Source organism: Primulina tabacum, chromosome 8 (assembly GCF_025594145.1).
Source record: "Primulina tabacum isolate GXHZ01 chromosome 8, ASM2559414v2, whole genome shotgun sequence".
Classification (NCBI taxonomy): Eukaryota; Viridiplantae; Streptophyta; class Magnoliopsida; order Lamiales; family Gesneriaceae; genus Primulina; species Primulina tabacum.
In genome coordinates this window covers 35,035,482-35,107,570 of record NC_134557.1, presented here as the reverse complement: position 1 = coordinate 35,107,570, position 72,089 = coordinate 35,035,482, and the positions used below count along the sequence as shown (strand labels likewise).

The window sequence follows — 72,089 nt, the reverse complement described above, 5'->3', positions numbered from 1 at the left end:
ATTTTCCAAAAAAGTTGCATTCCTAGAAACAAACACCTTTGTTTCTTGGGGATGATAGAAGTAGTATCCAACCGAATTCTTTGGATATCCCACAAAGTAACATAAAATGGATCGACTATCCAATTTATCTCCCACTACCTGCTTCACATAAGCAGGGCACCCCCATATTCTAAGATAAGAATATTTGGGTGGCTTACCCATCCATATCTCATATGGTGTCTTATCAACTGCCTTTGTATGAACATTGTTCAACAACATTGCCGCTGTCTCAAGCGCATATCCCCAAAAGGATGGTGGCAACTCCGTGAACCCCATCATAGACCGAACCATGTCCATCAAAGTCCGGTTACGACGCTCCGAAACACCATTCAACTGTGGTGTAGCGGGCGGAGCCCACTGCGAGAGAATCCCATTCTCCCTAAGATACTCTTGGAACTCGGCACTCAAGTACTCACCACCTCGATCCGATCGAAGTGTCTTGATGCTTCGTCCCAATTGCTTCTCTACTTCACTTCTGAATTTTTTGAACCTTTCAAAGGCTTCAGACTTGTATTTCATCAAATACACATACCCATACCTCGAAAAGTCATCGGTAAAGGTGATGAAGTAGGTATGTCCATGCTTAGTGGTGATGCTAAGCGGACCGCACACATCGGTATGGATCAAATCCAATAACCCTTTGGCTCGCTCCACATGGCCCTTCAAGGGAATCTTGGTCATCTTTCCTTTTAGACAGGATTCACAAGTCGTGAGAGCATTAATATCAGACATATCAAACATGCCTACTCCCACTAACTTGTTCATCCTTCTTAGGGAAATATGTCCTAATCGAGCATGCCATAATTGTGCCATATTAAGAGTATCTTGTTTGCGCTCTTTTGTTGTTGTTATAGCTTGGACATTGTTAAGTGGAATATCTTTCAATTTTAAGGTGTAGAGATCGTTTGCAAGTTCTCCAGTACCAATTAAACATTCATTCTTGTAAATATTGCAAACACCTTTGCTAAATAAACAAAAAAATCCATCTTTATCTAACATAGAAATGGAAATAATGTTTTTCACCAACTCAGGTACAAATAAAACGTCTCTTAACATTAACTTAAAATCATTGTTCAAAAGTAAAGTAACATCTCCAACAGCTTTGGCAGCAACTCTTGCCCCATTGCCCATCATCAAGAAGGTCTCACCTTCCCTGAGCCTCCTACTTCTTCCCATCACCTGCAAATCATTACAGAGATGTGAGCCACAGCCGGTATCCAATACCCAAGAAGTAGAGTTAATTGAAATGTTTACTTCGATATAGAACATACCGTTTCCAGAACTCTTCTGGGCAAGATATTCCCTGCAGTTACGCCTCCAATGTCCAGGCTTCTTGCAGTGATGACAGATGTCAACAGTCTTGTCAGCCTTCACTGGTGTGGCTGCCACTACGGGACCCGGAGTCTGCCTCTTCAAGGGCACGCTCTTCTTGGGACGTCGGAAAGAACGCTTCTTTCCCTTCCCAGGTGGACCGGTCTTCGTATCAGATGAAGAGCCCACAAAAAAAACCGGCTTCTCTTTCTTGTTGGTGGACTCAAAGGTCACAAGCATGTTCACCAACTCCTCAAGGGTCGGCTCCATCTTGTTCATATTGAAATTCACCACAAAAGGATCAAACGAGCTAGGCAGTGACAACAGCAACACGTCGGTGGTCAACTCCGAAGGCAAGATCAGATCCATGCTAACGAGCTTGTCCACGAGCCCAATCATCTTCAAGCCATGCTCATGGACCGAGGCCCCATCTTGCATGCGCATAGTGATCAGCTCCTTGACGGTAGCATGCCTAAAAGGCCGAGTATGCTCACCAAAGAGCTCCTTGAGATGCAAATGAATGTCAGCAGCATTCTTTGCATCCTCAAAACGCCTCTGCAGCTCATCGTTCATAGAAGCCTGCATATAACACCTAGCCTTCAAGTCATGGTCACACCAATCCTTGTAGATCTGCAATTCCTCAGGAGTGCAGCTAGTCGGAGCCTCAACAGGGGGCGACTCAGTCAGTGTATATGCAATCTTTTCCGAGTTTAGGACGATTTTCAGATTTCTTAGCCAAGTGAGATAGTTAGGTCCGGTTAACACATATTTTTTGAGTATGGCAGAAAGCGGATTGCGAATTGAAGACATTGTCAAATTTTTGTACTGAAAAGTAAAACAGATAAATGTTAATGACTATTTTAAAATATTTAATAAGATATAAAGTTTGGACTTTAACTTTATAAATTTTCGCTCCCACTGTTTTGACATTTCCACTACCCTCTCTCTAGTGAAAACGAGAAACTCTTTTCCTCAGTAGGTACGTAAGGTCCAATTAGCGAATTATGATCCCGAATAATATCAGCCAATCACAATTCCTAAAAGATAGTTTTCAATTGCATCACAATGCAACCCTTACGTAAACTTTTGTCTCACGTTTGATTAGGACCCAATAATATGACGTCGTTCATCTTTACGTGTCAAGCCTTACCCATCGATGTTGAACCTTAATGGACGGTCGCCATGAGTTCCCTCAATAATATGAGCCGAAATCATGGGAGTTCCACGTAGTTCACATCACCATGTCAATGGATGTCACAGCTTTCCGGTACCCAGGGCCCCCCCAATAATATGAGCCGAGCCCCGAGTACGGGTAGCGTTCATCATGCACCCATTGTCGATGGAAGACATGGAAATTATAAACAAATTTATAATTCCCCTTTTCGGGCTTGATATTAATTTTGAATCTTATTCAAAATGAGGGTTTTTTAATTTTGAAATGTCTCATCATTAATTTTATTTAAAAACTCGCCATGTTTGATCGTATGTTTGCCGGATTCATGCACCTTTGTTGTTATCATAATAATAACGCACATACTCATTATTTATAACATATCATGCATGTATTATAAACAGTAAACAAACAAGGATGATCAATCGCCCCAATACTAATGGCCCGTGTGAGCTAAACACGGGCCTAGGTCCAATCCTAGGGTAATGCAAGGGATGCAAATGCAACTATTACATTAGCTTCCAATATTTACATGTCTTCGATCTTCATAACCATCATGGCCACCATCTTCCAATCTTGATCATCCACTATACTAATATTTACAAATAAATATACATGGCAAATAGGGATACATCTCATGGGGGGTGGAAACGGGCCATAAACCAATCCCACTTTATAAATTGATAATTATTACAATCATTCAACACAAAATATCCTAGCATACACCTAGCAATTTGGGCTTGGGCTTTTGATCATCCTTCATGCATAATATCACATATCATACACCATCAATTAATTATCACAATAATTAATTGATCCAATATTATATATCTTGATCCAATCACTAACCGCCACGATTATAAACTAAATTAACAAAGTATACAAACACCTTTGTCTACTTTCCAATTAATTTATTTATAACCGAATTTTTTATAAATCACAATTTACTATAAATAATTAAAGTCCAACTTCAATTATTTATTTTATGAGAAAAATTTGCAACTTTTGTAATTTTAAACTTAAGGGCCCAAAAACTTATTTTTCACTAAAAACATTTTGGCCCATTCAAAATTCACAAATATGTTAGCCATCCAATGGCCCAACAACTCAAGGCCCATGACACTTTGATAATCCAAAACACTTTTGGAAACCCTAGTAGTCATCGCCGTCGCCGGATTCCGGCAACAAATTTTTTTTTTTAATTTTAATGGGGCTGTTCGGGCAGCCCCTCAGGCTGCCCTAGTTGCCCGAAATGGGCAGCCCCTCGGGCAGCCCGAGCTGCCCGAAACGGGCAGCAACATGCTGCCCGAAGTTCCCCACAATAAGCCTCGGTTTTGGTTGCAAAAAATACACTCATGCGGTTAGAAATCGATCTCAACATAATATCTTGTAATTGCTACACAAAATCGTAACCATAGCTCGGATACCACTTGAAAGGGGATCGGTTACGGTGACCGGAAGCGCAACGGAAGTTTAAAAAAAACGAATTTTTCATGAAGAAATTTCGGCCACCCCACATTTTGTGTAGCAAATATAAAAACAAACACATGTCATACATAGGGTGTTTGAGAGATATACCTATCAATCTTTAAAAGATTGATTGTGGCTCCAACTTTGTTGTCAAACAACAAAGCTCTTCAAGGCAAGACAATCTACAAGCTCTCCTTCCTTCAAAATTAGGCCCACCACTTGCTAGGTAAATCCCCTCTTAATTCGCACTAGAAAATTAAGAGGATTTTTCAAGGAGAAGAATATTTCTTCCTCATCACTTGAAGAAGAAAAGAAGAGAAAAACTTGGAGAGAGATCCCTCAAGTTTCGGCCAAGGTAGTGTAGAATGAGGGAGGGAAGAGTTGTCTTGGTAGTGCAAAAAGGTGTTGCAAAAGTTGCATGCCATACCATTTTTTTAATCAAAAGTATTCTCCAACCTTTCATCTCTCAAGCATGCATATCAAGTGGGCTTGTAACAATTACAAGGCCCATGGACTATTTAAATTGTCTCAAACATATTTGAGCCCAATTAGAATTTACTTGATTTTACTCAAGCCCACTAGTTAAATAATTATTTTCAATTGGGCTCTACAAGGCCCAATGTTATTTAATTAATTCAACACTTGAATTAATTTAATTATTTGGACTCTACTAGGCCCACTAGTGTTTTATTAATTCAACACTTGAATTAATTTAATTTAGTCCATAATAATGTTTATGAAAATCACAATTTTCAAATACATTATTTACTTGGCATATTTTTAATTTAGGAACACATTCATAAATTAAAAATTACATTTCTCTCATAGAAGTCATACTTCTATTTTTCTCAACGCTTATAAACTCATTTATAAGCCGTTCAACACATTGAACTATTTTTACTTCTCAACGGGATCTAGAAAGCTAGTACTTGTGTGGCCCTCAATGGTTCATTGATACAACTAGCCGTGGGTTCACATCTCCATGTGATTCGAACTAAACATGTCCTTATATGAGCATACCCCAATTGCTCCATTCTTACTTATCAACTCCTTGATAACAAGAACGTCAGAAGTCAAGTCTGATAGTATCCAACCAATCATGTTAAACGCCTAGCAGCAAGCTTACATGATTCCCTAGGTATCAAATGATAGTGCCTACAAGAACCATTCAATTATGGTTAGCGTACAGTACGGTCCCTTCAACTCATATATCCCGACCGATTCGACAACCATTGGTTTATCGAGAGTTGTCAATGAATCGATACTATGTGTCATGTCGTAGTTGCATCGATGGTGTAATCTAAGAAACCCCTTTCTTAATTACTATCATACTCTGATCAGATATTTCAAACTACATATACATGAGAACACATAGGATATCCATACCCGAAGGTAAGCGGTGAATCCCCGACTACAATGCATCGACTCCTATATGTTTCGACAGAACACCCAACCCTTGCCACCTGATGACCCCATGAGAGTCGGTAAACAAGTCAAAGTGTAATTCTAGCACATAGAGTCTCAATGTTGTCCCGGGTCATAAGGACTAATGGTATACAACCATAAACTAGGACTTTTCCACTCGATAAGTGAGAACCACTTGGAAAGTCCTTTTATGGAGGGTTGTTCAATGAACTCTACAAGGAGCACCTATCTGCATGCTCGGACATCACAATGTCCCTACCAATGAAAGATGGTACTCACATCGCAGATACTAGTCTCGAACTCTAGCGGCCTATATCCTTCTTAGCGGCGGCTGAATCGACTAGGAACTGTTTAGAATATACAGTATTCCAAATATGAGTTTCATGATACTCATCATATGAGCATCTCATATTCTTTCTACTATTTGTATATTCAAGGGCTTTATCTATGCAACTAGCATGGGTATACAGATAAAGAAGTGCCAAAATAATAAATTCAAATATTATTAAAATAAAGACTGTTTATATATAGAGTTTAATCATGAACCCTCGGCCAACACTTGGCTCGACGGGCACCTACTCTAACATATAAATCAATGAAACATGCAATCATATAAACAATGTAAAAGCATGTAATAAATATCAGTAATAGGTATCAAATCTGAAAACATAATCAATATAAAACTGTCAATCAGACTCGTGACTCTACGTCTCAGACTAGACTCATTCCTTGTCTAGGGATCCCGGTTTCCAGACGTTGGTATTCCATATCAAACATCAGTAATAGAAGAAACTCCAATTCTATCCACTTCGATATAATCAAACATTCGGTGTCTTGACCTATCCGTCACAGACTTTGGCACTATCGCCAACTCACTATCTTGTGACAATGTGCAATGTGCCAGTGACGATTCCATCACTATCGGCAGTTATGTCACAAAATCACTCGTGTAATACTCGTCTAATACATGCTTTTTATAAATCAATAGAACAAGCATATTAATTCAAATCAATGTACATAATAACAATAAGTAAGTGATTTAGGGAAAATGAAGTATATCATACTCGAATCGTTCTCCCGGTATCACATTGACTTATACCTTTCTTTAATCGCAGTTCTGACAACGTTCAAGTCTGGAATTCAAAGCCTGTCAACACTCAATCTGAGAAGGACAATATCAAAAAGTAAAATATCAATATACTGCTCAAGTCAATACCGAATATGATCAATCTACATCTAACTCAAAATCAACGGCATAACGGAACAATCTGAATATCCCCGTCAATACAATATCAACAGATATCAATTATCCCAATTCATAATTAATAACAACACCAATCTGATATCAATCTCAATCAAATCAACTCAGAAAATCATCACAATTTCATACGATATCCGTTCTTTAATCCGGTTTCGATTATACGATGTCTAACATGTCAAGAACATCATATATGAATCATATTCGATTCTGAAAATATCATAATTTCAAAACATATCAAAACTTAGTAAAACTTACGTTCAGTTGTAGCCTGCCTCGATAGGAACACAGTACTGAAGTCTGATTCAAAATCGAACGGACGGATTTCTCGCAAATTGAATTCTAGTATACAAAAGCTTAACACTTTCCCTGGAAACTCTCTCGGCTTTTCCTTCAATTTTGATGAACATTGAAGATTTGATATATATATATGCATGTCCAAGGCCAAGTGGCCACTTCTTGTTGGGAACTAAATTCCGGCGTTTGACAAAATATGAACCAACTGAAAATACGAACCAACTGATCGAGTAAACTGAACTCAGCAACTGGACTTAACAACTGAAATCAGCTGATCTAATAAATAAGACTGATCAGTTGATATATTCAGCCGTATGCTTAGGACCCCTCAACTGAACATGTTTCGGGAAAGAACATTCAACCGTCAAGAGACATAGAAGATTGCAACTCTGCACTTCAATCAATACAGCTTTGAAAAACGCATTTCGGCGAAAGCAATTAAGACGCCGCATCACAATAAATGAAGCAAACAATGTCCAAGGAATAATCAAGTAGAAATCAACGGATACAAAGATTCAAATTCATCTCAAGTTACCGTTGGAGAAAAGAAGCTTATAAATATCACAGAAGAACAGCTGAAGAAAAATGAAGTGAACACTATTCAAAAGCTTGCTGTTACTCTGTCAAAATCTTAGCTCACTCTTACTTGATATATTCGTAGCAGTTAAGGCTACAATTTGAGCTCACTAGCAAGTTGTAATAATCGTTGAAATTCAATAGTGCTAAGATCAGTTACGCACTGAGCACATTCTGTTAAACTAAGAGTTTCAGTTTTTGGCAGTGTTAAGTCCAAACTGAAGTGGGTCAGTATAATTCTTGTATTTGATCAAAGTCTTTTAGTGGATATCCTATCCTTGAGATAGAAGGAGTGACGTAGGAGTAATTAAATTCTCCGAACATCCAGAAACAACCTTTGCCTACTTTATTTCAGTTTCGTATTCTATCTTTCAGTCAGTTATTTTCCGCAACTACTTTAGTTTAACTGATTGTCATTGACCAACAAGATTCCGAGAATCAGTTTGTCACCAAACTGAACTCAAAATTAGAAAAGACCAGTTTTAACTGTGAGTGTTTATTCAACCCCCCTTCTAAACACTATTGATACGTTAATCGATCCTATCAAGTGGTATCAGAGCAGTTGAATCTTGTTCTTGAATACTTTTGATCTAAAAACTTGCCAGCATGACTTCATTCAACAAAATTCCCATGTTCTCCAGAGAATAATTTGATGATTGGAAAATCAGAATGCAGGCTCATTTGGCTGCACAAGATGATGACTGATGGACCCATGAAGATTCTAAAAACAAATACAGCAGTTGCCATTACAGAAGGAGCACCACAAAGAATAGAAAAGCCCAGAGATGAATGGACAACTGAAGATAAAAGAAAAGCAAATCTTGATAATGTGGCTAAAGACATTCTGTACAAAACACTGGACAAAGTAATCTTCAGCAAAATAAAAATGTGTAAGACAGCCAAAGAAATTTGGGAAAAACTGATCCAGCTGTGGGAAGGAAATGATCAAACCAAAGAAAATAAACTTTCTGTTGCAGTGCAAAAGTTTGATAACATCAAAATGAAAGTAGGAGAATCGAGGCACGAGTATGATGAAAGAGTAAGCAGTATCATCAATGAGCTAAATGCACTTGGAAAAGTGTATAACAACAAAGAGATTGCACTGAAGGTAATAAGAGGTCTTCCCAAGGAATGAGATGTCAAGACCATGGCAATGAGGGAGTCCAAAGATCTGAACCAAATCGAACTTCATGATCTGTTTGCTGATTTAAAGGCCTATGAATTTGAGCTGCAGACCAGAGATGGAGAATCATCTATCTCTGCAGCCACAACTGCTCTAGCTGCTGTCAGAACTGAACCAATCAGTTCAGTCGAAAAATCTGCTGATTAGTTGAGTAATGATGCTATGTCATTGTTAATCAAAAAGTTTGGAAGGTTCATGAGAAAGAATTAAGGGAACTTCCAGAAGCCATGCCAAAGGAACAATTCCAAAGATGAACCAAATGCCTGCTATAACTGTGGCAAATCAGGTCACTTCATTGCTGATTGTCCTAAACCCAAGAAGGACAGTCAAGGCTCAACTGATAGAAGAAAGAAATCATATGAACGCAAAAGAAGACCCAAGGAAGATAAGAAGGTGTTCAGAAAGAAACATGAGGTACTCTTAGATGAAGAAAACAAATCTAAATGGGCAGAAACTGATAGTGAAGAGTCGGAACCAGAAAGCTCATGCAGTTCTAGTGATGATGAGGAAGTAAAGTGCTTGATGGCTAATGATGCAGCAGAAGAATCATCTAGCCAACAGGTATTTGATTTCAGCTCAATTGATTTCACACGAGAAGAACTCATTCTAACACTATATGACATGGTAAATGAGTATCAAAAGCTTGCATCATCATTTGAAGAAATCAAAGCAAAGCAAACTGATCCCACAGACAATAAAACCAAAACTGATGAATCAGTTGATGGGTTGAGTCTAAAAAGGGAAATTGATGAGTTAAAAGCAGAAAGAAACAAAAATCAGTCATTGATACAGAAGTTGATGCTTGAAAACTCAAAACAAACTGAGCTTATTCAGTCTTGGAACAAATCATCTACTGCACTAAATGAGATGCATATTTCACAAAAATCAGTTTCTGATAAAACTGGTTTAGGGTACAACACTCAAGGAGAAATGTATCCAAATGATACTCAACCAAAGCTAACAATAGACAAAGAGAAATACATTCACTTTGTCAAATCAGCAGTGGTACAAGAACAAATTGAGCCCAGTAAACTGATTGAGCAACCTACTGAGAATATGAACAAGGCTAGAAGATATGGGATTGGTTATAGTCAAAAATTCTCAACTGATTCACAAAGTCAGTCATCAAAGAGATTTTACAAAAACTATTCGAATGACTATTCCAATTACTATAACTGCAAGCCAGTTCAGAAGAGATATAGACTGAACAATCAGTTGAATAAAGCTAAAACACATATTGTATCATCCGTACACTACACAAGCACACAAAAGCCGAGAAAAACCATTTGGAATACAGCTACTGGAAAGTCTGTTAGACTAATCCAAGTATGGGTTCCTAAAGGACTAATCAGTTCAGGACCCAAATAGATATGGGTACCAAATTATATTATGTGTATGAATGCAGGTAACAGATACAAACAATAACTCAATATGGTATTTGGACAGTGGATGTTCGCGACAAATGACAGGAGATGCAAGTGTGCTATCTCAACTGATCAAATACAGTGGTCCAAATATCAGTTTTGGGGACAATTCCAAAGGTAGAACTGTGGGTAAGGGTAAGCTTATCCATGGTAACTTTACTTTTAAAGATGTTCTATTAGTAGAAAACCTGAAGTATAACTTGATCAGCATCAGTCAGTTATGCGACAGTGGATTCTCAGTACATTTTGACAAAAACTCATGTTTAGTCAAAACTTCAACTGATGAAATCATACTAACTGGCAAACGTTGTGGAAACACATATAAAATCAGTTGGAATGATCAAACTTATACACCAGTTTGTTTTATTGCTTCCAAATCATCTAAAAACTTGTTATGGCGTAAGAGACTAAACCATTTAAACTTTAAAACCATTGTGTATCTGAGTAAACATGAACTTGTAACTGAGTTGCCCAAAATAGACTTTTCAAAGGAAAAACTTTGCTCAGCATGTCAGTATGGTAAACAAGTACGATCTTCTTTTAAAAACAAGGGTTGTAAATCTTCATCCCGATGCTTAGAACTGTTGCACATGGATCTCTTTGGTCCTATACCAGTCATGAGCTTAGGGAGAATGAAATACACCTTGGTAGTCGTAGATGATTTTTCAAGATTTACTTGGGTTTTTTTCTCAAATCTAAAGACCATACTGCTTCACAACTGATAAAGCTCTTCAAAAGACTTTTAAATGACAAATCAGTTGGAATTGATCGAATCAGATCAGATCGAGGAACTGAATTCATCAATCAAACTCTTTCAAATTTTCTAGAGAATGCTGGAATTAAGCATGAGCTCTCAGCAGCCAGAACTCCTCAGCAAAATGGTGTAGCTGAGAGAAGAAATCGGACCCTTAAAGAAGCTGCTAGAACAATGCTTGCTGATTCTGGTATTTCTCAAAGGTTTTGGGCAGAGGCAGTAAACACTGTGTGTTATACTCAGAACAGATCAATGATTAATAAGAATCATATGAAAACACCATATGAGATCTGGCATGGAAGAAAAAGTATAATTACTTATTTCAAAATATTCGGCTGCAGATGTTTTATCCTTGATAATGGTAAAAATTATTTAAAAGCGTTTGATGCTAAATCTGCAGAAGGAATATTTCTTGGATACTAATCAGTTAGTATAGCTTATAGAGTCTTCAACAAGAAAACCCTAAATGTTGAAGAATCAGCTCATGTTGATTTCGATGAAACTGAACTAACTGATAAGCTAACTGATCAAGTTGAGCTAGTTGATCGATTTACAGATATTAGTTTGGAAGATGATGACAAAAACGAATGTCATAATAATGAACATATTTCAAACACCTGAACCAGAAGTATTGGATAGATCAGATGCATAGGAAGTCGTTGCTAATGATCAGTTGATAGAGCATAATGATAACATTCAAATACCAGTTGACGAAGCACCAACTGAGACTGAAAACTGTGTTCAGTTACCAACTGAAGGAATTGCTGATACAACAAATACTGAGTACAGATGGAAAAAATCACATCCACCTGAACTGGTAATAGGAAATCTATCAGATCCAGTAAGAACTCGAAATCAAATGCTAAACTTATTTATCCATTCAGCTTTTGTTTCACAACTAGAACCGAAGAAAACTGATGAAGCTCTTGCTGATCCTAACTGGTAAATGCAATGCAAGAAGAGCTAAATCAGTTTACTCATAACAATGTCTGGAACTTAGTTCCAAGACCGATTTCAAAAACTGTCATAGGTACAAAATGGGTTTTCAGGAACAAACTGAACGAAGATGGTTCAGTTGGACGCAACAAAGCAAGATTAGTAGCACAAGGATACAGACAAGAAGAAGGAATTGACTATGATGAGACATATGCTCCAGTTGCAAGACTGGAAGCAATCAGAATGTTTCTTGCTTATGCATCATACAAGAATTTCAAGATCTTTCAGATGGATGTAAAGAGTGCATTCCTGAACGGTCAACTACAAGAGGAAGTATATGTTGAACAACCCCCAGGTTTTGTAAATCACACATTTCCTGATCATGTATATCATTTGAACAAAGCTTTATATAGTCTTAAACAAGCTCCCAGAGCTTGGTACGAAACTCTTTCAAAATTCCTAACTTATCATGATTTTTCTGTTGGATCAGTTGATAAGGCCTTGTTCAAATTTACTATGAATGATCACATTTTATTAGTTCAAATTTATGTTGATGATATCATATTTGGGTCAACAAACCCCAAATTATGCGAAAAATTTGCTAAGCTGATGCAGGATAAGTTTGAAATGAGCATGATGGGTGAACTGACATTCTTTCTTGGACTGCAAGTAAAGCAACTGGAGACTGGCATATTCATCAGTCAGACTAAATATACAAAGGAGCTGCTGAAGAAATTTGGCATGGAATCATGTTCAGCTGCAAATACTCCCATGAGCTCATCAGTAAAATTGGACACTGATCAAGGGGGAATATCAGTTGAGGCGACATTATATCGAGATGCAGATTATGCAGGATGTAAGCTTGATCGTAAAAGTACAAGTGGATCTTGTCAGTTTCTAGGAGACAGGCTGATCTCTTGGTTCAGCAAGAAGCAGACATCTATAGCTACCTCAACAACTGAAGCAGAATACCTTGCTGCTGGTAGTTGCTGTGCACAACTGATCTGGATCCAGCAAAAACTGAGAGATTATGGAGTAATTACAAATAATTCGCCCATATTTTGTGATAATACGAGTACAATTGCCATCACCTATAATCCAGTTCTTCACTCAAGGACAAAGCATATAGATGTTAGACACCACTTCATTAGAGATCATGCTTTGAAGAAGGACATTAGACTGGAGTATATATCAACTGAGCAACAAGCAGCTGACATCTTCACCAAAACATTACCCGAGACTAAGTTTTCTTACTTTCGCAATATTCTTGGTTTAATTGATCTGTCTTAAAATTATTACTAATGTTGCTTTACTAATAGAATTATCTGCAGAAAATAAGAACACAACAAATTGAAAATAATACTTTATTAAGAATACCATGTATCCCAGTTTACAGAAGATATCATAGAACCAACTGAATCCTGCCATTCTCTAATCCAATTATTCAACTCATAAATTTGGATTCTAGAAAATGACCTAGTTGTAGAAATCTTCTCAACCCCATGCCATTCCTTCCATAACATTGCTTCTAACAGACATTTGTCATCAATCAGATCTGTAACATGCCTAACTTCAAAACGATCAATGTATTTTCTTGCTGTTGCTGCTTGAGCACGAGTAGGAACAGCACCACTACGACTTACCCTCTGCAAATCATGAATCTTGAACCATGTTGACATCACTTTCATCAAGACATATTCTTCCATTGTCTTCTTCAGTTCTTCTAAATAAGGACTTAATTGCTCATTAACTTGAATATGTGAACTACTGCATGCATCAGAGTTACTTGAATCCGACATATTGAACTGTTATTGTCTCACATTCTATCATCTTATTTATAGACAGATGAAATTTAAATGATGAAGAAACTGAAGAGACTCAAATCAACCGAAGCGTCTTTCTCATTTACCGAGGCTTCTTAACTATCAGTTGTTCATTATCAACTGATATCAGTTTGACACTTATTACTTAACGCTTAACCAGTCATCAGTTCATCTGTTTATGATCGTAATTCATATATAATAACTAATGAAACTTATTATTTGCAAGAAAAAGAAAAACAAAATTAAGCCAAAATAAATATTTCATTCAACCATAAATATTTGCTTGGATTACATCATTTTATTTCTCTTCTACAACAATTATCCACATATTCAACCAAGCAGATAAAGGTCCAGTAGATGTCTTGGAAAAGCTGTGAGAACCAGCTATGCGCCTAAGGATCTTCAGCTCCTTTCGAAGCATCAGCTGATAGATATGACCATCTGTGAAGATACCCACCCACACAGCTATGTGCAAGTGCTCCCGCACTTTTCTCAACTCTGCCATCAGCTCGGGAGTGGTAGCCTCGTCAGTATTATACAGGAACTCAAGCTTCTGAAGCTTCTCCCAGTAGTGAAGACTCTCATAGAAGATTTCATCTTCTATCACAGCCTTCCTAGTCTCCAAAGAAAATGGCGAAGCACTCGAGCTACTAGCATCTGCCATTCTTTTTACTTTGAATATGTTTTCCAATATGACTGAAACTAACCATGTCACTTCTACTTATAGCCAAGAGTCATGGAAGATGAAGGGTCATCAACGCTCCAGCAAACGATAATCTTTCTGATCTTTAAATTTATTTTATATCGTCGTTTTAATTATTTTATGCATCGATTAAGGGGGAATATCAGTTTTGAAGAGGTTAACTGAGAAGACAATTGTTTCTGAACTCTCAACTGAAATGAATCAGTTTCCCAACTGATCGTTCAGCTGGATATTTTACAAATCTTCTCACATAAGTTAACAAATTTAACACTTATTATATTCCAAATCAACTGACGTGACTGCAGATTCATAACAGTGGCCTATTTTAAACCGTTCATCTTTTTCGCAAACGCCCACAGCACACGTACACATAGTTTTACTCAAAATTTTTAATGGACTGACACGTGTCCCGAATTTGAACAGTCACGAACAACTGTACTAAGACCGCTTCAATTCAGTTCATTTCTTGCGCATACAATCAGTTTCTAATAGCATACTAATTCCAGAGCTTATCGTTTACAAATTTCAGATCATTTTATCTGTCGAAATGGCGAATCAAATCCCAGCTTATATGTTGAACGCTATGGCCATTGATTTTGACTCAGTTTTATCAGTTCAAGAAGCTGATGTTAAGAACGTTTTTCTGAAGATTGAATCTGCTGGTCTCAGAATGTTTTTGGGACAATCTTCGCAGGAAATATACCCCAAGGAAATAAATGAATTCTATATGAAGGGGTTTGTCACTGCTGATGGAAGCATCTCTGTAACTGTCAAAAATCAGCTGTTGATCCTATCTGAAGAAACTTTCGGAGAAATTTTCTCTCTGCCAACTGATGGGTACGTCAATTTTTCTGAAGTCAAAACATCTGACATTGAGGAAATGCAATCTTTGCTGTCTGCTGATGGGTGGAAAATCAAAGTTTCCGATCCAAAGAAAGAGCTGAAATTAGAAATTCAATTATTAGCCGACATTGTGGCAAAAGGCATATTGGCTAAGGCTGGCTCCTATGCTGCCCTTACTCTTGAAAAATTCCAAGTGATGACCATCATCATGGGAGAGAAGAAAGCTAACTGGAGGCATATAATTTTAAATATTCTGAGGAATATGCTTCAATCTACCAAACAGTCAAGAGGCTTTGCTATTCCAATCAGTTATCTTCTGAAACTAAAAGGATTGGTAGCTGACAATGCTGGAAAATCATCAAAGTTCAAGGTATTCAATGCCAAGAACATCTTACCGCCAAAGACAAAACTGGACATTTCTCCCAAACAGTTTTTGAAAACCAAACAGGAGGTTGGAATGCAACCACCTGCTCCAACACCAATAAGAAGACCAAAACTTTGGCCCAACTTAAGACTGCAAAACGAAAACTGATTCTTAGTGAATCAGATTCGGAGAAAACTCCTTCTCCTAAGCTTGTCAAGAGACTGAGGACGCAAAAAACTAAACCAATAACAGCGGTGGAAGTCATTCCAACTGAGAAAATTACTCAATCAGCTGCCCAACAGCCTATTCAGGCTATCCCTTTGCAGGTAGTCCCACCTGATGATTCAGTTACTAAAGAAAAGGCACCTGCTAAGGTAAGAGCTCCTTTGACTCATGTAAATCGACCTACCATTTTGCCTCGGTCCAGATCTAAAGGTGTTATATTGAGGGAACCAGTGGAAACCACTCACTCTGGTTTGGATATTCCTCACATTCTTACTACTGATAAAGGAAAAGGCAAGCTAGTTGAAAAGCCAAGACCATCTAATACCATCCAAACTCACATTGACCTGGTTTGGGAACAGGTAAATGCATTTGCCACATCGAAACTAAAATCTTTTGATAGCTGGAAGAGTTTTAGGACTGAAATTTTTGCCAAAGAGCTGAAGCACAAATCCCAACTGAAAAAGTTTATTAAACTTGAAGAGATTGTGTTAAATATAGTCAAAGCTACTACTATTGCTCAGGCATTGGAGAGGCAAAAATATTTCTTTGATCAAATTCGAGTCAAAAAGCTGACAAGAATGGTTGAAAAACTGAAATCCAACTACAATCCCATAGGTCCAACTGCATATAATGATAGAGCTGTGTTCACCCAACTGGACTAAAATCTTAGTGGCCTACAAAGGAAAATCAGATTTTGGGAACAAGATCAGGAATTGGTTCTTCCTAACAAATCCTCCAATTCAAATGCAGAAAAAGATTCATCCTCCTCCCAACAGAACGAGCCATCTCTACAACCGGCTGCTGAAAAGCCAGTTCAGAATATGCCTCAATCTTCTCAGGTTGAACATCAGTTGTATTCTGAAACTGAACTATCTTTTGCAAACATTGATGAAATCATTCAGGCTGTAGCTCTGGAAGCTCAGCTAGAAGAAATACATTCTGAATCAGTTGCTCCTTCAACTGAACAACCAGAACAAGAAGTTCAGATACCATCTGAAGAACTAGTTGAACCACTTGCTGCTGAAGAGCCAGTCCCAGATTCAATGCAAGAACCACAAGAAGCACCAGTTCAGCCAGAAATCTCTGCTGAACAAGTCAGTCAAACTGATGAACTATAAAAATCTCCAGGTCAAGCCGTTGCTGAAAATGTGGTGAGTCAATTGCTCATTCAAACAAAGGAGCCAGAATCAAGTTCAGTAAAACTCTCAACAAGAGGCACCAGTGAAAACTGACCAAGCGCTATCTGTTGATCAAAATACACTTTCACCACCTCAAGTTCACGAAGAAATTGCTGCAACAGACATTCTAGCACAGACTGTTTCTGAAACGATATTATCTGATAGGACTATGGTGGTCTTTGATCAAGTCTCACATGAACCAAGAACATCTAATCAGTCACCTCCTCTTCAATCCACAGAAATGGATCTTGTTCTTGAAGAAATCCAGAATATGCAGCACAATATGCAACAGATGATTACTGAAATCAAGAAAATTCAATCCACACAATTCTCTCATACTGTCAAATTGGATTCTTCAATTGAACATAACTCCGTAAAATTGAAAGCCATTCAAGCAAACATGGAGTCTCTTACCCGAACTGTACTTGAGATGAAGAATAACAGAGGTCTAGCTCAAAGTCTCTATACAACTCAGGATATAATCAGTCAACGAGTTGAGCGATTGGAAACTTCTGTTTCTAATAAAATGGAATTGCTGCAGATTTGTTTACAAACTGCTGTCTCAAGTATCTCCGCAGATGTCAAAATTCTTTCCACTGACTTTCGAAAATTATCTGAGAAGATGGATTTTTTTGACAAAAAGGGGGAAGAAATCAAAGATCAAAGAGCATCTTGAGAAACAGCAGAAGCAGTTAATCAGATTATTAGATTCAGCTGTTATTAAATCAAGATCCCTTTCAGTTCAAGAAATTCAATCTCTTATTTTATCTACAATGAGTTCAGATGTTCAGTTATTATTTACTTAGTTTTGTCAAACACCATAAAGGGGGAAATTGTTGGGAACTAAATTCCGGCGTTTGACAAAATATGAACCAACTGAAAATACGAACCAACTGATCGAGTAAACTGAACTCAGCAACTGGACTTAACAACTGAAATCAGCTGATCTAATAAAGAAGACTGATCAGTTGGAAACTGATCAGTTGATATATTCAGCCGTATGCTTAGCACCCCTCAACTGAACATGTCTCGAGAAAGAACATTCAACCGTCAAGAGACATAGAAGATTTCAACGCCGCACTTCAATCAATACAGCTTAGAAAAACGCATTTCGGCGAAAGCTATTAAGACGCCGCATCACAATAAATGAAGCAAACAATGTCCAAGGAATAATCAAGTAGAAATCAATGGATACAAAGATTCAAATTCATCTCAAGTTACCGTTGGAGAAAAGAAGCTTATAAATATCACAGAAGAACAGCTGAAGAAAAATGAAATGAACACTATTCAAAAGCTTGTTGTTACTCTGTCAAAATCTTAGCTCAATCTTACTTGATATATTCGTAGCAGTTAAGGCTACAATTTGAGCTCACTAGCAAGTTGTAATAATCGTTGAAATTCGATAGTGCTAAGATCAGTTACGCACTGAGAACATTCTGTTAAACTAAGAGTTTCAGTTTTTGGCAGTGTTAAGTCCAAACTGAAGTGGGTCAGTACAATTCTTGTATTTGATCAAAGTCTTTTAGTGGATATCCTATCCTTGAGATAGAAGGGGTGACGTAGGAGTAATTAAATTCTCCGAACATCCAGAAACAACCCTTGCCTACTTTACTTCAATTTCGTATTATATCTTTCAGTCAGTTATTTTCCGCAACTACTTTAGTTTAACTGATTGTCATTGACCAACAAGATTCCGAGAATCAGTTTGTCACCAAACTGAACTCAAAATTAGAAAAGACCAGTTTTAACTATGAGTGTTTATTCAACCCCCCCCCCCCTTCTAAACACTTTTGATATGTTAATCGATCCTATCACTTCTTCAAGTTGCACGTCTCGCGCTCGGGCGGTCGTTAATTTCCGCTCAGGCGCGGAACGTTCGGCCCTCGCATATAATACAATCGCGCTCGGCGGATATAACTTACCGCTCGGGCGCAGGGTGTTCGGGTTTCTTGCATTATTCAATGGCGCTCGGGCGGTCAAAAACTTCCGCCCGGGTGCCAAACCTTCGGCCCAAAATTTATGCTTTTCATGTGCTTTGCCCAATCTGGTCTCGGAATGGCCCGGCTATAATCACATCAACTCATAATCAATAATCTCAGATTAACAGAATCAAGATCTCGGGCATTACACTTTTCATGAATATCCATAAACTTAAACATTTTTTCTTTTATCATATTTTTTTCTCTTTTCATCATATACATATACGTTTCCCTTTTAATTCAATTCAGATCTTCAATTGTGACTTTCGTATTAGCTGTAGATCGATGGATCCATCTACGTATAACCACGGTACCGGACGACGAGGACATCAACGACACTCTCACCCGTCGACTGAGCTTTGACCTGACATATCATCGTATTAGTCACAATCAATTCACCTCCTTCAACTTTTCATATTTTCATCACTTAAAAATTCATGCATATATAAATCATTTTTCTTTTAAACCAAATATGAAACCTGTCCTTTAGCATTAACGTTTCATCATAAAATTTCATAAACATTTTAACATTTATTACAACATTCATTGTACTTTCAAGATTTCTAACATTTTTCGGGTATAAAATGACTGGTTTGCCCCTGAAACCCTAAATTTCTCAATTTATTCTTAGACCTTAAAATGACGACTCAAATCCATCCAAACTTAATATTACACAACATAATTATACCATACATACCCCAAATCAAGCCAATTAAGACCCCCGAACTAGCCTAAATCAGCTACTGAATTTTCTGCCCTATATGGATCGAACCCTATCTCATGTCACCTTCCAATCTTTCGAACCTAGACCCTAACCGATTGAACCAACCCCTGAGAAAACCTTCTAGGACCTAGACTGAAACCTTAGGATCCCCTTAGATCAGCCCCTATGGCCCATGCACGATCTCCCAAAACACGCGGCCACCTTCCCTTTTCCTTTGAAAACTGCACACCCTAGCCCTGGAAGCCCCTAGACGATCGGCCCTCCTTGCTGCACCATATCATGCCTCACCCTTGCATCTAAGGACCCTTAATCATGTGGAAAATCATTCCTTCAAGTACCCCTACCATGACAGCCCCTTTGTGCATCCTTAGCAAAAAAAAAAAACGAAACTCTAGTTTTATGCATATAAAGTCATAAAAACGAAAATACAAGTAGTGCATCATATTTTTCATGCAAGGATAATTAAATATACATAATATGGTGTGAAAGATATTTGAAGAAAGATTAAAGCGTGCCTTTGCGTTTATTACGCTCGAAAATTAAATTGTGATGTAAATAACGTCGGCGGAGAGGGACCTTGTTGAATTCCTTCGAATTCTCATGACTTTTCCTTCGAAAATACGTGAGGGTGTGTGGTTGGGTTGCTGAAAAAAGAGTCCTAGTGTTTTCTAGGTGAAGGGGCGTGTGATTGTGTGGGTTTTGGGCGAGGGTTTTTGGCTTATATTTTAGTTAAAACACAAGGTGCCTGCTTAGACTCATTAACCTAGTATATTAGGTCCATTAGAAAATATTTAAAATATTTTGTTTAGGAAAGTTTGCAAAAATATTAGTCGAGTTCTCAAAATGTCCCTATGTAACGTCTAAAACCAACCTACGTAAACCACATGCATGCAAATGAATTAAATTACATAATTGTTTTAATTAATTAATTTTAAATACTTACTTGATGCATATTATATGATTAAAGGTATGATTATATGATTAAATTATTATATGTCATGATTTCATGAAATTGAAGGATTTTACCAGAATATTCGATAATAGGCTGGGAAAAGGAGACCGGGGACGACCAACACAAAATAAATATTTTCAAGGTTTATTAATATGATTTAAAATGATTAAAGTTTTCTAAAAATGATAGAATTCAAATTATTTTACGAGACGAGCTCGATTTTACCCGGGAAACCGGTTTTGGGCAAACGAGTGACATCTAAAATATCAAATGCATTATTTTTGAAAACTAATTTTTTTAAATCAATTAAATAGGTGTTATTGGGCCTAATTTACCTAGGATGAGTATGCCCAATTGCTCCTAAATTGGAAAGCCCAAAACCAAAGCTCATTATCATACAAACTAAAACCTATAAAATAGAAAACCTTGGTCTTTTTGCAACTCATTAAGCCAAAACACTACACACACATCACCACATATTTTCAAAAATTTGGAGGAAAAACAAGGATTCCTCGTCGCCCGTTCGTTCTTCCTCGCACCCCACGTCGACGATCGTGTTTTTGAGCGTTCTAAATCGCAAATACACGTTTCTAAACTCCATTGACGCATCATTCAATCCATAATATGCATGTTTTTTTTATTTTGCATGAAAAATATTGGAGCTTAAATTGCTTAATGTTTTGATTATTATTTCTAAAATTTTGAAAGTTTTTACGTAAATATGAACGTGTTATGATTTCCAACAAGTACGCTGCCAATATAGGATGTTTTATGGATATAACATGCAAGATTTAAGGTGGGAATGAGGGCTGGAGTCGAGCTTGGCAAAGGAGAGTCGTACCTAGGGCTTCCTTGAGAGATAAGGCTCGGCCATGGAGGAGTTCGAGCGAGAGGCTACGTAAGGGCTAAGGCCGGTCGGGGCTGGCTCATCAGGGTCTGGTGCAGCCAGGTAAGGGTTCATGGAGGGTTGGACCAGCCTGCTGCAGGAGATGGGAGAGTCCACAAACCTTAGGACTCTCCACATGTGAACGCGAGGCTAGGTCCACGAGAGGAGAGGCTCACAGCTGGTCTAGGGGTCTAGGGAAGAGGGCTCGGTATCGGGTCAGGGCCTCATGTAGCCAGGGTTGATGGTGGTTCGAGTCAGGTTGGGGTCGCGACTCGGAGAAGAAAAGAGAAGGCTCGTGGGTTGGCTTAGAACTTGGGATGGCTAGGCGCTGGTCAGGAGGGGTTCAGGTAATGTCCAGGAGGGTCTTGTCATGTATAGGTCCGGGGTGGTCCGGTGGAGACTCGAAACAACAATAGGAGGCGAATGGATCTAAGGAAGTAAAAGGTTCGGATGTTATGATGGCTGGGCTAGGTGAGCTTGTCCAAGATGGTTCAGGGTGGTCTAGGAGGGGCTTGACGTGGTATGGTCTTAGGTGGCTCGAGGATGGTTCGAAGGTTTTCGGATTAAAACGTTAACTAGAATTATTAGGGTTCGAAATTGGTTAGGAAATGAAAAGGGGTTTGAACAATGGTCCATAGGGGGCGGTTCATGGTTCACGAGCGTATTTTACGGATGAAAAGTTGAGATTTAAAATTTGGGAAGAAAATATTAAAGTTGAATAAATTTGGGAATTAAACGCTTCACGAATTAGTAATTAAAGGATTAAATCGAAAGCCTCGAATTTAAACTAAATAAATATACTAAAAATATTATTTAAGCTTAGATATTATTTGGGATGATCTAGAGTCAATGAAAGTAAGGAAAAGTCAAAATCGAGAAATTTTACGTCTAGGGGCAAAACACTCATTTTACACCTAGGTAGTACGAAAAGTCTTGGCAGCGTCCCGAAGGGTCATAGCACATGTTAAATGATATATTATGATGAAATTATGATATTTTATGATTTATTGTAAAGCTGTGCAGTTTTTTTTGTAAAAATGCTATTTTTGGAAAGTCATGATATTTTATAAAATAAAAAAGAAAGTGAAAAAAATGTTTTGAAGGATGTGAATTGACTGTGACGACAGAGAGGATATATGATTTTTGGAAATATCGTGTGGGAGAAGGCCTCAGAGGGAGCCCGTTTACGGGAGACAAGGCCCCATAGGGAGCCCAACAATTGTATTTCCATTATTTTTACGTCGGTACCTAGTGCCCGTCCAATGTGAAATGATGAGCTAAGACAGATCAGTCGACCAGAGTATAAAGACTAGTCACTTTCAAGGATCAAATTTCATCCAAAATGATAAATGATTGAAAGCTTTAAGATTTTACGATTTATGAACTATTTATGATAAAAATACTATTTTAAGTAAAAGTATGATTTTAATGCAAGTGAATGTATATGTTCATTTTAGAATGTGCTGAGTCATTAGACTTATTAGGGTTGAATGCTCCAGGTGGTGATATTGAGGGAGGCGCTGACGCTTGAGTGGATCGAGGCAGAGGAAAAAGCGTGGGTCGTTTCACCCTATTTTCGTAAAAAAAAAAATCGATAAACGATTTAAAATACAACTCGACGTGTAAAAACACCTCAAAATACCCTATTTTCGAAAACTTCATTAAAATATACCATATATTAAACAATTAAAAATAATTATTTAATAAAAATACTTTCTCTCATGTGGTTCTCGCTCCATTCCTCGACCGCGTCTCGAATAATATTTAAAACTTAGTTTTTATTCATTCATGTAGAAGACTACATTTTAAAAATGCATATTTAATTCATGCAATTAAAATAAATTAAATACATAAGAAATTGATAACTTGCATGTATGTGGTTCACGTGTACCTTTAAATTTTTTTGGGATGTTACAATTTAATTTTTTTGGCAATCAATGATTTGCAATTTTTGTTATTTACAATGGTGTTGCCTGTTATTATCTTTTATACAAAGTGACAATCATTGCTACTTGATGTTTCTACTTTCCTTATCACGATTAATTGATTAAACACTTATATTTGATAACATATAAACGACATATTATTATAACAATCTACGAGAATATAAAAGTATCGACGTACTGATAAAAAAAATTAATTGAATGTTGTAATTTATTTGAAATGGGAGATGATATTTACACTCAATTTTTTGTTATTTGCACTCTATTTGTAAATAAATTTGACATATATTTTACATATGTAATAGAGTATAGATAACACGAAATGAAGTGTAAATATCAACTATCATTTACAATTTATAATAATAATAATTTTGACAATAAATCATTTTTTTACTCTCATGACACCTATTTTAATATTTCATATTAACTCATAAGAATAATGTTAGTAATGTCCTATTTTTATTATCTTCAGTTAATAATATTTTTACTTTCTTAATTATATATATATATTTATATATATTATATATATATATATATATATATATATATTAATGAGATAATTTGTGTATTCTTACTTGGAGAAAAATATGTTGCATTTATAAAGTTAGAATATTAATATAACTTTATAGTATAATACATTTAATTTGAAAACTAAACTTACTGTATAAAAAACAACACCTCTTCTTCTCTCTCTATTTTTTGTGCAACTCAAAAAAATTATTATTTTTCTTTTTATCTTCTCCATCTGACTGTAAAAAGTTATAAAAACAAAAAATATATATTTATGTCTAGAAAATTCTTTTATTTATTATTTTTCTTGTCTATATATTTTGTTATATGTCAATATATACTTTATTGCATTGTCTTAATCGGAAAATATTTTTTCTATATATTTTGTGTACATTAAAGATTAATAAGTTCAATTTGTAGTTTTTTTAATTACTTGGACTTATGCTAACACATTAAGAAGTGATATATAAAGCGTTGGAACATTTCATGTTCGCAATCTTGATTTTGATGTTAACAAAATTTGTTATTGTATTTCTAACATATTTACTCATGTGTGAAGTTGCAAACACAAGAAGGAAAATGAAACTGAATTTCTGGCTAGCTTTGGTGTTTTAATGATATCTCTCAGCTGTATGATTCAAATGGCAATCCGCCAACTTGAATAATCAGAAAATTCAATTTGAAACAAGTCATATTTCACGTCGGTTGGGCAAAATCAGATGTTATCTAGGTCAAACCGATCTCTGAATGACCAAACTGATTGCTCGAAAATAGAAATCCGTTGGGTACGAGTAGTTGCGATTTTTTGACCATATCTCTAAGCTCGATTATTGGAATGAAGCAATTCAATATGCGTTTGAAATATAAGACGATGTTCAACAAATTATCTTCAGAAATCAAAGTCTGAATCGAAGCTTAAAATGTTGATAAATGATGATGAAACTACTGGTTCTGCACAAACTGAAATCAGCCTCGCTGATTTCTGCACACCAGTTGAACCGAACCAGTTGAGCTGCTGAACCAGTTGACCAAAGTTTACTAGTTGACCAGTTTAAGCTCGGGAAAATGGCTAGCAAGGCGAATTTTACTGTTGTAATTTTAGAAATAGTACATAAACCTTTCAAATGGTCATATTCTTGTATCTATTGTATATATCTTTGTTGGAGCCTATAAATACAACATCTTGAAGATAAAACAAGATCTTTTTGAAGAGGATTCATAACATGGATAATTAGTATGAAGAAATCAGCTAGAGAGCACAAGCCCTTGTGTGAGGATACATTTTAGATGTACACTGTAAATATTAAATTTCTCATGCACAATCACTCACACATATACATGAGAGTTGAACTTCGAAATTTAGTTGATGAGTCTTCACACAAAGACATTGAATAATGTGTTTGTAGTCTTTGAATAAGAAACGTTAAACATTATGCGGATTGTGAGGTTGTGGCCTACAATCGAGAGTCTGCTAGGAATTTCAATTAGGCAAGAGATAAGTCCAAAGTTGAACAGTGTTTATACAAGGTGTTATATAAATCAAAGTCTTCTAGTAGATCCTTCCCAAGGAAAAGAAGGGGTGACGTATGAGCATTTGAAGTCTCCGAACATCCATAAACAAATTTGTATCTATTTATTTATTACATTTACTTATTATTTCTGTTGTTTTAAAGATGCATTGTTGAAGCATTTTATGTGTTCTTCAAATACCAAAATATTGCATACCAAGTGTTTGATAAAATGCTTCAACCAAAATATTTTTACTCATTCAACTTGCATATATTTTAAATGCTTTATAAAATGTTTAATCTGTTTATACGAAGAATTATTTTGAGCGTCTTCCGCTTGGTTTGAAAATCATACTCGATTTAATTTATCGGTGTTCAATATTTCAAGAATAGAGCTATTGTAGCTCAATGATTTTCTCCCAAACCGATTCTATCAATTGGTATAAGAGCGGATTGTTCTTGAAAGAACATTTAAGCTGATGTTGATGTTTAAAATTCGAAAATTTCAGATTTTTTAAACATATATATGCGAAAATGAATTTTTGTGCAACTTGCAGTGACCGTGGGAAAAATGATATATCTCCCTGCTCGAGTGTCCAAATGACGAACCGCTTTTTGCGTTGTATGTTGGATAAATGAAATAATAAAGAGAAGAGTGGTAAAGGAAGTGGGAGTTGTCCCACATTGGAAAATTAGCCTAGGTGAGTCGCTGCGTTCAAGAGTTTGTAGTGCTGCATTCTCTTGATTGAAGTCGTTGTATCTTGGAGATGATTGCTTGCAACGTATAGCACTTTGATACGGGCAATTTTGTCTTGCGGACAAAGGAAATTCCTTGCCTCGACTTGCTCTTTTTGCTGCTATTTTGTTCGTGATTCAAGACCCGAATTTTAGAACAGATGAGGAATTTGAAATAACAAACGCAAGACGAAACTTTGTTCTCTTCTCGTTTCTGAAAAATGTCGACTCCTCCTACTGCTCCTGCGCCAATGCCTATCGTCCCTGCTGCTCCCTCTCACGGCGAAAAGCCTGCAAAGTTTTCTGGTGCCGACTTCAAATGGTGGCAGCAGAAGATGCTCTTCTATCTCACCACATTGAGCATGTCTCGGTTCCTGACAGAGTCCCCTCATATCAAATCTAAAGGCGATACCGACTCGCAACGAAGAAATGCTGTTGATGCATGGAACCATAGTGACTTCCTCTGCCGCAACTATATCTTAAATGGACTTGACAACATGCTTTACAGTGTCTACTGCTCTGTCAAGATAGCCAAAGAATTGTGGGACTCATTGGAGAAAAAGTATAAGACAGAAGATGCAGGAGTCAAGAAGTTCGTAGTTGGCAAATTCCTTGACTTCAAAATGGTGGACGCCAAATCTGTAATAAGCCAATTACAAGAAATTCAAATTATAATTCATGACTTATTTGCAGAGAGAATGAATATCAATGAAGCGTTCCAAGTGGCGGCTATTATTGAAAAATTGCCACCCATGTGGAAAGACTTCAAGAACTACCTTAAGCACAAGCGCAAGGAGTTGAAACTTGAAGATCTGATTGTGAGGCTTCGAATTGAAGAAGATAGCAGAACTTCTGAAGCCAAAACACACAGAAGGGCAATGGAGGCCGAGGCCAAGGCAAATCTGACAGAATCTAACACCAGTCACAAGAGAAAGCGCCCTACAAATGAGAAGAAAAGAGGGTTGGCCAAGAAGTTCAGAGGAACTTGCTACAACTGTGGTAAATCAAATCATATGGCTAAGGACTGTCGTCTTCCAAGGAAAGACAACAAACATCAGAAACTAAGGCAAGCCAATGTCATCGTAGATAGGAATGTACCAATAGACCTATCACAACTTGATCCATCCGCGGTTGTGTTTGAAACCAATTTGGTGGATAATCCAAGGGAATGGTGGGTAGATACCGGATCCACTAGCCACGTTTGTGCTGAAAATGAGATGTTCTCATCCTACACTACTGTAAGTGATAGTAAATTGTTTATGGAAAACTCTACGACGTCTGAGGTCGTAGGAATTGGCAAAGTGGTGTTGAAGATGACTTCTGGAAAAGAGATAACATTGTTGAATGTGCTGCATGTGCCAGACATTCGAAAGAATTTAGTTTCTGGATCTTTGTTGAGTAAGGCTGGCTTTAAACTTGTGTTTAAATCGGACAAGTTTGTCCTAACTAAGAATGGTGTGTTTGTAGGCAAAAGGTACCAAGATAATGGTCCCTTTAAAATGAATGTAATGAATGTTTACCGCCATGAGGCGAAGAATAAAGTGAATGATTCTGTTTACTTGTTTGAAAGTTCTAATTTATGACATGAAAGATTAGAACATGTTAACTTCAACACATTACAAAGACTCGCAAATTTAAATGTAATACCTGCATTTAAAAGAAATCCACAAGATAAATGTGAGTTTTGTGTTGAAGCAAAGATGGCCAAAGCTCCATTCCATTATGTGACAAGAAGTACTAATCCACTTGAATTAATTCACACCGACGTATGTGACTTAAAATTTGTGCAAACTCGAGGTGGGAAAAAGTACTTCATAACATTCATTGATGACTCCACAAGATATTGTTACGTATATCTACTGAAAAGTAAAGACGAAGCTATAGAAGCTTTCAAAAGTTATAAGAATGAGGTTGAGAATCAATTGAGTACAACAATCAAAATGATTCAAAGTGATAGAGGTGGAGAGTATGTCGCACCATTTGAAGAATTTTGCAATAACTCTGGCATAATTCATCAAACTATGGCACCATACTCACCTCAATCAAACGGAGTTGCAGAACGTAAAAATCGTACTCTTAAGGAGATGATGAACGCGTTGTTAATAAATTCTGGCTTACCTCAAAACCTGTGGGGGGAAGCAATATTATCTGCAAACAACATTCTTAATAAAATATCACACAAAGGGAAAGATGAAACTTCATATGAGTTATGGAAGTGTCCCAAACCATCTTACAAATACCTAAAAGTGTGGGGATGTTTGGCTAAAGTAGAGATACCAAAGCCAAAACAAGTTAAAATTGGACCCAAAACTATTGACTGTATTTTTATTGGATATGCCTATAATAGTAGTGCATATAGATTTTTTGTGCATAAGTTAACAATTCTTGATATAAGTGAAGGAAAAATTGTGGAATCAAGGAATGCAATATTCTTTGAATCCAACTTTCCTTGTAAGGAAAGAAAAGAAGGCTCTAATAAACGGTCTTATGAATCTACTATTGATTCTAAAGAAATCAATGAAGAACCAAGACGTGGTAAGAGAGCTAGAGTTGAAAAGTCCTTTGGTCCTGAATTTCTGACTTACATGTTAGATGATGAACCAAGAACTATTCAAGAAGCTCTATCCAATCCAGAAGCACCTTTCTGGAAAGAAGCAATAAATGATGAAATAGATTCCATCATGCATAATCATACATGGGAGTTGACTGATCTCCCTCCGGGATGTAAGCCTTTAGGATGCAAGTGGATCCTTAAAAGGAAATACAAAGAAGATGGATCTATAGATAAATACAAAACACGATTGGTAGCTAAAGGGTTTAAACAAAAGAAAGGATATGACTTCTTTGACACATACTCTTCAGTCACTAGGATTACATACATTCGTGTTCTCATAGCTATTGCTGCATTGCTTAACCTTGAGGTTCACCAAATGGATGTAAAGACAGCCTTCTTGAATGGAGAACTGGAAGAAAAAATATACACGGAATAACCCGAGGGGTTTGTTGTACCCGGACAAGAAAAGAAGGTGTGTAAACTTGTCAAGTCACTATACGGACTCAAACAAGCACCTAAGCAATGGCATGAAAAATTTGACACTACAATGAAGTCAAATGGTTTCAAAATCAACGAATGTGATAAATGCGTTTATATTAAAGGTAATGCAAATGCTTATGTCATTGTATGCCTTTATGTAGATGACATGCTAATTATGGGAAGTATTCATGAGTTGATTATAAATACGAAAATAATGTTGAAAAGGTCTTTTGATATGAAAGACTTGGGGTTATGTGATATTATATTAGGGATTAAAATCTCTAGAATACCTGAAGGAATTATATTATCACAAACTCACTACGTTGAAAAGGTGCTTGAAAGATTTAGTACCTTAAACTGTCGTCCTACTAGAACACCTATAAATTTAGGCGTTCATTTAGCAAAGAATAGAGGAGAACCCATCTCACAACTGGAATATGCAAGGATAATAGGTAGTCTAACGTACTTGACCAACTGTACTCGTCCAGATCTTGCATATTCAGTAAATAAGTTAAGTAGGTTCACAAGTAATCCTAATAAGGAACATTGGAAAGCCTTAACAAGAGTGCTTAGATATTTAAAATATACACTGAACTATGGTTTGATATATTCAAAATATCATGCAGTTTTAGAAGGATACTGTGATGCTAATTGGATATCTGACACAAAAGACTCAAAGTCCACTAGTGGATATGTATTCACAATAGGTGGAGGAGCTGTGTCATGGAAATCATCCAAGAAAACATGTATAGCTCGATCCACTATGGAATCCGAGTTCATAGCATTAGATAAAGCTGGGGAAGAAGCCGAGTGGCTGAGAAATTTCCTTGAAGATATTTCTTGCTGGAATAAGCCAGTGCCTTCCATTAATATTCATTGTGATAGTCAATCGGCAATAGAAAGAGCACAAAGCAGTATGTACAATGGTAAGTCTCGTCACATTCGACGAAGACATAATACCATAAGACAATTGATCTCGAACGGGGTTATTTCTGTTGAATATGTGAAATCAAAGGAAAACCTAGCGGATCCATTTACTAAAGGAATAAATAGAGATCAAATGTACAAACCGTCAAGAGGAATGAGCTTAAAACCCACAAAATAAAAATGTTTATAGCGGTAACCCAACCTTGTGAATTGGAGATCCCAAAACCTTGGTTCAATGGGAAAACTAAGTTATAAATATTGGTTGAACACTTGGAAACAATGAAGGCTCATTCCTATGAAATCCAAGTAGAAAAGACCTGCAACACATGGTGAGGTTAAGTTTCTTTTAATGATTCCTATACCTAAGAGGTAGGGTATGGCAGGATACTCTAAATAGGAGATCACCTATATAAGTGAGAAGTAATGGTAGCTTCAATGGGAAACACTTATGAATCTAAGATATGGTTCAGGGCCAAAATGGACACAACATGAGAACAAGAATATGTTAGAATTATTATTGTGTAAATACTATTGACTTGGTTTACAAAAACGGTTGACTAGTTCAAGACATCATGTCACTACTCAACTAGTAAATCCTATGGTATATTACTAAGGAAGGTTCAAAGTCAAAAACTACCTATTCTGATGCAATAATAATTCACAAGAGCTTTCAAGTGAATCTGCATATATGCATTAATTTTATTAATGTGGGGGATTGTTGGATAAATGAAATAATAAAGAGAAGAGTGGTAAAGGAAGTGAGAGTTGTCACACATTGGAAAATTAGCCTAGGTGAGTCTCCCTTATAATCTCCTAGTTTGAGCTATGGGTTTGGTCCCCAAGGGGTACCAGAAGTTTTTGGACGGGGGAAGACGCTAGTAGGCTAAGTCTCGGTGAATTAAACACACACAAGCGCGCACGCCCGGCCGGCTCGGCGCGGCGCGGTGAGGTGAGGTGTGGTGTGGTGTTTGACCAATACTAATCTTTTTGGACCAAATTTATTTGGAAATTAAATTTTATTGGTAGTGCTCGCACCAACATGATGCATATGGACAGACATAGGCGCGCGGATGCGCGCTTGCTGCTGGTTCGGTGGCCAACGAACAGAGCAATGCGCGCGGCCGCGCAGCTTCTCGCGCGTGTGCGCGCGCATTGATGTGCATAGAGGACAGAGAGCTGGGCGCTGTTGCGCAGCTTCTCGCGCGGATGCGCGCGTTGTTCTGGCGCCTTGCTGGGCGCCAATAGTAGGCCGCGCGCGGCCGCGCATGTTGTCGTGCGGCCGTGCGCGCAGCGCAGTTTCTGAAAACTGCATGTCCCTTGGCTTTCAAAGCATCTGCTCTTTGCTGCTTTTGCACCAAACCATGTGTCCATTGCCTACAGTTGTAACTCTTCTTCGCATCCGGTATGGAAATACGTGTCTCTTCTATGCATCTGGTCATCCTTTATAAATAATCCTCTCCTACATCATTGTTATAGTTTGAAAATTTCATGCCATATTGCTGCATTTTTTCTCTCATTTCCAGACTTGAAAGTTCAAACATATTGTTGTTCGCTGCGTTCAAGAGTTTGTAGTGCTGCATTCTCTCGATTGAAGTCGTTGTATCTTGGAGACGATTGCTTGCAACGTATAGCACTTTGATACGGGCAATTTCGTCTTGCGGACAAGGGAAATTCCTTGCCTCGACTTGCTCTTTTTGCTGCTATTTTGTTCGTGATTCAAGACCCGAATTTCAGAACAGAAGAGGAATTTGATATAACATTGTAAACTAGTCTCATAGTGGATTTCAGAAGCATATTTATGCTCGAGAAAAATCAATTTATTCGTTGAAAACAGAGCCTTTTTGATTCACACAAGGAAAAGGGAGAAATTGTTAGTTGAATCGATTGTTTATCCAAGTTTTGTGATCATCAAAAAGAGGGAGATTATTGTAACATTTCATGTTTGCAATATTGATTTTGATGTTAACAAAACCTGTTATTGTATTTATAACATATTTAATCACGTGTGAAGTTACAAACACAAGAAAGAAACTGAAACTGAAATTAGCTAAACTGAATTTTTGGAGAGTTTCGGTGTTTTAATGATATCTCTCAGTTGGATTATTTAAATGACAATCCGATAACTTAACTGATCAAAAAATTCAATTTGGAGAATATTGATGATGCCCTGGAATGCCCCGGGTCAGGATAAGCCCTGGGACTTCCCGGGTCATGGAGCATATCCATGGTTGGTGCCCGGTCCAGGATGGGATGCTCTCAGGCCAATAGCATGACAAAATGGATTAATGTCTCGAGCCATTGGACCACCCGGGACATGATTTCCCCAAGATGTGGAATACCCGAGCTCTTCTGTAATTAACCTGAGAGGCATTCTGCTCGGTCACCTCGATATGAGTGAAGTATTTAATGCCGCCGATAAACAGTGTGTATAGCCGACCTATCTCCGACACTAATGCAAGGGGTCAATGAATCAAGTAGTCTGGATGTGACAAGTGTGCGATTTGACATGTCAGAACAATAGGGTATAATTAGCCACCCTATTATAATTAATGCTCACACACAAAAAACGAGGTCATCATTGCATCCTCTACTATAAATATCAGGTTCTGTACTTGTATTTACTCTGAATTCAGAAATTGAAATACACATTAAATACTCTCATTTATTCCACACCAATTTCACAGCCATCACTTGGCTACATTGATTTTATTGCTTGAGTACCCTGCTGACTTAAGCATCGGAGTGGTCACGTCAGACACCCCTCCGGCGCCCATTCACGTGGTTACTTTCTTGTTCGCAGATCCCTCAAATCGCTCGAGAAGTCACAATTCAAGTCAAACGTCCAATTCAAGTTTCCTTCGATATTTTGATTGCAATATCGGCAGAGTTCTCGACCCAACTCGTCCATTTTGACCGAGTTTCATCATTGGCGCCGTCTGTGGGAAATTCTGAGTTCTAAGGCGTTGATATGGCCCCTACTAGAAGAGCAAACCAAGACACTTCTCGAGTCTAGGAGGAGAACAATACTCATCTTTCTGGTGCAGGTGGTCCTCCCCCTAATGGTCCTCAACCCACCATTCATTTAACTCCCGAGGAGTTAAAAAAGATTATAACTGATGTTGTTAAGATGGCTACGGCAAAGAAGACCACCACTCGTCATTCCAGTCATCCTGAGCAACAACGTGAGCAGCCGCAAAAGGAAGAGAGAAGGGAGGAGGAGAGGGAATCAAGCGCGGGTTCTAAGTCCCCCACCGTTGCGGAAGAATTAGGGGAATTGAGGAAGAAAGTCAAGATATTGGAGGGACAGGTTGGTTCTAAGGGCAGTGCTCCAGTTGTAAAAGGTTGCCCGTTCTCAGATATCATTGTCCGGGAACCACTACCCGGGCATTTCAAGTCAGCCAAAATCAAGGACTATGATGGGAGTTCCGATCCCGAGGAGCACCTCGCTTGTTTCGAAAACATGGCCATGTTGCATTGTTATGGAGACCAAATTAAATGTAAAGTGTTCCTCACCACCTTAGTGGACTCCGCACAAAGATGGTTTGAAGGGTTGACGCCACAAAGCATCAATTGCTTTGAAGATTTCCAAAAGGTGTTCTTGCATCAATTTAGCAGCAGCAAGAAGTACAAGAAGACTGCTTTCAGTTTATTTGAGGTAAAGCAGAGGCAAGATGAAACCCTAAGGGCGTATCTCAAAAGATTCAACCGAGTGTCCCTGGATGTGCCGACCTGTGCACCCGAGACGAAGACTACACCGTTCATGCAAGGGCAGTGGGAAGGGGATTTTTTCCGATCCTTAATTAAGAAATTGCCCGGGAACTTCGAAGATCTCTTATCCCGAGCAGAAAAATACATTAATATGGAAAAAGCGCAAAATCAGAAAAGAGAGGCCTTGAAGAGATCAAGAGGAGACCGGGCTGTCAAACCCGAAGAAAGAACTCCCAAGAAAAATGGCCCGGGACATTTCTCTCATGTACCTTTGAGAATTACCCGGGATCGAGAGGTTCAAGAATGCAGCTCGGATGTAGCCCCGCTTCCCAATCCTGTGGCGAGAGCGTCAAGGCCAGAGCAGAAAGGGTACTGCACCCTCCATAAAGATTATTCCCATAACACCAATGAATGCTGGATCCTGAGAAAGAAATCCATTATGCACCCTATGCCAGCATCCCATCCTCCTCGAGATAAGTCTAGACAGCCACCTTGGTTTTCTAGACGTCCCAGACCGAATGTTCCTCCAAAGTCAACAAACATCCCGAGCGGAAGTAGAAGGGGAAAAGTAAGTTCTCGGGAAGAAAAGGGCCGACCAGTAGAGAGGAAGGACCCTTCCCCAAGCCGAGAAGTAATAAAAATGATCTCGGGAGGATCCCCAGATGGTGATTCCAATCGAGCCCGGAAAGCAAGGAGTAGGAGAGAGTGTTTGGAGGTCGATGGAGGGAGGAAAGACGAGCCAGTCATAAGCTTTGGACCAGAGGACCTCAGAGGAGTTAGTCTACCTCACAATGACGCTCTTGTCATTCAGGCCCGAGTGGCTAACTATGATGTGTTGAGAGTATTTGTTGACAATGGCGGCTCGGTCAATGTCATCTTTAAGGAGGCAGCTGGTCCAAATGGATTTACAAGAATATCAATTAGAGGCGGTTGAGACTGCCTTGTTTGGTTTCGCTGGACATGCTGTGTACCCTGAGGGGGAAATCACTCTACCCCTGACCCTGGGCACAGGAGACCTGAGGAAGACAGTGATGACTATTTTTATAGTGGTGGATGCCCCATCCTCGTACAATATCATATTGGGAAGGCCGGTCATGAATTAGATGAGAGCCGTGGCCTCCACTTATCACCAGAAAATCAAATTCCCGGTGCGAGGACAGGTTGGAGAAGTTAAGGGAGATCAGCCCTCTTCTCGGAGGTGTTATGGGGAGACAGTCCGAGTAGATCAAAAGAAGGCAAGGAGGGAAGGGAGGGAGAAAGAATGTCAAGAGGGGGCCAAAGAGAGAGAAATGCACTTTGTCGCTGAGGAAGAACAAGAAGTGGTGGAAATCGAGCCAGGAAAGCACGTCCGGGTGGCCCGAGACATCAGCACGTCCACCCGAGTAAATCTCTTACAATGTTTGAAAACTAACATCAGTGTTTTTGCCTGGTCTCAACAGGAATTGGTCGGTATCTCGCCCCAAGTGGCCGAACATAAATTGAATATCCTCCCGGGATCCTGGCCCGTGAAGCAAAAGAAGAGGCATTTTGGCCCTGAAAAAGATAAAGTAATTGAAGAGCAAGTAGGAGTGTTGTTAAGGGCCGGGAATATAAGGAAGTCCAATTCCCTACATGGCTATCAAATGTGGTTCTCGTCCCAAAATCCACTAGCAAATGGAGAATGTGTGTGGATTTCAGGGACTTGAATAAAGCATGCCCAAAAGATTGTTATCCACTTCCCCGGATTGACCAGTTGGTAGATTCCACTTTTGGATGCGAGTTATTAAGCTTTCTGGATGCATATCAGGGGTATCACCAAATCCCCTTAGCTCTGGAAGATCAGGATAAAGCCAGTTTTATTACCTCCGAGGGCACCTTTTGCTATGTCGTTATGCCTTTTGGATTGAAGAATGCGGGGGATATGTACCAACGCTTGATGAATCTTGTCTTCCAAAAGCAAATAGGTCGGAATATTGAGGTGTATGTGGACAACATTCTAACCAAAACCCGGGAAGTCGCCCACTTCATTGATGATTTAGCTGAAACTTTCACCACTTTAAAACAATATGGAATAAAGCTCAACCCGGGCAAGTGTGTGTTTGGGGTCAGGAGTGGTAAATTTTTGGGTTTCTTGGTAACTGACAGGGAATCGAAGTTAACCCTGAGAAAATCAGAGCAATAATGGACATGCCTTCTCCTCAGTATGTCCGAGATGTGCAGAAATTAACCGGGAGAATCGCTGCCCTGTCGCGCTTCATTTCCCGATCTGCCCATCGGAGTTATCCATTCTTCCAAGTCCTAAGGAAAGCGCAGAGATTTGGTTGGGACGAAAAATGTGAACAAGCTTTTCAGGACTTGAAGAAACATCTGGCTGAATTGCCTATTCTGGCCAAGCCCGAGCCCGGGGAAAAATTATGGATCTACCTCTCCGCCACTGAATTTGCTGTTAGCTCTGTACTTGTCAGGGAAGAAGGAGCCGATCAGAAACAGATATACTATGTCAGTCACGCCCTTCGAGGAGCAGAATTAAAGTATAGTGAGTTGGAAAAAATAGCATTGGCCCTGGTAATGACTGCTCGGAAGTTGAGACCATATTTTCTCTCACATCCCATAGTGGTCCTCACCAATTCTCCCCTTGGAAGGATCATGACTCACGCCGAAGTCTCTGGAAGAATGGTCAAATGGACTTTGGAGCTCGGGGAGTATGACATTAAATACAAACTCCGAGCTGCTATAAAAGCCCAGGAATTAACGGACTTCTTAATAGAAATGATTCAACCAGTCGAAGAAGAGGTATGGAGGGTGTTTGTTGATGGCGCATCAAACCTATCAGGGTGTGGAGTGAGGGTTGTCCTAATTGCCCCATCAGAAGAGAAAATCAAACTGGCTTTGAGGATTGATTCTAGGGTCACAAATAACGAAGCAGAGTACGAAGCTGTTTTGGCAGGGTTACAGGCTGCCCGGTAAGTTGGTGCTTCCCGAGTCATTGTTTATTCCGACTCTCAGTTGGTCACGCAGCAGGTCAAGGGAACATATGAAGCCAAGAACAAAAAAATGCTTAAATATTTAGGGCTCATCACGGCCCGGGCAGCGTATCTGACCGATTGGAGTATCGAACAAATTCCCCGGGAGGAGAATGCAGAGGCCGATACCTTAGCCAAATTGGCTGCTTCCATGACCGATATAGCTACCCGGGAGGTTATCTGCTTTACCCGGTTGATGCTCTCTAATGATGAAGAAATACCCCCGGTCCAGAAAAGTTCATGGATGACTCCTATCGTGGAATACATAGTACATGAAAAGCTCCCAGAAGACCGAGCCCAGGCTGCGAAAATCAAAAAACAAGCGCCCAGGTTCGTCTTTTTGAATAATGTTTTGTACAGGCAATCCTATCAGGGTCCATTACTCAAGTTCTTGTCAGAAGACGAGATAGAGTATGTCCTCCGGGAAATACACGAAGGATGCTGTGGTGAACACTTCGGTGGAACAACTCTGTCTCGGAAAACTATATTGGCCGGGTTCTGGTGGCCTCAGATGAATCAAGATGCTGCCTGACTTGTCCAAAAATGTCAGGGTTGTCAACACCATTCTAATTTTCACCACCGTCCAGCTGCAAGTATGCAACCGACCTCCGCATCATGCCCTTTTGACCAATGGGGTTTGGATATTGTGGGCCCTTTTCCCATAGCCCGAGCACAGAAAAAATTCCTTCTTGTGGCTGTGGATTATTTCTCCAAATGGGTAGAGGCCGAGCCATTAGCCAAGATTACCGAGGATGAAGTCATGAAATTTCTTTGGATGAACATTTTTTGCAGATATGGCATCCCGGGTAAATTAATTTCAGATAATGGAAGGCAATTCCAGGGAAAAAATATCACCTCCTGGTGTTAAGAAATGAAGATTATTCAATCCTTCACCTCAGTAGCTTACCCTCAGGCTAATGGCCAGACTGAAGTGACTAACAGAATCATTGTGCAAGCATTGAAAGCCCGACTCCACGGGAAAGAAAAAGATTGGGTGGAAAAATTACCAAGTGTCTTATGGGCATACCGAACCGCACCTCGATCATCTACTCGGGAAACTCCCTACAGCCTTGTTTACGGTTCAGAAGCAGTCCTGCCAGTGGAGATTAGACAATCTTCTACTCGGATAGAATCTTATCCGAGTAACAATGATAAATCTCGGGCCATTGAGCTTGATTTAGTGGAAGAAAGAAGAGATCAAGCAGCCATTCGAATAGAAGCTTATCGCAACCGGGTGATGAAGTCCTACAACAAGCATGTCTGGCCACGAAATTTTAAGGTTAAGGACTTGGTTATGAAGAAGATCAAGCCCGTAGGTGATGTGGGAAAATTAGAAGCCCGTTGGGAAGGACCCTTCAAAGTAATTCGAAGAGTCAGCTCAGGTGCAACTTACTATCTCGAAGATTCTCAGGGACACACTCTCAAAAGGCCATGGAATGCTTTTCATTTAAAGAAATATTATGTTTAAAAGCACGTGTATCTATTATTTCTTCATCAAATAAAGAAATGGTTCAGGGAAATGTCTACAAAGCCCAGGGACCCGTACCCTGGCCCAGGGACCCGCACCCTGGTTATCTACAAAGCCCAGGGACCCGTACCTTGGCCCGGAAGACCCGTACCCCGGTTATATACTAAGACCAGGGACCCGCACCCTGGACCAGGGACCCGCACCCTGGTTATCTACAAAGCCTAGTGACCCGTACCTTGGCCCGGAGGACCCGTACCCCGGTTATATACTAAGTCCAGGGACCCGTACCCTGGCCCACGGACCCACACCCTGGTTATCTACAAAGCCCAGGGACCCGTACCCTGGCCCAGGGACCGCACCCTGGTTATCTACAAAGCCCAGACACTCGTACCTTGGCCTAGGGACCCGTACCCTGGTTATCTACAAAGCCCAGGGACCCGTACCTTGGCCCGGAGGACCCGTACCCCGGTTATATACTAAGTCCAAGGACCTGTACCCTGGCCCAGGGATCCGCACCCTGGTTATCTACTAAGCCCAAGGAACTGTACCTTGGCCCAGGGATCCGTATCCTGGTCGTCTATCAATCCTAGGAAACCAGTCCAGTAACCTACATCCTGATTGCTTATCAAGATTAATTTCGTATTGGGCCCTCAGGTCTTTGCTTTGAGGAAATATATTGGTTAATGATTGATAAAATTCAGAGTTAATACAATTTACAATTCTGGAAATATTGGGGAAATGCAAGAAAAGGAGATTTCATTCAAAGGAAAGATATTTACAAGGTGCCCGGAAACCCGGGAACAAAAAAATAATAATAATAATAAAAAAAAAAGAGAAGCATATAGAAATCCTAATCAGTTAAGGAACTTGCCCGGCCGGCTTCTGGATTATTTCTTCATCATCCAGGGAGGGATGCGGCTGCCTTCTCCGGGTCTGGAAAGTCTTCCCGATCGGCTGGAACTAAGCCTGCCTCCTCAAATTACTCCAGGCATTTGTTGAAGCCCTGTTCAAAATATGGAAAGGCCTTCTCAGTCACCATCTTTTTAAACTCAAGAGACTTCAAAACGTTGGCCATTTGCTCCTCCTGAGCAGTCTTAATGAGGGTTACAGCAGCCTGGTAGTCCTCGGCTCGGACTCGGGAGGACTCAGCTTTTTCCTTTGCAGTCTGTGTCTCTGCTCGGGCCTCAGCAAGTTCTGCCTGGACCAGATTCAATTGCTGCTCCCAAACAGCCCTCTCTCGAGCCAACACATGCTCATGAAGCTCATTCTAACGACCCACCTCCTCTTGGAGTTTAGCATGCATCTCCCGGGCCGAGGTAGCCTGAGCATTGGCCCCCTTGGCTACTTGAGCCACTCGCTCGTAGGAATGTATGAGCATCTGCAAGCCCTGAAAACATAAAAAGGTCAGAGAAGGCAATGTAAAAGAGTGCAATTTTATGGACTTACAGAGTAGGTCCGGGACACTCCTTCGCAAAGTAGCATATTGGGATGAACTCCCTGAAGGTGTGCCACCTCGTCAGGGCGCAGAAGGCCCCGGATCATTTTGACAAGATCCGAGCTGATATCATCCCCAAAGATGTTGGGGAGGATCCAGGGCCTTACCCCGGAGGGACCGGCAGAAGAACCAGTCATAGGAGGAGACCGGGCGATCTCCTCGACCTCATCCTCTACCACCACCATCGCTTCTGCGATCGGCTCTTGGTGGCCTTCCTCTTTTGCTGATTTAGAGGAGCCAGGTCTTCTTCGGTAGCCGGGACGGTGGATTCTTCCCGGGGAGGGGTGGTTTCCTCCTGGGCCTTAGCCTCCGCCTCAACTCGGCGTTCTTCAATTTCCCGGGCCTCAGCCGCTGCCCGGGCTTGGCGTTCTTCCTCCTCTTGAATTTCCCAGGCCCTCTTCTCAGCCCGGATCTTTTTCTGCTCGGCTTTTCTCTTGGCAGCAGCCTCCTGAAGACTTGCCCAGATCATATCTTCTTCAACTGCATCGAAAATCGACATATTAGAATTAAAGCATACAAGAGATGAGTAGACCAAGGAAAGTAATTTACCAGCCTGCGATCCGGGTTGATCAAATTCATCAATAATCCGATCCACTGGGTCCTTGGGCCGGGACCCGATCCCATAATGAACCAGATTGCCCCCCTCCCGATCAGCACCGAGGACAGGTAAGAGTTTTTCCCTAAAGTATCCCAGGCGTGGGTAAAGGGGGGGAGAAGCTTGAAGTCCCGGGGAAGCTCAGGTTGTGTGGGCAGGGAAGATAGGAAACCCAAGGCACAGGATGGAAGAGTCGGGAATTGAAGAAAGAAAAATTTTGTCTTCCACCCCTTCAAAGAGGAAGGGATGTCAGTTAAAAATCGGTAATGCATTCGGGCCATGAAAGAAAAGTCCCCGTCATTAAACCGGCAAGAATAAAAATAATGAAAAATCGAAGAGTTGATAAGAATAAGTTTCATGCGAAACAGAACAAAAGTGGCAACCATAATGCGAAAAGAATTAGGATGGAGATGGTTAAGGGGAAGGTTAAAAAATCGGGCCACCCCTTCGAAGAAGTGGTGTACCGGGAAGCGAAGACCACTTTTAAGTTGTTCAAGAAAGAAAGCATGGTAGCCGGGAGGAGGGGTGTCTGGGTGATCGTTCGGCCCAGGAACTTTGATGTCGTAGTTGTAAGGGATGGAACCTAGAGATCTCAGCTCCTCTATACTACCCGGCCGAAGGGTAGAAGTCACAGTAGAAAACCACAAGGGCCCTGTGGCCTTTTCTTTTTCTTTGCCCTAGGAACTAGAAGGCCGGGAAGAAGAAGCTTTGGATTTTTGGAGGAGTCAGGAACAGGAGATGGGAATACCTATGGGAATATGAGCAGATTGCTCGGAAGGAGTCGGGGAATTATCTTCTGATCGACCCTTGGCATTTTGGCCAGAAGTAGAGGAAGTAGAGTTTGACAAGGCTAAGTAAAGAAGGGAGAAAAGACTTACTAGGAAGAAACGAAGATGATGACTGGTAGACGATGAACGGAAAGATTGCCGGAATAAGATATGCGCGATGGAAAAGATCGAGAGAGGAATTTGGCAGAGCTTCGCTACAAGTTGAATTTGCAAATGATTTTTGGGAAAACCGATCATGTGCTATATATAGAGGAGGTAAATGATCTACACCGTTGATTTAAAATGAATCGGACGGACATGATCAGCCTCGAAAATTGAGCGGCATGATTAGGCGGGATAATTGAAAAGACAGGTGCGTAAACCGAGGCGACATGATTATTTATCTGCTCGGAATATGTACAGACTCTGACAACTTTTCAGAAGGAACGTGTTATTATGGCATCACATTAAATGCCCGGAGAAAATTAAACAACGATATTATTTTAAGTCCGGGTGGTACGAGGCCCCGGCATATTCTTTTAAGCCCGAGTGGTACGAGGCCCCGGCATATTATTTTAAGTCCGGGTGGTACGAGGCCCCGGCATATTATTTCAAGCCCGGGTGGTACGAGGACCCGGCATTTACTTTTAAGCCCGGGATATTATCGTTTATCGCTTATCCGTTCTTAATTTATACCGATTTGTTTGCAGAAGATATAAAGGAACATAAGATACGAAAATTAAAAAATTTTATTAAGGAAATGGTCGGTGTCGTATTACAGCTATTCTAGAAGCTACATAATCTTGCCATTCAGTTATCCAATCAGTCAATTCCTGAAGGTGAAGATTGGTGAAGGACTCAGCGGTTGAGATCTTGTTCAGATGATGCCATTCTTTCCACAGCATTGCGTGCAACAGAGATTGGTCGGTGGCTAGATCTGCAGTTCGAGCTACTTCAAGCTCCCGCCTATATTTCCTCGCCACTGGTCTTTGTGCACGAGTAAGAGCCAAGCTATTTTGGTGCGCGTTATTAATATCTTGATTCTTGTACCAAGTAGACATAACCTTTACCCCGATATACTCTTCGACAGTCCTCTTCAGATTCTCCACATAAGGACGTAGCTCGACTGGTATTTGGCTGTGTGCACCAGTGGAAGAGACCGTGCTGCTGCAAGCACTAGAATCACTTGAGCTCGACATATTAAACTGATACTCACATTTCATCCACATCGTCTTATTTATAGACAAGTGGCACTTAATATTGAAGAAGTTGGAGAGGCTCAAGGCAGTCGAAACGCCTTTCCATTTATTCAGAAGGAGAGTTAATCACAACCGTTGAATGAATACATGAACGTTCAAGATGAATTTTGGGAATGGAGCTGGACAGACGAAAAGACGAGCACGAATATCAATGTCTTATAATTATCAGATCATCGGAATATGAAACAATTTCGGTGGTATCAATATTAAAAGCCCGGCATTTTATTTTGAGCCCGGGAATATAATGTCCCGGCACCTTATTCTAAAACCGAGATATGTGAGGTCCCGGTATTTCGGTTTGTCGATTATCCGTTATTTATCTTATACTAAGGTCGCTCAGTTTTGTCGGTTATTCTATACATGATATATATATATCAACTGATGAAAATCAAAGATGTTAGGAAAATAACAGAGATATGAAACAAAAATAGTTTTTATTTATCTGAAGAAATTCTTGCGGAGTACATCATAATATTCCTCCTCTACAAAAGTCATCCACAGGGTCATCCAGCCCTTTATTTCTCCAGTCGACGTCTTGAGGAAGCTATCGGAGTTGGCGATGTCCGTCAGAATCTTCCTTTCCTTGTAGAGCATCAGCTCGTAGACATAATCATCCTCGAAGAGATCCGCTGTCTCGGAAACGTGCAGGCATTCCCGGTACTTCTTCAGCTTTACCACCAGTCTAGAAGCATTAGCTTCCCCAATCTTGTAAAGAAACTTCAATCTCTGAAGCTCTTCCCATTAGTGGATAATTTTGTGGAAAACTTCATCTTCTATAGCAGCCTTTCGAGTTTCCAAGACAGACTTCTTGAAAGCTACAGCCATATCCGGGGACTTTGAGCCGCTTGCACCTGCCATTGTATTCCATGAATAATAAGTTTGCTGATGTCGTTGAACAAAAGGTGGGTTACTATATATATAGGAGAAGGAAGTCAATCCACACCATTGATCCATAATGAATCAAACGGCTCAGATTTCCATAGGAAATTGTGCAAAGATATTTGAAAAGACAGGTCCAGGAATCAATGCGTCATAATGATTTATTTTCTTGGAAAACAAAGAGTCTCTGACAAATCTTATGGCCTACGTCAGCAATACCCACGTGTCAACACGCTACAACTATCCCGAAAAAGACCAAGTGGCAAGGCGATTTTCCTGCCCAGGCACCCAAGACCAATCGGGACAGCGAGTGAACTCTAGCCCGACTAATTAAGGAGGGAGTGATGATGCCCTGGAATGCCCCGGGTCAGGGATAAGCCCTGGGACTTCCCGGGTCATGGAGCATATCCATGGTTGGTGCCCGGGCCAGTATGGGATGCTCTCAGGCCAATAGCATGATAAAATGGATTAATGTCTCGAGCCATTGAACCACCCGGGACATGATTTCCTCAAGATGTGGAATACCCGAGCTCTTCTGTAATTAACCTGAGAGGCATTCTGCTCGGTCACCTCGATATGAGTGAAGTATTTAATGCCGCCGATAAACAGTGTGTATAGCCGATCTATCTCCGACACTAATGCAAGTGGTCAATGAATCAAGTAGTCTGGATGTGACAAGCGTGCGATTTGACATGTCAGAACAATAGGGTATAATCAGCCACCCTATTATAATTAATGCTCACACACAAAAAACGAGGTCATCATTGCATCATCTACTATAAATACCAGGTTATTTACTTGCATTTACTCTGAATTCAGAAATTGAAATACACATTAAATACTCTCATTTATTCCACACCAATTTCACAGCCATCACTTGGCTACATTGGTTTTATTGCTTGAGTACCCTGCTGACTTAAGCATCGGAGTGGTCACGCCGGACACCCCTCCTGCGCCCATTCACGTGGTTACTTTCTTGTTCGCAGATCCCTCAAATCGCTCGAGAAGTCACAATTCAAGTCAAACGTCCAATTCAAGTTTCCTTTGATATTTTGATAGCAATCTCGGCAGAGTTTTCGACCCAACTCGTCCATTTCGCCCGAGTTGCATCAAATATCAAATTTATCCACAATACCCATCATCGCTAATCACTACCATCAGGAGGCATGGTGACTTTGATTGAAGAATATCAATAAAAAAAATGAAGAATTTGATAAATAAAAAATAATTTAATAAAAATAATCAAATATATTTTTCGTGCTTAAGTAAAAATATGTTTTAATAACTCTCTTACACACAGCTTCAAAAATAAGAATACAATATGTATACATAATGTGACGAATTTTTTTTTATCTACTTACTATAATTCAAAATTTTTACAGTTGAATAATATTTTATAAATTATAAGCATCATGCTGATTATAAATTTAAACTATATAGTCGGTCAGTCTTAATTTAAATAATATATATTTTAGAAACTAAAAACACCAAACTCAGAAGTCGATGGACAAAAAACCTTAAATAAAAATTTGTGGTGGTCAAAATACATCATTTTTGTTATTTTTAATTTTTTTATTACAAGAATAAAAAAAAAATTTATACGTAACCGGTCGAGTGCACACACATTTGTGCTTATTGAAGTTTCACCCGGTTCAACACCAAATTGGTCTTGTAAGTTGTCATATTTTCTATTTTTGTCATATAATGTTTTGTTTGTTTTTTGTTATATTTTGTCGGAATGATGTTGAGATACCGGAAAAAAATAACGTAACATCGAAAAATATTGATGTAACAGTCGAAAAATTATACATCCCGTGTTACGCAGGCATTACGACAAAATATGCTAAAAACCTACAAAATAAATAAAGTTACATGAATAAAACACAATTTCGATAAGTTAAAGGATTAAAACGAAAATCAAAATGCAAATCCAACACTGAATTCTGTTACGAGACTAAATATTGTTATTGTTAAATAATAAATGTGTCACCTAAAATAGGATCTTACAGTGCATATGTTTCAAAGAAACAAGCAAACAAGAAAGCCCTTTAAAGACATGCGAAATTTGCCATTTTGACATAGCGGAAAATGATTTGTTTAACATGAAAATACAGAAAAATATTGACATTGTGTGTATGAGATTTTGGCATAGTTTGGTGCACATGATAGGATAAACATGTGATATATAATAAAAGGATAAGTTAATGATAAATAAGATGTAGGATATTATATTTAATGTTTGGTATGATTTTAATAAGCGTGATTAAATTTATATATTATATTGTAATGATAAAATTAACCTTATCATAATAAATTTTATAATTTCAAAGTTGCTGCTTGAGTTCATATTTTTTGCTTGCATGATTTATTTATTTTTACCTAATTTTATATATTATATAATATGATAATTGATCCTTTGATTTTGTGAGTCAAGTCAAATATCAATTTTTAAGGTTAATCGAGTGATACTAATAATTTTATTGATATTTATAAAAATTATTTATATAATTATCTCGAATTCATTTATATAATTATCATATTATATAATATATAAAAATAAATAAAAATATTTATTTGATTTTAATTTCTACCTACTAGCTTAGATTTATAAAAATCATTTATAAATTGAGGGCAATTAAGTCATTTGTAGTGTATTTTATCATTAAATTAAAATTATCACACCTAATAGAAGGGACATTTTATCCTTCTAAAAATTTATTTATCAAGGGCCCATGATATTATCATGAGTTTTTTAAAAAGGTACCAAACATGAGATAAAGAGGATTATTTATCAATCATTTCCTTATCACGTGTATCAAACTATGTCTTTAAGTATTGTGTTCAGGTGTTATAACACTTATTCATAACATGTAGCAAAATATAATAATAAACACACAAATAAACTTTAATGAATAAAAGACCAAGGAATAATTGATGATTCAACCAGATGTCAAAAGATTAGAATCAATTCAGTGCAGAAAATGTTCTAGATTCGGTCACTACACAAATAATTGTGCCAACAAACTTTGAAGGAACAAAGGTATGACAGTCTCCTTAAGTGATGAAGATTTCGAAGAAGAGCAGGAATCCAGTAAAGGAGAATATCACATCTCTTTGTCTGCTGTTTTGAAAGAAAAACACTGGCTGCAAATCAGTCCTCTAGGTGTTGCAACACTGACTCGCAACATCTCTTCAAAATTAATGTGCCTCAAAGCAAAAACTCTCGGTGACTCGAGTAATCTAGAAACCTAGGAAGTTGATCAAGATGGACTCACCCTAGATCTTTATGTTGAATAGTTCGGGAAGAGATCTTAAGACCTTGCTGACCAGTCTTTCATTTGACATTAGATCGCCAAGACTGAAGACTCCATTAGCAATATCACCCGGTCTACGATCATATTCAATGATTGTCTCGTTTTCTTTCGTCCTCAAGCTTTCAAATTTAGAGGTTAATATCATTAGCTTGATTTTGCACACTCTCAGATCTTTCACAGTGCTTTTGAAGAATTTTTCATCCATCTTTGGCAGAGATGTAATTTGTGACAAACTAAACATGTTGATATCGATCGAAGTGAAAATTGCATTGAGTGCTTTTGAATTGAAATTCGAAGTTTGGATTTCATCAGTTGTCCATGCACTCTCAAGTTTGATGCGACTGTCACCATCTGTATCCACAGTTCTTGGGGGAAATCAACCATCTAAAACATGTTATTATGTTAATTCTTCGATGGATTTAATGTATACTCTCGTCTTGACTTTCCAAAGAGCATAATTGGATCCATCCAAAGCCGGTGGTCGAAAAGCAGTGTTGATAGATAAAACATCCATTGTACTATTACATGTTTAAACAAAAATAGCCCGAATCACACTTAGTATATCAAGAGTAGGCTCCGATACCAATTGAAAGTGACTTGTTAACATAAAATTTCAGAAAATATTGAGATTGTGTGCATCAAATTTTAAGTGTTGTGTGCAGGTGTTGTAACACAAATCTACAACATGCAGCAGAATTTATTAATTAAACGCACAAATAAACATTAATGACTAAAATAAGACAAGATAAGTCATGCACAATTATTAAAAACTTTTGCGCTGTCTCGAGAAAAATATTCACTAGAAAATTGTAAAAAGTTAACAAAAACAATACTAGTAAAACTACGAAAAACAATATTCCTTCAAAAGTCAAGGAAGTAAATTGCATCCCAAATAAACAAAAACAAAACCACGGATGCAACGACTATATTGCCGAAACTCAGAGCCACAAATAACTTTTCAACGACACTTTACACAAGTGTTATTTTCGAGTGTCTCCAACACTTCATGATAGTACAACAAACAATGTGAGTCAATTGCGCAAAATCTTCACCGATGTAATTCTTTGATCTTCCTTCAACTCTCAAAACCATCGTCTAAAACCCACTAACCACATGGACACATCAGCAATAATATCTTATATATAGACTTCTTTTACCCTAGAGTTTATTCCTTATATAGATTCGTATATTTTCATTAGGAAATAAACTCTTTTGAATAATAGTATAATATCTAGAGATTTATCATAAATATCAATAATATCACAATATTATTGAACAAGAAAAATATAAATATTAACGAAAATTTTATTAGTCTAGAAAGTAAAACTTTGTATTTTAATATCCTAATATTATCAACAAAGAAAAAATTAATTAAAGAATAAAAATTTCCTTTCGATAAAAAAGTTAAAAAGAAAACTATTAATGCCCAAATCAGGTTAAATTAGCAAAAAAAACATCAACAAAATCAGAACGTTCACTCAAAATAAAAGCAGAGATAAATGAACAGATGCCGACTTTGTCGGTAGAGGAATAGTCAAAGAAATTAGGGACAACACTTTTTTCAGCATTTGAAAAGAATTTAAACACGAGGTTGGCATATTTGACGGAAGACGCGTATAATACGTGTTTTCACATGGACAAGGGGCTCTATAAATAGAGCTCCCCCCTTCATTCTGAAATCATCACTTCTTCGAGTTTTCTCTCTTCCTATTAGTTCTATAATATGTGTGAGGTGTTTGTTCTCCTGTATTAAGAGAGAGTGTGTTCTCTTTGGAAACACAGTGAGTGAGTTGTACACCAAAAAATATTATAGTGGAATTCTTTTCATCTTACCCGTGATTTTTACCCTAACAATTTTTAGGGGTTTTTCCACGTAAATCTCGGTGTCCAGTTTATTATTTATTTTTGGATTTTATTATCGTAAATTCTGCACGTGGGACCAACAAGTGGTATCAGAGCATTGGTTTAAAATCTCTTAAAATTCTGAGTATGCTCTGTGGTTGCTGCCTAGACTGATATTCCACATCAAAAAAGATTTTTTGAGATTTTTTATTAAGGCGAGATTATTTTGTTTAGTCTATTAAATTGTTGTAGACATAATGACGGGCAGGTATGAGATAGCAAAGTTCAACGGAAGCAATTTTTTATGCTGTGGAAAATAAAGATACAAGCAGTTTTAAGAAAGGAGAATTGCTTGGCGGCTATTGGAGATAGACCAGTGGAAATTACGGATGATGGAAAGTGGAATGAGATGAATGACAATGCTGTTGTCAATTTACACTTGGCTATAGCAAACGAAGTACTGTCAAGTATTTATGAGATAAAAACAGCCAAAGTTATCTAGGAATACTCTGACAAAGATGTACGAGGTCAAGTCGCTACACAACATGATTTTCCTAAAGAGAAGGCTATATACTCTTCGGATGGCGGAATCTTCATCGATGACCGACTATATCAACACACTAAATATTCTATTTGCCCAACTCACTTCCATGGGGCATAAAATAGGGGAAAATGAACGTGCGGAGCTTCTACTTCAAAGTCTAACAGATTCATATGATTAACTTATCATCAACATTACCAACAATATTCTTATGGGCTTTCTAAGATTCGACGATGTCTTAACCGTGGTTCTCGGAGAAGAAAGCCGGCGCAAGAATAAGGAAGATAGGTTGGTAACATCGAAGCAGGCAGAAGCTTTGCCGATGATAAGAAGAAGATTTATGGGCCGTGACTCCAGTGGGAGCCAAAGGCGAGGTAGATCAAAGTCAAGAAGTCAGAAGAAAAATATTTACTACTTTAAATGTGACGGTAAAGGGCACTTCAAGAAAGAGTGTATGAGTATCGATAAAAGTTTTCGAGTAAATGTGGATAGTACTTCAGGCAGTGGTGAAATATTATTCAGCGAAGCAATAACAGTTGCAGAAGACAGACACAAATTTTGTGACACATGGATTATGGATTCAGGAGCGACGTGGCACATGACGTCTCTAAGAGAATGGTTTGATCATTATGAACTAGTCTCAGGAGGATCTGATCTGTATTCATGGGAAATGACCATGCCTTGAAAATCGCTGGGGTCGGTACTATCAAAACCAAAATTGTTGATGGCACCATTCGCACCATACATGAGGTACGACATGTGAAGGGACTGACTAAAAATCTTTTGTCCTTGGGGCAATTGGATGACATCGGGTGCAAAACACGTATCGAGAACGGATCATGAAAATTGTGAAGGGTGCGCTTGTGGTTATGAAGGCGAAAAAAGTTGCTGTAAATCTGTATGTACTTTTGGGAGAAACACACAAAGAAGCGGAACTAGCTGTTGCATCAATTGGTTCAGGAGAAGAATTCACAGGGTTATGACATAGAAAGCTCGGGCATATGTCAGAACGGGGGTTGAAAGTTGAAAATTCTCTCAGAACGGAAGCTGCTGCCGGGACTTACAAAAGTGTCACTACTTTTTGTGAGCATTGTGTTACCAGTAAACAACACATATTAAAGTTTGGCACTTCTACTGCCATGAGCAAAAGTATATTGGAGCCGATTCATTCGGATGTTTGGCAAACACCGGTTGTATCCCTAGGAGGAGTGAGATACTTTGTCTCGTTCATTGATGATTTCTCTAGGAGATGTTGGGTGTATCCAATCAAGAAGAAATCAGATGTTTTTCAAGTCTTCAAAGATTTCAAAGCGCGGGTTGAACTTGATTCTTAAAAGAAAATCAAGTGTTTGGGGACTGACAATGGAGGAGAATATACCAGCGACGAGTTTGATGCATATTGTCAACATGAAGGCATAAAAAACAATTCACTACGGCTTACACAACTCAACACAATGGAGTGGTGGAGCGGGTGAACAGAACCTTGTTGGACAGAACAAGAGCTATGTTGAGGACTGCGGGTCTAGACAAGTCATTTTGGGCGGAGGCAGTCAAAACTTCTTGTTATATTATCAATCGTTCTCCTTCAGTGGCGATTGATCTGAAGACTCCGATGGAGATGTGGAACAGGAAGCTGACAGATTATTCTCATTTGCGTACATTTGGAAGTCATGTGTACGTTCTGTACAATAAGCAAGAAAGATTGAAGTTGGATTGGAAATCGAGAAAATGTATCTTCTTGGGTTATGCTGATGGAGTAAAGGGATTTCGCTTATGGGATCCTACTGCTCACAAGCTTGTCATCAGCAGGGATGTTATCTTCGAGGAAGATAAAGTAAAGGGGGACAAAGGCACATTGAATTCAGAAACTACTATTTTTCAGGTGAAAAATAAGACGGACGAAGGTTAAGTTTCTTGTGAAGCACTACCAGAGCACGAAGAACAAGAACATGTTGAGTCTGAGGTTTCCAATGTGAGGCAGTCAACTCGAGACAGAATACCACCAGGTTGGCTTTCAGATTATGTCACTGAAAGCAATATTGCATATTGTCTATTATCAGAGGATGGTGAGCCATTGAGTTTCCATGAGGCTACTCAAAGATCGGATGTATCCTTGTGGTTGTTAGCAATGCAAGAAGAGTTGGAGGCATTAGACATGAATAAAACTTGGGATCATGTTACACTACCACGAGGGAGGAAATTCATTGGAAACAGATGGATTATAAGGTTAAGCGTGATGACAATAAACAAGTGGAGTGGTATCGTGCTAGATTGGTGGTAAAAGGCTATGCTCAGAAAGAAGGCATTGACTTCAATGAGATATTTTCTCCTGTGGTTCGGCTTACAACAGTCAGAGTAGTGTTGGCATTGTGTGCGGTGTTTGACCTACATCTAGAACAACTTAGATGTGAAAATGACGTTTCTTCATGGAGATCTTGAAGAAGAAATCTATATGCTCCAACCAGAAGGTTTTGCGGAAAAAAGGCAAAGAGAACTTGGTTTGCAGGTTATACAAATCTCTGTACGGTCTCAAACAGGCGCCGAGGTGTTGGTACAAGATATTTGATTCCTATATCATGAGCCTTGGATACAACAGACTGAGTGCAGACCCTTGTACGTATTTCAAGAGGTCTGGTGATGATTATATCATTTTGTTGTAGTATGAGGATGACATGTTGGTAGCAGGCCCGAACAAAGATCAGATCCAAGGATTGAAGGAACAGTTGGCTAGGGAATTTGATATGAAGGACTTAGGACCAGCAAACAAGATTCTAGGGATGCAAGTTTACCGAGACAGAAGTAACAGAAAGATTTGGCTTTCCCAGAAAAATTATTTGAAGAAAGTCTTGCAATGCTTCAACATGCAAGATGGTAAGTTAATATTGACCCCTCTTCCTGTTAACTTCAAGTTATCCTCCGAGATGTGTCCTAGCAGTGAAGCAGAGAGGATGGAGATGTCTCGAATACCATATGCATCAGCAGTGGGAAGTTTGATGTTCGCCATGATCTGTACAAGACCGGATATTGCTCAAGCAGTGGGAGCAGTTAGTCGGTATATGGCGAATCCTGGACGAGATCATTGGATCACTGTCAAGAGGATCCTTAGATACATTAAGGGTACCTCGAATGCTGCATTATGTTATGGAGGATCAGATTTTACACTCAGGGGCTATGTTGATTCAGATTATGCAGGTTATCCTGATAAAAGAAAATCTACTACTGGTTATGTGTTTACACTTGCGAATGGAGTAGTAAGCTGGGTTTCAAAACTACAAACAGTTGTGACGTTATCTACAACAGAGGCAGAATATATGACAGCTACTCAAGCATGCAAGGAGGCAATATGGATTAAAAGGTTATTGGAGGAGATCGGGCACAAACAAGAGAAGGTTTCTTTGTTTTGTGACAGTTAGAGTTCCTTGCACATTGCAAGGAATACAGCCTTTCATTCCAGGACTAAACACATTGGAGTTCAATTTCACTTTGTGCGAGAAGTAGTAGAAGAAGGAAGTGTGGATATGCAGAAGATCCATACAAAAGATAACATAGCTGATTTGCTGACAAAGCCAGTACACACTGATAAGTTTGAGTGATGTAGATCCTCAAGTGGCCTAGCAGAAACGTAAGCAGCAGGGAATTTCAAGATTGAAAGGATATGTGTAGATGTGTTTGATTATCAATCTAATCTCCAAGTTGGAGAAATGTCGGCAGAGGAATAGTCAAAGAAAGTAGGGACAACACGTTTTTCAACATTTGAAAATAATTTAAATACAGGGTTGGCATATTTGACGGAAGACGCGTATAAAACGCGTTTTCACACGGACAAAGAGCTCTATAAATAGAGCTCCCTTCTTCATTCTGAAATCATCTCTTCTTCGAGTTTTCTCTCATCCTATTAGTTCTATAATATTTGTGAGGTATTTGTTCTCCTATATTAAGAGAGTGTGTGTTCTCTTTGGAAATACAGTGTGTGAATTGTACACAACAAAATATTATAGTGGAATTCTTTTCATCTTGCCCGTGGTTTTTACCCTAATAATTTTTAGGGTTTTTTCACGTAAATCTCGGTATCCAGTTTATTCCGCATGTGGGACCAACATACATTATGTATTATATCTACTTGTGATCGTTTCTGGCTAAAATCGAAAATTCTCCATAAAACGCCATTATCATCATTCAAAAAGCTTCGCTAGTCTTGTTCCAAGCCCTTTGAGCTCACACAACATAAACTTGGCCACATTAATTGCAAGCAAAGATATAGAAAGTAAATGTAGTTCTAGGATATGGTTCTTGATAATGTTTTCTTCTTATTTCGGAGAAGATTTTTTTTTTAATAATTGAATCTCGAATCTGATTTCTTGTTATCAAAATTTAGGATTTTGATATCATATAAGCTATAAATCAGCCATGTTATTGACGATTCTTTTGGTAACTTAATTTGAGTTAGGCTTGAACATCAAATACCAAATAAATTATAATCTTATTAAATTAAAAATTTAAAGAATTGATGATAACATGCTTAGACAGGCATGTACAATTGGCGAGGAAGCCCACGCTTTTAATTTCTCACCCTTTTAAGGGATGAGAATGTCTTGCGAAGAGCAATCCTCGTGCGATAATGAAGGTGGGCTTCACCGCACGGGTGAAGTCCGCCTACAACATTTTTTTTAATTTTTTTTTCTTTTTTTTAAAAAAACATGATTTTTAAATCATTAAAAGTTAAAACTAATAATAAAAAAATTTGAAAATTAAAATAAATTAATCGAATCGTTTGTGAGACAAGAATTGAGCTACAATAACTTGATTCTTGAAATATTGTACACAGAGAAATCAAATCGAGTTTGTTTTTCAAATCAAACCGAAGATACCCAAAATAATCTCTGTTACTAAACATTTTGAAAAATATGCAAGTTGAATGTGTAAAAGCTTTCTTTTGGTTCAAACATTTTATCAAACACTTGATATGCAATATTTTGGGTATTAAAGAACACATAAAATATTTCAACAATATATCTTAAAAATATTAGCAATAATTAAACGTAATAAATAAATAGCTACAAATTTGTTTATGGATGTTCGAAGATTAACAACTCCTACGTCACTCTTTCTTCCACCTACAAAGGATTCAATAGAAGACTTTGATTTATACAACTCCTTGTACAAACATATTTCAACTTAGAACTTATCCATTGTCTAATTGAAACTCCTAGCACACTCGATTATAACACGCAACCTCAAATTCGCATAATATTTAATGTCTATTGTGCCAAGACCAGAAACACAATATTTAATGTCTCTATATGAAGAATAACTCAACTAAACTTTGAATCTCAAACTCTAGTATATATGTGTTAGTGATTGTGTGTGAGTATTTTTACAGTGTATGTATAACTCAAATGTATCCTCACACTTATGTTTGCTTTCATTCTAGTTATTTTTTCATATAGGATGTCCATATTTTGAAAGCTCTTCCAAAGCCTGTATTTAATCTTCAATATGTTGTATAAATAGCCTCCAATAATGATATATAAGTTAGACATAACAATATGATCATTTGGAAATGTTGTGTACGTATTCTGACATTGCAACAGTCAAATTCACGTTTCTGGTCATTTTCTGAAATTGAAATGTTATCAGATCGAGCTGATCAAACTATGCTGATCTGATGGTCGGATCTGGTCTAATACGAGCTTGAGCTATTGGGTTGATTTGAGATGTTCCAAGTGAGCTTTTGTCAAGCTAGTGTAAGTCGAGCTGTTGGCTTCGCTTTGTTATAGCTTTTGAGATGTCACCTTAAATGTGTTAGAAATACAATAATTTTTTTTGTTATAATCAAAATCAAAATTACTTGTGTTTCTCAACTCAACATTAACAATAAAACATTTTAAAATAAAAAATAAAAAAGAGTGTATAGAATGATTTGGCTGTTGTAGATCAAAGATCAAGATCATCTTAGCTTTTAAAAATAACAAAATTAAGAAAAATGAAATCATTTTAGCCTCTTAATTATGCGTATTTAAATATTTTTGTGTGTTATTTTTTATTTATGTGTATTATTTTTTTTAAATATGTTTTTAAAATTATGTGTAAGCTTTTAAATATTAAATACATGTAATTTAAAAATAAAATTGAATTATATACAACTTTATTTCAATATTATTTTTACAACATCATCTCAGTTTCACATGACTATGAAATAAAATTATCTATATCAACTTATAATAAAATTATCAACTTTTCAAATCAATGTCGTCCTACCATTCATTCAAAAAGAAATGTGTGGCTGCAATAGATAGAGAAATAAAATGGTGAGTATATTTTTACAACGTAAAAGTTGGATACGACGTATGTGACTTCGATAAAAGGTTCGTTTGTTTCATTCAAACACGTGAAGACATTGATATATAAAAGTCTCGAGTGCATGTATTATTTGTATAATTGTATGTCTAGTTGATTTTTTTTTATAAATACTTTAATTAAAAAATTTAAATTGAAAAACTAAAAATAAAATTTAAAATTTCTGATTTTCAATAAGTTTTTTAGAAGATTTTCTAATGCATATTTAATTATATATAAGAGTGTTCCTTCATAGACCATGAATGTATACTTATTAAAAGTTTTTTATTTTTAATGTTAAATAGTATTTTTGTGAAAAATTTATTATATTATATTTATATTTAAAACTTTAAAAATCTATGATTATTTTATTGTATGGATGATATGACCATATAAAAATTTTAAATATAGATAAAAATTAAAAAATATTTATTTTGATATGGCAATTATAAATGATATAAAAAATTCACTGAAATAGATTTTATGATATTTTTTATTAAATAAAAAAGGATTTTTTTTGTTAATTCAGAAAAGAAGTATTTTTATTTTTTAAAAAATATACAATAATACTAAAATTAGTTAATCTAAGCCCTCAACTTTAATATGATATTAGTATACCGATGCACGTGTTACGTGCTTGCACAATATTTTTTATAATTCGTTTGATTTATATTTAAATGATTATAAAAATGTAATTATAAGAAATAGTGAGGGATTACACTTGAATTTTGATAGAAAACCATTTTGGTGAATTTGTCCATAATAGAGGGGAAAAAATGGATATACATATTTTGGTGTTCTTAGTGGTTTCTATCATGTACTCAACTTTAATAAAATAAAATATATTACAATATATATAGTAAGCATAGTATAGCGCGTGTGTGTATATCTATTCTATTTTATTAAGGTTGAGCACATGATAGTATCTACCTAGGAGGACACCAAATTTTTCTTCCAATTTTACCCTTATATGATACTAATATTACACTTTTGTTATTTGTTATTTTGTTTTTTTAAAAAAAATTTCAACACACACTTTTATTTTTAGTTTTTTATTTCAACAATTCAAATATCAATTTAGTCACTCCATAAATTGTCAAATTACACTTTATTCCATCGATAATGATAAAAAAAATTTACACACACGCATCGCGTGTGCATAATAACTAGTATTAGTTAAGAGAGAAGGTCACTTTAATATTCTTAATAAGTGGAATTTATAATTTTCTGAGAAAGCATAAGTCGGGCAGTTGTCTGAATTCTAAAAATTATACCGACTGAAATTAAACCCTAGAGCATATTTAATTTTAAACATCATGCTTTGATTGTTCTATCAATTGATTTCTAATTGAAGCAATTAAGGAGGCAATGTCTCTAAAATGGATTTTGATAGAGTTTGGCATTGAACAAGAGAGTTCATCTGTGCACTGTGATAATCAAAGTGTAATACACCTTACAAAACATCAGGTATATCATGAAAGATGTAAACATATTGATGTCAAATTATAATTTGTGAGAGATGTTAACTTCAGGATGACATATAAAGGTTGAGAAAGATCGAGTCTCATGACATTACAACGGACATACCGACAAAGGCTTTGCGACAAGCTGAGTTTAAGCATTGCTCGAACTTGGTTGGTGTGATGATAATGAACTATCCTGACAAGGTGGAGATTGTTGAGATAAGTGTTTCTAATAGAAGCTTTTCCAGGAACTTAGCAGAAGAAGTAGTATCAAGAAGTAAATGGGAAGTGGCAACCATTGAAGCCATTGACTTGTTTCAAGATTCTGTTAAGTGGAAAGAAATGAATGACCTGGTTGACTGGTCATCAGCTGTATGTATATATACACACTCAAGTGGAGAAGGAAGACATTGCATCATCTCGTTTAGATATAGAAGAACACTTCGAGAGAAGAAAAAACATGAGAGTATGAATGCTGGAGAAAAACTAGTACCGAGAAGTTACTGTATTACTTAAGTTTTTAATTTTTTTTTTGGTTTAACTATTGTGTATTTGTAATATCTTGTGATCATCAATAAAGAATGGTTATTCTCCCGTGGACGTAGGTCATTTTATGACCGAACCGCATAATGTTTTGGTGTTCTTATTATCCTTCTTGTTTCTGATTGAATGTTGTTGTGAATCGATCCCAGCTTTCGTTCAATAAGAATTCGTCCAGTAACCAATGCATTCAATCAAATTATGATTCAATGTCAAGAAAGTAAGAATCTCACCGCATGCAATCAAGAACACACGGTTTATAGTGGTTCGGCTAAAAAGAGCCTACATCCACTTTGAACCAGGAGATATTGACTTCATTCACGCTCAAGAAAGATTACAGCATACTCGAGAGTTCTCGCCTCTAGCCTCTATCAGTTTTGGAGAGAAAAGAAAGAACCAATGACTAAAAAGAAAAGAAAACAGAGAGCTATATACTAACTAACTCCTAACCTCTCCTTTTTCACTATGTCAACTAACTCTATTAACTTTGATATAGACTCGATCTGACCCCCCCTTTCAAGCTGGAGCTGATTCATTGATCTATTAATCAACAAACCTCCACCTGAGCGATGTATCAACTCCAAGTTGCTCCCTCCTGGTTCTGTTGTTGTCACCTCCCTTCTAAGGTGGTCTTCCAACTCTGAGTAATGCCAGACAGTGTTGGAGTTTAGTTCCCGCCACCACTTTAGTTAACATATCCGCAGGGTTGTCGTCAGTAGCAATTTTCCAAACTGCAACCTTTCCATGAGTCACCACATCTCTTATGAAATGAAATCTCACATCGATGTGTTTGGTCCTCTCATGATACACTGGGCTCTTGGCTAGTTGTATCGCTCCTTGACTGTCACACCAAACCACAGTCTCAACTGTGTCTCCCTCCAGCTTTTCAACCAAACCTTTGATCCAAAATGCTTCTTTAAACGCCTCAGTTGCTTCTATGTACTCTGACTCCGTGGTGGACAGTGCCACAATTGGTTGAAGTGTTGATTTCCAGCTGATCGTGTTTCCATAAAATGTAAAAACATACCCAGTTTGTGACCTCCTTTGATCCTTGTCTCCTGCAAAATCAGAGTCCACATATCCACATATCTTCTCCGACGTATTCCATATGCTGCTGTAATTCAACCCAACTTCGCAAGCCCCCTTTAAATATCTCAAAACCACTTGACAGCACGACAATGTTCATGCCCTGGGTTGGACATGTATCTTCTTATTAAACTTGAAGCATAGGCTATGTCAGGCCGTGTGCTTACCATACCATACATTATGCTGACAGTTGCGCTAGCATATGAGATCTTTTCCATGTTGGAGACCTCGTCTTCTGATATAGGACTATGTTCAGTTGACAGCTTGAAGTGTGCTCCAATAGGGGTAATCACTGGCTTTGAATTCAGCATGTTAAATCTGTTGAGGACTTTCAAAATGTATCCATGTTGTGTGATGCGTAGAAGCCCTTTTGACCTGTCTCTACATATCTCCATACCTAGTATTTTCGAAGCATTACCCAATTCCTTCATTTCAAATTCAGAGTTTAGGAGTTTCTTCAATGAGTCCACTTCTGCTATTTTGTTGCTCGCTATCAGCATATCATCAACATACAATATGAGGTATACACTGGTGTTGTTTCTTTGTCTTTTGTGATAGAAACACCTGTCATAACGGCTTCTTAGGTACCCATTATCTACCATAAACCTGTCGAACCTCAAATACCATTGTCTTGGTGATTGTTTCAGCCCATACAAGGATCTCTTCAGAAGGCACGCTTTGTTCTCATCTCCATCTTTTACATAGCCCTCTGGTTGAGACATGTATATTATTTCCTCTAGCTCACCATGCAAAAATGCTGTTTTTACATCCATTTGTTCTAGTTCAAGGTTATGAAAGAACACCATAGAGAGCAAGATTCTAAGAGATGTATGTTTAACCACGGGTGAAAATATTTCATTAAAGTCGACTCCCTCTTGTTGACTGTAGCCTTTGGCCACTAATCTCGCTTTATGTCTGGCCTTTTCAACTCCGGGAATTCCTTCTTTAACTTTAAATATCCACTTGCATCCAATCAGCTTCTGGTCCTTTGGTTTGTCCACAAGAATCCATGTGTTATTCTTATTGAGAGACTGAATTTCCTCATCCATGGCTGACTCCCAAAGGCTACTTTCTTTGCTGTTTATGGCTTCTCCATAAGTGCTAGGCTCATTGTTGATCACCGCAGCTGCAGCAGATAACGCATGGGCAGACATATCAGCATATCCGTACTTCACAGGTGGTCTTATTTCCTTCATCTTTCTGTCTCGGGCCAGCTGATATTGACTCAAGGTTGATTGCTCTTCTTGATTCACATCTTCAGAGGTTTGTTCATGTTCTAATTTCACCTTTTGTTCTGTCTCCACCTCTGACTTAGATCCCTCATTTTCTGTTGAAGGTTCACTTTGCTCCTCCCTGTTATATATCACGGTTTCAGGATTTGTTTTCAACATGTCTTGCTCATGGAACACCACATCTCTACTAATGATCACCTTTGAGTTGTTTCCATCCTTTAGCCAACACCTGTATACATTTACACCATCCGGGTAACCAAGGAACACGCATTTCTTTGATCTAGGCTCCAATTTTCCCTCATTTACATGGACATAAGCTGGGCAACCAAAAATTCTGAGATTAGTTTAATCTACTGGTCTGCCTGTCCATATCTCTTTTGGTGCTTTGAAATCTAAGGCTGTAGAGAGGGTGACTTGTTGATGATGTGCACTGCAGTTGCCACTGCCTCTCCCCAGAAATGCTTGTCAAGATTTGCAAAGTTCATCATGCACCTGACCTTGTCTAGGATGGTTCTATTCATTCTCTCGGCAATTTCATTCTGTTGAGGAGTGTTCCTCACTGTCTTGTGCCTTACAATTCCAGAATTTCTGCAAAGTTGAGTGAATTCTTCGCTTAGGTACTCTAGTCCATTATCAGTCCTAAGCCTCTTAATCATTCTTCCAGTTTGATTTTCTATCAAGCACTTCCACTGTTTAAACGTTGTGAATGCATCACTTTTATGTTTGAGCACATATACCCACACTTTGCTCGAGTAATCATCCACAAAGGTTATGAAGTAACTAGCTCCTCCCAAAGTCTTCACTGATGTTGGCCCCCAAATATCTGAGTGAATGTAATCCACCGTGCCTTTGGTATTGTGGTTAGCTGTGCTAAACTTCACTCGAGTTTGTTTACCTAGAATGCAATGTTCACAAAATTCCATTTTGTGAACATGATCTTTACCAAAACCACCTTGTTTATTCAGTTCATCGATACCCCTTTGGCTGATATGTCCTAGTCTTGAGTGCCATAACCTAGTCATATCCACTTTTGTTTTAGAAATGTAGTTTCTGACTGATGGTAAGATGTTACCTTGTAGGATGTACAAGCCATTTCTTTTAATCCCTCTCATTATTACTAGTGCGCCTGATGTCACTTTCATAATTCCACCCTCGGGCCTGTATGAGCAACCCTTGGAATCAAGGCTTCCAAGTGATATCAGATTTCTTTTAAGGAGATGGACATATCTTACTTCTGATAAAGTTTTGCAAGAGCCATCCTCCATCTTGAGCCTTATGGAGCCAATCCCCGTCACTATGCATTCGGCATCATTTCACATACTCACTTTACCCCCATCACAATTCTTGAAGGTTTGAAACCATTCTCGGTTTGGGGTCATATGAAACGTGCATCCCGAGTCCAAGATCCAGTCATTCTCAACTCGATCGCTTGTTACGGCCAAGACTTTTGAGTTTTCATAGGCATCTGAGATCATGGCTTCATTTGCTGGATCTTCTTGTTTTGTTTTCCATTTCTTCTTTCTCTCAGGGCAATCTCTTTTCAAATGTCCTTCCTTGTGACAGATGAAACATTTTAGTTGAGTGCGCAGTTGAGTGCACGATTTTGACCTGCTCCTTCCCTTTCTTTTACTGTTATTGTAGTCCCTCCTTTCAATTCTTCCCCTTGACATCAATGCTTCTCCATCACCTTGTTCTTTTTCTGCCTTTGTATTCATCTCTTTGGCCTTGAGGGCAGTATGTACTTCATCCAAAGACAGGCTATCACGGGCATATTTCATTGTATCAACGAAGATTGAGTAAGTTTTGGGTAATGAATTAAGAACCAAGATTGCTTTGTCTTCATCTTCTATATTTATTTCAAGATTTTCCAATGAGATGATTATCTTATTGAATTCATCCAGATTATCCTTAATTGGCATATCCTCTGTCATTTTAAACCCGAATAGTTTGCCTTTGAGATGAATTCGATTGAAAAGAGTGTTTGTCACATATAACTGCTCGAGTTTGAGCCATACGCCTGCTGCAGTAGATTCTTTATCCACCTCCCGAAGAACACGATCACCCAGATGCAAGATTATAGAGCTGAACCTATGTTCCATCATATCCGCCTTTTCTTCGGGGTTAAAGGATGACGGGAATTTCTCTTCTCCTTCAAGAGCTTTAGCAACCTTCATCTGAACCAAGATCGCTTTCATCCTCTTTCTCCAGATTGAGAAATCTGACTTACCATCGAACCGCTCAACGTCTACCTTGGTTACCCCCATTCTGGACATCTTCCCTTTTGAATCCTCAAGATGGCTCTGATACCAATTTGTTGTGAATCGATCCCAACTTTTGTTCAATAAGAATTCGTCCAGTAACCAATGCATTCAATCAAATTATGATTCAATGTCAAGAAAGTAAGAATCTCACCGCATGCAATCAAGAACACACGGTTTATAGTGGTTCGGCTAAAAAGAGCCTACATCCACATTGAACCAGGAGATATTGACTTCATTCACGCTCAAGAAAGATTACAGCATACTCGAGAGTTCTCGCCTCTAGCCTATATCAGTTTTGGAGAGAAAAGAAAGAACCAATGACTAAAAAAGAAAAGAAAACAGAGAGCTATATACTAACTAACTCCTAACCTCTCCTTTTCCACTATGTCAACTAACTCTATTAACTTTGATATAGACTCCAGCTGAACCCCCCTTTCAAGCTGGAGCTGATTCATTGATCTATTAATCAACAAATGGCCTGAGTTTCAAGTTCAAAACTTGCATAGTTATTCTGTTATGATTGTTTGCTGGTGCACTGGTGGTTTGGATTCAATTGCTGCATTGGTCTTCTAACTTTATTTGGATTTAACACTCACAACTATAACCATACACTGTTTCCTAATTTAACAATTTTCATTGTATCTATGGCGTAAAAATTGCCTTCCAGAGGGATTATAGAAGCAAATGTTTGCGTACGTGACGCTCAAATTCAAGATATCAGACCTACGGAGATTAAAACATAATAACCAAAGAAAAAAGTGAAAATGAGATGTCTTGGAGGTAACAAAGATTGGAAATGAGAACAACGTGGTGAAAGTACTGCATGGATATAGTATTGGGTAAATCTTGCTGGAAAATTTACTTTTGCTGATTATAAACCGAAATGGCTTGGTACTTGTTACCAGAGTAGCGAAGCTTTTTTGGAAGACGAAAAAGGCGGTTTTCGGAGAATTTTCCATTCCAGCCCGGCAATGATAAGTTGATAACAGCACAGATTTTTGTATTCCATACGGTTAGTCTATTATATATTAAGAGAATTTTTCTCTTTATTTTAATGATTCTTTATCTTTTTTAAAAAATTAACACATAAAAAACACATCACCACCACACTGGAATGGAATTTCCAAGCATCGAGTGCATGAAACCGTACGAGAGATGAGTGGAATGTGAGTGGAAGCCCAATTTTTTTTTCCCGATTCGAACATTCTCCTCGGTGAGAGATTAAATATTTGATTTCTATCATATTTTGAGTAGATTACAACGCAAATTTGTCATTTTTCTACTATTCAGCAAGTGGGCTCAAGCTATTCCATTTCCACCTGCTGTTGCAACTTTTGTTGCGTTTTTTCCATGATATGAGTATGATACAGTATGATGATAATATTATATTATATTATACATCTGTACATTAATGTGCCAGTTTTTCTTTTCTTGGGAGGTAGAGCCAATGTCCAGATTCTGTTAATACTTTTTGCTAATTTAATTTGTTATACGCTTTGTTTTCCGCTTTCTGTCGTGTCATGATGCCAAATTTCGCGTCTCTTCCGTGTTAAAAAGGGTTAATTTGGGTTGCTTGCTGCTTTGAAACTTACTAATTCTTCGAATCTAATTTTAGGTGGCACATTTATTCTTTTATAATTATGATTATAACTACATGTAGCTTGGAAGCAGAATTTAGAGTGGGATTTGCGTTTCTTGAGGTGGGATTTAATATCTGTTCTTGATCTTTGATAAAGCAGGATGAATTTGAATTTGCTGCGGGTGATGGTGCCTTTGTCTTTTCTTTTCACTGTGGTACTATCAGAAATGAATTCAAGACCAGATATTGTGAGGATTGGGGCTATTTTCACATTTGGTAGTATCAATGGGAGAGTGGCAAAGATTGCGATGCAAGCTGCTGTTGAAGATGTGAATTCTGATCCAAGAATTCTTGGAGGGAGGAAGCTAGTTCTCGAAACACATGATTCGAATTACAGTGGCTTTCTAGGCTTCATTGGAGGTACTCCATACCCATTTTCTTCCATAAGGTTTAAGTTCTTTTTCTCCCTCAGTTGGTGTGGAAGGATTAAATTTGAGTAATTTCTTTGGCAAACACAGGGTTGCAGTTTATGGAGACAGATACCGTGGCAATTATTGGACCTCAATCCTCTGGAATGGCTCATATTTTATCAAAACTTGCAAATGAACTCCATGTCCCAATGCTGTCATTCACGGCCCTGGATCCAAGCCTTTCCTCTCTTCAATTCCCCTACTTCGTTCAAACGGCGCCGAATGACCTTTACCAAATGACAGCAATAGCTGATATGGTTAGCTATTTCGGTTACACAGAGGTGGTAGCTATTTACACAGATGATGAGCAGAGCCGGGGAACTATAATAGCTTTGGCGGATAAGCTGGCCGAGAGGCGTTGTAAGATCTCATACAAAGCAATACTTTCTCCTGAAGCGTTAGCTACTCCACAAGAAATCATGAACGAGTTAGTTAAGGTTTCTCTAACGGAATCCAGAGTAATTGTTGTGCACGCATTCGCTGTAGTTGGCCTTAAGGTTTTTGATTTGGCTCGTACACTAAGAATGGAGAATGGATATGTTTGGATCGCTACAGCTTGGCTCTCTACGGTGTTAGATTCCTTACCGGTTTCAGGAGGATCTGCCAAATCAATTCAAGGGGCTCTCACAATTCGCCCCCACACGCCAGACTCCACAAGAAAAAAGACTTTCGTGTCTCGATGGAAGAAATTAAGCAATGGTTCGATAGGGTTGAATCCTTACGGCTTATATGCTTACGATACAGTCTTGATGATTGCTAATGCAGTGAGAGAATTTCTTGATCGTGGTGAGGTCATTTCCTTCTCAAATGACTTGATTATGAGAGGTTGGGGAGAAGGGGTCCTGAATATTGGTGCCTTGAGCAGATTTGATGGAGGGAAACACCTTCTTGCCAACATACTACTGACAAACATGACTGGCCTAACTGGCCAAATTGCTTTCCAGCCTGGTAAATCCATGATACGTCCAGCTTTTGATATCCTCAATGTAAATGGACAGGGTTACAAGCAAATAGGCTATTGGTCTAATTACTCCGGCCTCTCTACAGTGCCTCCAGAGATTCTTTACAATAAAGAACCTAACCGTTCGAGTGCAAACCAAAATTTACACAGTGTTACATGGCCTGGAAGAACGACAGTCAAGCCACGTGGGTGGGTATTTCCACACAATGGAAGACAGTTAAGAATCGGAATACCAGATCGAGTCAGTTACAAAGCATTTGTCTCTGAGGATGAAAAGACCAAGGAGATCCATGGATATTGCATAGATGTTTTTCTTGCCGCCATAGAGTTACTTCCTTATGCAGTGCCTCATGAATTCATACTGTTCGGAGATAAACATAAGAATCCAAGCTACTCAGAGCTCGTAAATTTGATCACTACTGGTGTAAGCATAAACAGCTGAAATTAAAAGCTCTTAATGCTTGAAAGAAACATACATGTCTTTGTTATTTAGCATATTTGACTCTGTGCAGGTCTTTGATGCAGCTGTTGGTGATATTGCTATTGTGAGGAACCGTACAAAGATTGTGGACTTTACTCAGCCTTACATTGAATCAGGGCTTGTTGTGGTTGTACCAGTAAGAAAGCAGAGCTCGAGTGCTTGGGCTTTCTTGCGGCCATTCACAACGCCAATGTGGGTGGTCACAGGGGCTTTTTTCATAATGGTTGGAGTAGTAGTTTGGATTTTGGAACACAGAATGAATAAAGATTTCCGTGGTCCACCCAAGAAACAACTCATCACGATTTTATGGTCAGTTCATTTAACAATCACTCTATCCTTCTCTTGAAGTTACATAAACACACCCAAACCAGAACTTCATGTTGGGAGTCAAAAAAATCAAGTAGAACTATTCTAAAGTGACAAGTTCTTAATTTTAAAATCCGGATTTTTTAGTTTAAGAACATTATTATTTCTTAAGGCAGAAGGGTCATAGGAATTGGGAGGCAATTTCCTGCATGTGCACTTCCAAGTTTCTTGGGTTCAAAATTTCATACTTCCTCTTTTTTCCTCCTTCAGGTTTGGCTTCTCAACTATGTTCTTTGCACACAGTAAGTAACCTTCAGTAAATCCAATGAACATGGCCAGAATATTGCCCATAATACTAATGTAGGACGTTGTTTATATTTCAGGAGAAAATACTTTGAGCGCACTTGGTCGAATGGTTCTAGTCATCTGGCTTTTTGTCGTTTTGATAATCACCTCTAGCTACACGGCTAGCTTGACTTCTTTTCTAACTGTGCAACAGTTAGCCCCGTCAATAAGAGGAATCGAATCTTTGATCGCAAGTAATTACCATATAGGATTCCAAGTCGGATCTTTTGCAGAAGATTATTTAAATGAGGAACTCAGCATTGCTAAATCGAGGCTCGTTCCTCTGGGATCACCAGAAGAATATGCAGATGCCTTAAGGAATGGAAGAGTTTCTGCGATCGTGGATGAACGTCCATACATGGAATTATTCCTCTCAAACCACTGCAAGTTCCAAGTCGTGGGACAAGAGTTCACGAAAAGTGGGTGGGGATTTGTGAGTATCATGAAATTCGACAACAAAAAATCTTTTGCCACTGTCGTCCGACATGGCTGCATATGTGAAACACTAGTCAGAACATAGCATCACTTCAGAGTTATACAGCTTAAAAAATTTGAGTACCATGATAACTCTTGATTGTAGCTTTGGAACAACTGCGGGAATTCGGTTCTATACAACTTCCTACGTGAAAGAAACTTTTCATAGCTTTTCATCATTGTTCCATTTTATGGGATATTAATCAACTTTCCTATACTTTCTCAGGCATTTCCAAGAGACTCCCCTTTAGCCATGGACATGTCCACCGCGATCTTGACGTTATCAGAAAATGGCGAACTTCAAAAAATACACGACAAATGGCTGAAAACACAAGCTTGCGGCCAGGGAAACCTAACAGTATCAGACAAACTGCAGCTAAATAGCTTCTGGGGACTTTTCCTTATATGTGGAACTGCATGCTTTTTTGCTCTCATAATCTATTTCTGCAAGATGCTAAGAAAGTTTAACCGATATTTTGCTCACGAATCAGAACCTTCGACACAGGAATGATGGTTCACGAATCCAAAGATTCTTATCCTTTGTCGATGAAAAGGAAGAGGTGTTGAAGAACAAGTTGAAAAGGAAGCACTCGGAAGCAACATCTAGTGGTGATTCCCAAGAACTTCGATCTACTAAAGAAATTAAATCTGAAATTTTAGCTGAGAGGCTTAATGGCAATACTTATTTTCACTAAGGTTGAATTTCTGATAAAAATAAGATCATCAAGAATTTCTGCAGAAGTCGTCCTAAACAGTAAATGTAAACCAGATTTGCTTATTCTGAATTGATTATTCTATAGAGATTATTTTAAAATTTGTGGAGAAGTTAAAGTTGAGAGTATTTAGAAATAGATGTTTAAAACTAATATAAACTAAAATTTGAACGTTAGAAATATAATTGCTTTCAAGTTTAATTTTTAATTAAATGAAAATCATATTTTTAAAGTGTAGAAAATTGATATCTTTTAATTATTTAAAATTTAATATCATATCATAAATAATGTATTTATATAATTATTATTATATTATGAATATTGTATTAAAATTAATTTATTTTTTATATTATGAATTCTTGAAAACATATATAAGATCAATAAAAATAAAGTTATAAAAAATGAAAAAATTTGTATAAAAATAATTCTAGAAAGGAAAATTATATAAAAATGTAAAATATTATTTAAAAATAAATATAATATAATAATATTTTAAAGATTATTTGTCTTTCCAGCACTAAAACATGAGGAATATATATTGATCACTTATTTTTGAGTTTTTTATGATTGTGATATATACTTCTATATATATATATATATATATATATATATATACACACACACACACATTAATTATAAATATAATACTTTGAATCTTGAATTCTCTTTGTGTGTCCTAATCTAATATAATAATGGTAAAAACTTGTGTGAGACGGTTTCACGGGTCATATTTTGTGAGACAGATATCTTATTTAGGTCATCTATGAAAAAATATTACATGCGTATATAAATCTAAATAATAATGTGACGCTTGTAAAACACATTGATGATCCATCAATATTTCTAGTACCCAACAATCATAATATTATTATTTGGTGATTGGTTCAATTTTAAAAATATAACGTCCAAATTTTGAGAACTTTTTAATTTTTCAGTATAATTAATAATCTAAAAAATATAATACAAATTACGATTGTATGATCATTATTCTATGAGGATATTTTTAGCAAGATTACTAAAAAAAAATTTTATGCAGTTGTTGCAGCTGGTAAACCAATAGTAAGCATGTTGGGATCAAAACATAGTCAAGAAGGATGAATATACTATTTTAAAATATTTTAATAATCTTGATTTGTCTTTAATAGTTTTTACTTTTAAAACTTTTTCTTGAACGGCTATAGCTAACTAGACCAATAAAAGTATTTTAGTACAGAAACGGTCTAGTTTGCCTAATGATATAGTATATGTAACGTACCGTATTTTTACTATTCAAAATTTGCAAAAAAAATTAAAAATTTTCTTAAATAAATCGTGAACCTTCAAAATTTGATAAAACAACTGTTCGTTCTCAAAAATTGTTGCAACAGAAAAATCTCAAAATGATGTCTACCAAAAGTATTTGCTCGAACCTCAAACAGTAACGCAAAATCAGAGTAATTAAATATTTTCATAAAAGCTTAAACTTGGGCGGTCCTCGGGTTTAGCCTCCTGCTCAGTCCAAGCTTGCTCCTTGGTCCCCACCCTTTGTCTCCTCGAAAACATCCTCACTTGCATCGATCAAGTCTAGTGAGTCTAAAGACTCAACACGTATAAACTAGGGAGTAACAAGTACTACATAGTAAAACCACATACAATTTTAAAATAGAGCATACATAACTAGAAACTTGAACTTGCACTGAACATGAACATACGTACATAACTTAGACGTGTCATAACGTGAAAAATTTCATAAACATGCTTGCATACTTGTACATACATAAACATACATGAACTTCATTATTTTGCGTAGAGGCATGTTTCAAAGCAAGTGACCCATAACATAATTCGCCTGATCAGACTAAACCACAGTACTGGGCTGACATGGACGAATCCACTGCCACATACATGAGATCCCCGTTCATGCTTTAACGGGCGGATTAGTCCCCGTTCATGTTTTAACTCGGGTGGGTTGGTCATCGTTCATGATTTAACGCTTTCCAACCCCATACGTACATTGGTCACAAGACATTTAGCATACCTAAAAAACTTGAAATTATTTTCTTGCACGTCAACATATTTATTTGGCGTTGAGGGATTCGTTGGATGTCATTTGGGGCCGCTGCTGCACATACTAACATGAATTGAAATACTTAACTTGCATAGCTTAGACGTAGGCATACTGATACGAATCCTCGTACGAATGAAAGGCAAGCACGAATATAGAAATCGCACCCTCAATTCAATAACAAACAAGGAACGATTATGTTGTCCCGATCTTTTGAAACAAGTAACGATTTTGTGATATTCACCTCTAAGCGATTATAACTTAGCAACAAATATCAACGACTAAAACAATTGAATTTCAAACGAACCTTCAAAGAACTTGTTTTGACAATCCGTGCGAAGAACAATTGACAAACGCCACAAAGATGCAATCTTTGATAAGTTTGATTTTGATAAATACAAAGCACAAGCCTTGCAAATTGAGAGAAAATCTCCAATAATTTGATATCAATCTTCAATCATTTCGTTCATCCCCCTTACAATACATTATATAAACAATAAAAATAAGAAAAGTTGTGTGAAAAGGCTTAAATAAGATAACTAGCAACTTTGACACGGAAGTGCGCCAAAAGACCGCGGGTGCGGTGTATCTTCGGCAACAGACCACGGGTGCGCTAATGATTTGACCGCGGGTGCGGTGCAGCTTCGGGAAATTTTCTTAAATTTGATTATCATGGACCGCGGGTGCGGTCTCTGCTTTAGCACGGGTGCGCTGGACCTTCGGCAATTCCAACGAATCCCATGTTTTCTTTGGTGCTTGATCAACCACGTTTGCATCATTCTCCCCTTCTTGAAAAGGATTTGTCCTCAAATCTTGATCATCTCCTACATCAAACAACGAAAGATCACTAACATTAAAAGTAGAACTGACATTGTACTCACCTGGTAGGTCTAATTTGTAGGCATTAGTCGTTAATCTTTTCAAGCACTTGAAATGGTCCATCACCCCGAGGTAAGAGCTTCGAACGTCATTTTTCTGGAAATCTTTCCTTTCTTAAGTGCAACCATACCCAATCTCCCTTTTCAAAAACCATCTTTTTCCTCCCCTTGTTGGCTTGCTTCGTATATTGTAAATTCTTCTTCCCGATGTTATTCTTGACCTTCTCATGCAAACTTCTAACGAATTCAGCTTTCTTCTTGCCATCCACGTTCAACCTTTCACTCACAGGCAAAGACATCAAATCCAAAGGAGTTAAAGGATTAAAACTATAAACAATTTCAAATGGTGAATAATTCGTAGTAGAATGCACGCTACGGTTATAAGCAAACTCAACAAATGACAAACATTCTTCCCAATTTTTCAAGTTCTTTTTTAGTATAGCACGCAAAAGTGTTCCTAGAGTTCTATTAACAACTTCAGTTTGTCCATCCGTTTGAGGATGACATGTAGTAGAAAACAACAGTTTAGTGCCAAGCTTAGCCCACAAAGTTTTCCAAAAGTAACTCAAAAATTTAACATCACGGTCAGATACAATAGTCCTAGGCATACCATGCAACCTAACGACTTCCTTAAAGAACAAATCTGCAATGTTGGATGCATCATCGGTTTTATGACAAGCAATAAAATGTGTCATTTTAGAGAATCTATCAACAACAACAAATATTGAATCCCTCCCCATTCTTAGTCCTTGGCAAACCTAAAACAAAATCCATAGAAATATCAATCCAAGGTTCACTAGGAACAGGAAATGGTGTATACAATCCATGTGATTGTGTTCTAGACTTAGCTTGTCTACAAGTAATGCACTTTTCACAAACACGCTCAACATCACGTTTCATATGTGGCCAATAAAAATGCTCATGCAAACAACTCAAAGTTTTAACCACACCAAAGTGCCCCATCAAACCACCACCATGTGCCTCCCTCACAAGTAACTCACGAATTGATGACTTAGGAATGCACAATCTATCTTCTGTAAATAAAAACCATTATGCAAATAAAATTTGTCATGTGGACCATGCATACATGTTTCAAATATCTCCTTAAAATCCTCATCCAACAAATACAACTCTTTCATATGTTCAAATCCCAAGATTTTCGACTCCAAGGTAGAGATTAATACGTACCTCCGTGATAGTGCGTCAGCCACTACATTATCCTTACCTTGTTTGTATTTGATTATGTAGGGAAATGTACCTATGAATGCCACCCACTTAGCATGCCTGCTTGTTCAGTTTCTATTGTCCCTTAAGGTACTTTAGAGACTCATGATCGGTATGGATCACAAACTCCTTAGGCCTCAAGTAGTGTTGCCACGTCTCCAAGGTCCTCACAAGCGCGTACAACTCCTTGTCATACGTTGGATAGTTTAGTGCTGCTCCATTGAGTTTCTCACTAAAGTACGCCACTGGTCGTCCTCCTTGCATCAAAACCCCACCAATACCTACACCTGAAGCATCACATTCAATTTCAAAAGTATTAGAAAAATCAGGCAAAACAAGTAAAGGCGCATTAATTAATTTTTGTTTAATAATATTAAAAGACTTCTCTTGCTTCTCAGCCCCAGTGGAATGGAACGTTCTTCTTAATCACTGCCGTCATCGGTGCCGCCAGTGTGCTAAAATCTTTTACAAACCTCCTATAGAAGCCTGCAAGACCATGAAAGCTTCGAACTTGACTAACATTAGCAGGCGTTGGCCAATCTCGAAGAGCACTTACCTTGTCCTCATCTACTTGTATCCCCTGTGAACTTACCACAAAACCAAGAAAGACAAGTTTGCTTGTACAAAAATCACATTTCTTAAGATTAG

General features: G+C 38.0%; 3 protein-coding genes across 3 annotated transcripts; all 3 read left to right on the top strand.

Moving 5' to 3' along the window:
• The first annotated feature begins 33,305 nt into the window (after positions 1-33,305).
• LOC142554701 (uncharacterized) lies at positions 33,306-34,820 on the top strand. The gene has a single exon (XM_075665371.1). It carries the CDS (start codon positions 33,306-33,308, stop codon positions 34,818-34,820), a length of 1,515 nt encoding a protein of 504 aa, XP_075521486.1.
• A 2,099-nt stretch (positions 34,821-36,919) lies between these two features.
• LOC142554700 (uncharacterized) lies at positions 36,920-37,420 on the top strand. The gene has a single exon (XM_075665370.1). It carries the CDS (start codon positions 36,920-36,922, stop codon positions 37,418-37,420), a length of 501 nt encoding a protein of 166 aa, XP_075521485.1.
• A 25,686-nt stretch (positions 37,421-63,106) lies between these two features.
• Positions 63,107-67,300, top strand: LOC142553955 (glutamate receptor 3.2-like). Its single transcript, XM_075664526.1, is given in 8 exon segments — positions 63,107-63,132; positions 63,706-63,965; positions 64,064-65,400; positions 65,489-65,766; positions 66,034-66,065; positions 66,147-66,541; positions 66,809-67,089; positions 67,091-67,300. Coding segments are annotated over 8 exon segments (2,781 nt in total). The 5' UTR covers positions 63,107-63,121; the 3' UTR covers positions 67,278-67,300.
• The last annotated feature ends 4,789 nt before the right edge of the window (positions 67,301-72,089 follow it).

Excerpts from the sequence above, each read along its gene's own strand:
- LOC142554701 (XM_075665371.1), top strand. The coding sequence starts at position 33,306 with ATGGCTACGGCAAAGAAGACCACCACTCGTCATTCCAGTCATCCTGAG.
- LOC142554700 (XM_075665370.1), top strand. The coding sequence starts at position 36,920 with ATGCTTAAATATTTAGGGCTCATCACGGCCCGGGCAGCGTATCTGACC.